This window comes from Solea senegalensis, linkage group LG4 (genome assembly GCF_019176455.1).
Source record: "Solea senegalensis isolate Sse05_10M linkage group LG4, IFAPA_SoseM_1, whole genome shotgun sequence".
NCBI classification, from domain to species: Eukaryota; Metazoa; Chordata; class Actinopteri; order Pleuronectiformes; family Soleidae; genus Solea; species Solea senegalensis.
This window is the reverse complement of record NC_058024.1, coordinates 19,376,828-19,448,916: the sequence shown is the minus strand read 5'-3', so window position 1 is coordinate 19,448,916 and position 72,089 is coordinate 19,376,828. Positions and strand designations below refer to the sequence as shown.

General features: G+C 40.4%; 3 protein-coding genes across 3 annotated transcripts; 1 reads left to right on the top strand and 2 right to left on the bottom strand.

Annotated features, from left to right (window-relative positions):
* The first annotated feature begins 14,981 nt into the window (after positions 1 to 14,981).
* On the top strand, positions 14,982 to 30,012 carry st7l (suppression of tumorigenicity 7 like). Its single transcript, XM_044024696.1, has 15 exons — positions 14,982 to 15,169; positions 15,480 to 15,562; positions 17,185 to 17,344; positions 17,451 to 17,505; positions 17,827 to 17,942; positions 18,127 to 18,205; positions 18,368 to 18,456; positions 18,715 to 18,815; positions 18,916 to 19,030; positions 19,545 to 19,617; positions 19,729 to 19,831; positions 26,179 to 26,329; positions 27,066 to 27,158; positions 27,260 to 27,399; positions 28,534 to 30,012. Exons 1-15 carry the CDS (start codon positions 15,001 to 15,003, stop codon positions 28,627 to 28,629), a joined length of 1,623 nt encoding a protein of 540 aa, XP_043880631.1. The 5' UTR covers positions 14,982 to 15,000; the 3' UTR covers positions 28,630 to 30,012.
* A 4,853-nt stretch (positions 30,013 to 34,865) lies between these two features.
* LOC122768804 (protein Wnt-2b-A-like) lies at positions 34,866 to 46,526 on the bottom strand. Its single transcript, XM_044025039.1, has 6 exons — positions 46,460 to 46,526; positions 45,903 to 46,358; positions 42,792 to 43,012; positions 41,573 to 41,850; positions 40,762 to 41,026; positions 34,866 to 37,082 (listed from the first exon to the last, which is right to left on the bottom strand). The coding sequence occupies exons 2-6, from the start codon at positions 46,055 to 46,057 to the stop codon at positions 36,853 to 36,855; spliced, it is 1,149 nt and encodes a 382-aa protein (XP_043880974.1). The 5' UTR covers positions 46,058 to 46,358; positions 46,460 to 46,526; the 3' UTR covers positions 34,866 to 36,852.
* A 3,941-nt stretch (positions 46,527 to 50,467) lies between these two features.
* Positions 50,468 to 64,718, bottom strand: LOC122768858 (CTTNBP2 N-terminal-like protein). Its single transcript, XM_044025151.1, has 7 exons — positions 64,603 to 64,718; positions 60,288 to 60,392; positions 53,745 to 53,978; positions 53,189 to 53,296; positions 52,860 to 53,048; positions 52,580 to 52,750; positions 50,468 to 52,441 (listed from the first exon to the last, which is right to left on the bottom strand). The coding sequence occupies exons 1-7, from the start codon at positions 64,639 to 64,641 to the stop codon at positions 51,491 to 51,493; spliced, it is 1,797 nt and encodes a 598-aa protein (XP_043881086.1). The 5' UTR covers positions 64,642 to 64,718; the 3' UTR covers positions 50,468 to 51,490.
* Between the last annotated feature and the right edge of the window lie 7,371 nt (positions 64,719 to 72,089).

Genomic DNA, 72,089 nt, shown 5'->3' with positions numbered 1-72,089 from the left:
ATCTGTTTTTGTTTGTTTTTTTCATTTATTTATGATTTGGTTATGGCTGCACAGACTGTATAAACACTTAGATGCCTTTCTTTCTTTCTGATAGTGGACATTAAACATTTCCTGTCTGGTTATACGCGGAAAACAACAAAATGATTGCACTCCTTACCTTTCAGTCAACTAATTCGTCGATGATGGAAAATGCTCTCACACTGAGGGGACTGTCATTCGCATACCCTTTAACCTTCTGTCTGCTTCTAGATCCAGCACCCACCAGCTTTCAGCAGAAGATTAAACCGCCATTGACAGACGAGTGACGTGATTGACAAGTTAAGGTTTCCTTCCTCGTCATGAGAGCCTCTGTGTCTGTCTGCGCCACGTCTTCCCTGAACTCACATTTCACATTCCAGCGTGACTTGTACAACTATTTCAATTTCTCTGCTGTGAAACGTGAAGAACATCTACGCTGCCAGCCAAAGGCCCCAAAAAACTTCTCCCCGCTTTTCACATCGTGTGTCTAAAATGACTCCCGTGCACTGTTGGATTCTTGAATAAACTAGCATTTGAGTGTGATGTAAAGCTCCTACGTTGCTGTTTGTGTGCAGAGAACAGGGTTCTCTCACGGAGACTACGTGTCCAGTGTTCATCAGCACAGCAACACCCACAGTCTGCAGCAGACACTCGTCTCACATGAGGGAATTTTCAGCCTTGGTGGAACATGTGGGAGTAGATAGTTACCGTGTACTCATTTTAAGCATGTTGACTGTGTCTGAAAGAAGGACAACTGGCGGTGGGTATCACGGCATGTGCTTAAGCAACTTCAAAAAAAATTAAAAGGTTTGGAATAACCCTTCTTTAGTTATGATTTTGTCTGTAGAGCCCCAGGCGCCCCACTCATGCTGCTACTAGCACTGTTGCAAAATGATAAGCATTGTGTTTATTAACATTTTGACAGCTAGAAAGAAAAGGGAATGATGCTGCTGCTGCTGCTGCTGCTGCTGCTGCTGCTGCTGGTGATGGGTCAAAAGCAGAGTGACATTCCTTGTTATGTTCCTGTCAGATGATACAATATGTATGGCAGGTAAGTTAGCTTTATATCAGAGGGAGAGGACAGAGAATAATAGCACGAGCCGCTGAAAGGACTTGTCTCTCTGTCATCCAGACCCACGTGTCCACAATCATGATTTGCTGCTGGTCTGGGAATTCTAAAGCTGAGCGATGCATCAGGGGTAGTCATATAAAATGTGAATGCTCTCCCCTGAGTAATTTAATCACCGACTTTAATGTCGGCATCAGTCTGCACACTGAGAGACAGAGTTAAAGCAGTGAAATTGGCATTCTTTCAGAGGAAGCAATATATGGAATATGTGGTATAATTACAGCACTGAGTAATGGTCTGTAGACGACTGAAATGCTTACACAGAGTGACTGCTTAATGTGCGTTCATCGGGGGGGATTTGCACCATATTGACTTGAGACTTCGCTTTGGTCATATTGTGTTTTTTTTTTTATTTCATCCAATCAGACATTATCTTCTTGGCTTTCACAGCTTCCCAGCTAGTCATTACAAACCGTCCAGGATGATGAACGTTAGAAAACACTGTCTTCTCAGTAAATGAAACAGAAATGTTATCATGTGCAAAGTGGGCGATGTCTAAGGTCAGCTGTAGCATCATTAAAAAGGCTCTTCAGTGGTCTGGAAATCCTCTCATGCAAACACTGCTGTTTAAATAGAAGTTGCTACGTGATAGTCTGTACATTTCACATGTCTGCGAGACATGACAGCAAATAGTTTTCATACTGCGTGTTGCACTCTCGACAAGAATGACAACTTAATAATATACGTTCCTTACATTTGTTTTTGGTACTCCGTATAGAAGAGGCAGCAAAAATCCTTGGGCTGCAGCCACTTCCTCTTTTAGGTCAGTAATTGTGTTGGGTTATAGTGTGTGAAATGATCTGTGTATGATAATAGTTTTTTTTTTGTAGAATTCACATCATATGTTGGCCAGTCGAGCGTTTCCACTGCCTCTCACTCTTCAAAAAACTAGAATAGATGATGGACGTGTTTTTGGTTGAATTAGTAAAAAAACAAAAATAATAAGGTAGTTCATAACTTTTAAACGTAAACAAATGTCCGTTAGATTCACACAGTGCTGATTAAAAAGCGATTCGCTCCACATGATTCTCTCTCTCTGTATTCCTCAGTATAGCAGCGTGCTAGATCTTGTGTTGCCTGGCAACGTGCCCGCGCTGCACACAGGAAGCGATTTGTTTTGTGTCAAGACAGATGGAGGCGACGGCAACAATGCGCTAGTAAAGCAGAGTGGATGCAAACAGGTTGGGGAATGACTGCAGACAGAAAGAAACGGCCACGGAACAGTTTATGGGGGATTTAAAGTGCAGCTTTAAGTCAATTCCTCGATTACTGAGTTAAAGACACAGCCCATTAATACATATTTGATATTGATCGCTGGCATTTGGCTCGTCTAACATCACTGACAGTGACAGATAAATCATGTCATTGGCAGTACCTAGATGGCCTGCGGGTTGTATGCCACATGTTACCTTGGGCGTTTTACAGATTACAGAGTAATCTAACCTGTTGATTTATATACAGTATCCCACGCAGTGATAGGAAACTCCGAATGTTTCTTAACGTTTTTCTTTTTTTATTTCCCCCAATTTCAAAATGTATGTAAGAGATGTTTATTTGCATCATGTGGCCTCGTCCCACAAATGAGCTCCACATATGACCGCTTCATATACTGTATATACACAAGTGAGAGGGGAATGCATTTGCCTAACAATTAGTGCTGTAATGTAACCTGATAATGGCCCCACCCACGTTTAGTCACACTTTCCATCACCTCGGCCATCATCATGAAACATTACTGAAATGGGATCCAGGTTGCAGAGAGAGACACAGGAAGAAGAGAAAGGGAGCAACAGGAGCAGGACAGTCCTCCACAATCCTCAGATAAACTCAATGTGACAAGATGGTTACATTCTCCTCTGCTGTGACAGTTAATTCCGTACGAGGAAAAATGTCAAAAATGTTTAGTTGTGCCTGAGTGGAGTTAATTACAGAGCCCAAGGCAGCTCAGAATCAGGCTGCTAATGGCCATGACTTACAGATAAAGCTCCATTTACCAAGATTTATTTTTTTTTTTTTGTAGCTACTGATCGAATTTACCCAAAATGAAGTATTTGGCATCAACAATTAGATTGTCAAACTGGTAAAGTTGGAATTTAGAAGATAGCAGCCTGATCGTGTCACTACTCTGATTCGTTACTATTCCAGTATTTATCATATTTAAACGACTGTATGAACTGTCTGTCGTTTATTCTGCGAGGTGAACAGATGCATGAGAAATGGAACCACATGCATGCGTCTGTGCTCCAAACTGTCACCACCTGACATTTAGAACATCTGACCAAGCAGTCACACTCTATGTCTCAGAGTCTCTTTGTTTCCTTCCTTCCTTTGAGGTCAGAAAACCACAGTGGTGTGTTTTTTTTTTTCGTGTTTTTTTTTCATGCCACTCTTATGTCTTTATGGTTGCAACACTTCCTCCTCATAGGTCATTTAAATGCTGCTGCATTGACATGTGAAAGTCTATGAAGCAGCAATCAAGACGGCAGTAACACGGGGGCCCAGATCCGGGTCAACCTAGTCCCAGTGATCAGGATCCAGAGATCAGGACCCAGAGATGGCCCGTGAAATTAGTTGGAAAATCACCGGGGGGGGGTGCTTTATTCCACTGACAATTTTACTATCATAACCAACCTTAGCTTGTAGAGGGATATTATAGGGCCAACTATTTTTGCTGACACTGACTGTTCATAGATAGTTTTTGTGAAGTGGAAGAGAAGAGAGATGATAAGAAATATGGGCTGAATTTCAGAAAAAATCTCAGGAAACTGCTGAATTACCACTTTTCCTCCATATCCCTGATATCAAATGTCCTTGTTTAAATGTGTAAATTAATTTTACGAGTATGTAATTAAATATGCTGATTAATAGTGAATCTAAAAACATGATCTCACCATCAGCCACGTCCATACTAATCTCAGTCGTAGTACAACGTTACACGATAGATTTGTTTAATTATCATTAGTATTATTATTATTATTATTATTTTTATCATCGTATAGATCTCATGATACACATTCATAGAAATATGTGTATAAAAATACACAAGCATATATCGCTCATCTGACATGACCTCGTACAAATTTACATTTATTTCAGACTTAATAAGACCATTTATTAGATAATGTTTGCGTTGTGAAACAAAAAGTTCATAACTGGCCGTGTGACCAAAAGCACAATGTCTGCAATGTCTTGGGATTATTCCAAACCTCAGCCACATGTGAATAAGAAAAATCACTGTGGGTAAAGCAGGTAATGAGTGGTTTTCTTAGAATTGCTTCTTGCCACAAATCTGAAGCATGGGGAAAAACCCTATAACTTCATGAAGAAGTTGATCAAATTAATCTCCTTTCACCTGAAATCCTGTACTGGTGATTTCTTTTTTCACCTTAGAACAATAGACAACTTGCTGTCCCAAGTCTTTCCTGTTGTGTTACAACAGGAAGTGCACAGGTACTTTCTCAGACCTGCTTATGTGCTATGTCATAATGAACACATTCTCTGTTTCTTAATCCTGTGTTCCATTAACTTAACAGTCTGACTGTAACCTCATCATTGTCATGACTTATCAAATGTCTTGTTCTGACTCGCGGACATTTTGTCCCAGGTGGTAAAACTATAATTACACCTCAGTCCTGTGTGAACTCACCACATAAGCTAATCACACACACACAGCCAAGTGCTCGATCAGTCTCTGTACGTCTAACAACGTCTAAGTGCTGAAAGAATTACAGTTACAATGTTGTGTCCCTTACATACAGTACATGTTTCAACATTAAGCAAACAAACAAGTGTATGCAGGCTGTATTTAGAATATAGAATAGAATAGAATAGAAATACTTTATTCATCCCCAAGGGGAAATTGTTTCAACATAGCAGCAATACAAACAAATATTATAAATATAAAATGTAAAATGTGCAATAGTGGGAAAAAAAATAAATAAATAATGCAATAATAAAGGAATGGCATTAATTCACAATACAACCTGATCCAAACAGCATGGCAAAAAGAAATATGTGTACTCTTTCCTACATTTAAATACTGTATTTATATTTTTATACATGATCTATTTTATAATTATAGCATCTCATTTTTCTTTTTGTCAACAAATGCATATACAGTCTGTTTACCTGTTCATGGGGAGGCTAAAACAACAGCTTTTATTTGAAACAGTGACGTCTATTGCTCCGAGACACCTACAAGGGGACTCCGAGCACAGATTCAGATTCAGATTCAGATTCAGATTCAGAAAACTGTATTGGTCCCAGTAGGGCAATTCATCTGTAGCTACATCATCAGTTCTCACATACAGCATGTCAGGCATTGGGCGTCAGACAACAGGGACATAGGAAAGAAAAATATAATGTTACGTCCCTGGGCTATAGGGAAACCAGGGGTAACGTGTGTGTGTGTGTGTGTGTGTCTTCCACCTCCTCTTTCTAAAGAAAGCCAAATATATCGAAAAGTCTGTTCAAACACGTGTAGCAGTTTTCGAGGAACAATGCCAAAATAACAGACCAAAACTTCTCTTTTGAAGCCTAATCTTACCTGCCAAAAAAAAAAAACAGAAAATAAATGACAAAAAAAACTGAAAACAGGAGAAACGTAAGGTGAAACAAAATGGATTCTCTCTAAAAAACGAAGGGTTAGGGTCATTACATTATATTATATTATTATATATTAAATTATATTATATAATATATAAATTGACCCCAATCTGAGTTTACAGCAAATCTTTCAATCTGTTGCTTTAATATCAGTTTCACATCTTCCAGAAATTCCAGAGAAGTTCATAATATTGATTTGAGCTAAATCATTATCACTTGACCTGTGAAATACATGCATAAATATGCACCTAAAAGCTTCATAGTGTCATAGTTGCCCTATCTTTCTGGGAATCAACACAACTCTGCACTGATCTTATTGGCAGCGACAGCCAGTCGCCTCCTTTCACTGGAAACATAGTGTACTTTGGTTATGAATATGGCTGTCAGTCCCGTAAAGACCATCACAATGGAACACGTTCATTAGTATTGTGTTTTACTGTGCTTCAGCATCAAGCGACTACAACCCTTGACTAATTTTCTGTTTGTATCAAGAAACAAAAGCTCTCCAAATCCCCCTGTGGGCTCCAGAGTGGCTTTGCTGCACATCAAACTATGCTAATTGTCTTTTGCATGATTAATTGGACCAATTAGAATTAGCAGAGGAAGAAGACGATTCTTGGCAAGGTGCAAAACATTAATTAGTCCTAAAAAAAAAAAAAAAACATTTATTAGTGTTCAAATTTAATCTCGCCGAGCACAATGGGATTAAGAGGAAGAAACAGTTAATATGTGGCTTGTTCGATCACTCTCGGGTGTGGAGGGAATAATGAGTGTCACTGCTTACATTGTGTTCTATCACGCACACACACACACACACACACACACACACATCTCATCCTTCCCCTGCCATAGTTACTGTACTGTTAAAAAACAGCCATCTTCATCCATCATACAAAGTGGCAGTTATAACACAAACACTGTGGCGCTGATTGATGAGTTAAGACCATACGAACGACTTATACACAGTAATCCTGTATAAGATTTATGGCCTGAATGCGATGCATTACAAATTTGCAATAACAAAATCAACAGTGTAGCAGCAGCAGCAGCAGCAGCAGCAGCAGCAGCAGCAGCAGCTAATGGTGATTTAGCTGTGACAGCGTTTATAATAGTATGGCATGGCGTCGGTAATCACAACGTTGCATTACAGTAGTTTACACGTTGTATCTGTAGCTGCGGGGTAAATGACAGCTGCAGGGCAGTTGTTGACGGTGGTAAAATAACAAGTAGATACAGTGGAAGAGTGAGCGTGTGGGTGTTTTCTCACATCTTTGCACATATCGCACAGTAAAATAAGACAGGGCGTGGCTTCACACCGAACAAAGCCTTGGCCTAGAAAAAATAATCTGCACGTTCACACACTTAATGTTACACACTCATACTGGTTAATCTCTCTCTCTGTCTATCCACCTTTCTCACACACACACAGACAGAACGATCAAATGAAACTTAGGAGGTGAAATAATGAAACTTAAAAAACTGTTTTTCCACATAATAAACACCATGTCTTTTGCTGCGTGGTCTAAAAACCACAATGAGTTTGACTGACTTGTCACTTTTCTGTCGCAGAAGGAAGATTTCTTTCCATATTAACGAGATTTTTCTGATCGAACATCAGTTTCTGCAAATCATAGTTATGTTTTCATGTTGTATCACTCAAAAACAAACAAATGACCATGTTAACAATGAGCATTTCAAAAGATTTGAATGCAATATAAATACACCATGAGTCAAACAACCACACAGCCCTTTACTGATAAAGTACTTTTATGTTTATTTCAGTTTAAATATGTAAGTTTTTTTCATTTGTAGGCAAATCTAGTTGAATTTTCCTTATTGGAGCCATTTAACAAATCGTTTTTGAAAATAGTCTGAGATTTGGAACGACAACTGAACGTAATAAATAAATGTGATCACCAAAATCTTTATCCCTTTAACACAGACAGAGGTTAACGTAGGTGACACGTTTGCATTACTGCAATTACGTGACGCTTTGTGGTGTTGGAACAATTCCAACGGTTTCTGAAAGCTGAGAAGTTGCAAGTCAAAACCAATATGTGCTTATTACGGTAATTTCACTCGCGCTGTTGCAGGAAGCCGGCGAATCAGCATCTTTGCCACCAGAGATGGAAAAACGCTTGTTCATAGTTTCCATTTTTTGGCCAGATTTTGGACAGTGAGACAAAGACTCAAATCTTATTTTACATATATTTCATACTGTTCAAATTTCGAATTTAACACACAAACTCAGGTGTTTGTGTACAACTACAGTGTTTTTTTTCTAAATAAAACACACATATTCAAAGTTATTCTCAGAAAGCAAAAGCACTTACTTACAGGACATATGGTTAAAATAAGCCAACGAAGAAAAGTCCAGACCGACATTTTGAGGCATCGGTGTTAAAGGGTAAAATTAACAGACATCAAAATCAAATGACAGTGTTGAAAAAAAAACTGTTGACCATGATGGACAATGAACTCCAACACGGTCAGTCTTAGCATATTATTGTACACAATAAGCTGCTGTTTCTCTACATAACCCAGTGGTAAAATCAAACACAATTTCCAGTACATACAAACAAAAGAAATCACTGATTTAGCATGCCGGCAAATCAAATTTAAAATCTCATTCCTCTTTCTGTTTTATGTGACTTTTGTGAAAATCTTTTGAGCAGAAGTGATCCAGAAGAGCAATAATGTCCAGCACTAATTTAATACCTTATTACCATAAGCCTGGTGCAATGCATGCATAATAAATTGTTGTATCTTTTACACAGCTCAGGCATATGTTTGGGAGACCGGATTCTCTTCAAACTGCACCGCATTTGCATGATAGAATGTGAGAGTTGGATGGATTTGGGGATTATATGAAACACAGCTTCTATTTCCAGTTCATTGTACTAAGGAGAGGTATCACATTTACACAGATGGTGAGGAATTTGGAAATGCACAGCTTCTCTGAATAACAAAAAGTGCACGGGAGAAGAAAAATCACTTCAAAGACACAATCTATAGCTTCTTTTACTCTTGTTTTCTTCTTCTTCTTCTTCTTCTTCTTCCTAGTATTCTGTCTGTTTTTCAAATGGACTGCAGGCCTCCTGCTGCTCAGAGGTAGCTGATCAATGTTGTTAGTCGTTCTTAAGCCACACGATCACACTCTCACAATGTGTTTCACGGGAGGCTCCCAAAGACCCTGCCAGGACAATCATTATCTGTTGTGTGGTCAGAGCGCAGAGGTCAGTCCAGTAAACATATTACTGCACGCTTGAATGGCATCACCTCAATAGTCCACAGCCATCTCACTGTGTTCTGACGACGTCATACTTATATATATAAATATGTTTACAGTGTAAATCTTTATTTCCTTTAGGAAGACAAAGTGTCTGCTTCTTTCACAATTTTCTGTTTTTTCCGATTACATTACAATTTCAAATTACATAACATTATCAAGATTGCGTGAGTGCTTTTCTGTCTCGCTGTCAATCATCTGGTTTGACGGGGAGTCCGACTTTTAAAAGACGTACCACCATCTCATTTTTTATTTTTTTCCAAGATTAAGTCTTCACGCTGCATGTTTTTTTTTTTTTTGAAAGCATTTTGTTTTATATTATTGTACTTAAAGATAGTAATCTTTACTGCGCCACCAGAAAGACTTGAGTGAACATGAAAGATAATCTCTCTCCCTCCTGCTGTCACTTTGATTCTGCTTGTTTCTGAGGTCTGCTTCAGTGTGCCGCCACAAATACCAGTGGCCAGGTAGCGTTGATTTGTAGTGACGTCAGGGACGGCGGAGTAGTCATGTTAATCAGAATCATTTTTTCCAGGTGACACTAACGTCTATCGTTTCACTTTGAAAGGTCAAGCGCGCAGCAGAGGAACGGGCTGGTGGTTTTGATGTGATGTTTTGTTTCTCATCAGTGTCCAACAAACAGCCAGCTGTGCTGAAACTGAAGTTAGCAGTGAGATGTTAAAAGCCTGCGCTTGGATTTATACAGTAAGCTCACCTAATATAACGGTCAGCTTAAGACCTTATTTCTTCATTGTGGGTGTTGGGTGTTATAATGGCAGGCAGGACAGTTACAGTAGCTCAAAAAATGAGAACGACAATTTACTCTAATGGCACCATTAGAATAAATTGTTATTTCTGGAATATAACCATCAATTATTCTTAATCCAAACAATTTGTAAAGATTATTTATTCCAAAGGCCTTTTGAGTCCACTCTTCACAGGCCCGGATTTCATAGTTGATGTCAGTATTTGGTTGTACTGAAAATATCCTCATTAAAAATCTAATGTGATTTAATCTATTGCAACTAATAGTTTGATTATTCTCTGGGGGGGTTTCAGATTATTGAGCCACTGAGTTATATTATCACTTCTTTGTCTACACTGGAAAAACCTGTTGACACTAAACTGTTCTTTTCTTGTCTCCTGTAATGATCACAAATTCTTTCAAGGGGGGAAAAAAAAAACCCTCTCTTCATTTCACTTGGCTCGTCCAGTTTGCTTTATTGCACTTTCATTTCACATCTCTTTACTGCCACATGCTGTGGGGGTGGGAGAGGGTATTTTTTCTTACATCTGTGTTAAATTACTGCCAGTAAAGGCTGTGCACGCCCACCAACATGATCAAATTTCAAATTCTACACAAGGTGTTTCATTAAAGTGTAGCATAGTCACCGAGCAATCATGTAAATAATGTCATCTGAATATTCAAAACTCACTTTCTGCATTCAAAAACTGGCTTTCTCTCCACTGAGACCGAACATGAGACTATTGCACGCGGCGGCAGTGTCTCATTCTTTTGTCTGTGTCACTCTTTTTCATGTTTTATAATTGTATACTTCAAGACCAATCCAAAGCACAAAGCCCTCTAAAATTAGCTCGCCTGTGAGTCATCTTTGAAAGCGCCCCATAAAGGTTACATGATTCTCAACAGCACTAAATGCAATCAAGGCCTGTACTGTGATGGGAGACTTAAACCACAGAGACCCCAGTGCAGTTGTGCTTCTTTCACATGCTTTCACACAACCCTTATAAGACCGTGAGGACTCGTGTTCTTTCAATGAAACTGAAAAGGTTTTAAAATAAACTTTGTAAATCACTGAGTCATTGTACCTGTGCTTTAGTCGTCGTGACGAGAAAAAACAAATGACACGCTTCTTTTAACCATAGTTATGTCAGTTTATTAGTCCATCCTCCAGTTTAATATCTCATTGACTGGTGACACTGTGTCTCACTACAGTTATAGTAGAAACAAAAGCTAACTCACGGGGAGAAACGCAAAGAACAAAAGTGTACATTCACAGTCAGGATCTTACAGGGACAGAGGATGATTCATGTTCAACAGAGCTGGAAAATAACTAATGACTCACGAAAGCCACGTTTGGTGTTTTGCCATCCTCACTAATTTTAGCCACATTTTGTGTAATTTCAGGGCAGTGGTGGTGTTGTGACAGGTGTGTGTTACATCTGCAAACTACTAAACTTAAATTCACCGCCCGACATGGTTACAGTGTCCATGCAAAACAAGAGCAGAAAGCGTAGAAAAAAAAAACGTGATGTCCGAACGATGAGGCAGCGCATGTGTGATTTTAAGTTATTTGTTTATTTATTCATTGTCATAATTGCTGTGTGAATATCGTCATTTGGTCATGACTTGTGCACTGCTGTTCGGGCTGTACTTTTGTTCATGCTTGAATTACAGAGCAGGGCTTTTTTTTATTATTGACGTTTATCTGCTTCCTCAAGACTGACACATAAAACAAATATCCTGCTGAGTTGAGATAATAAGACAGTTTCCAAACAAAAAAAAAGGAAAAAGGAGAAAAATAACACCGCGGAGAAAAAAAAGAATGGGACAAAGCACCTTGACTTATAATGACATCACACACACACACACACAGTATAAACACAAGCAGCACTGAAAATGCACAATTTGCCCTCTCTGTTTCAAGTGTTTATGTCACATAGACTTTCATTTCATCTGTGCTGTTTGCACTTTATTTAACACATTTGTGGACTCACACACACACTGCTGCTGTTCACTCACAGTACCTGCAGGTTTCGTCAGTGCACCGCAACTTTTATTTTATTGTTACTAAAAATAATGTTCTAGCAGCAGAGTGTGTGTGTGTGTGCGTGTGTGTGTGTGCGTGTGTGTGTGTGTGTGTGTGTGAGAGAGAGAGACTGCATGAAGGTAATTCATAGTATGTATTATTCATGTCTGCCTCTTCCATTTATACTTACAGTTGGCTTGAGTTGTACACAATGACAAAAGCTAGTGTACACACAGGCTGCTGCTATTGTACTGTTTGCATTCACTGATAATGACGGTTCATGTTTTTAAGACACAATAAACGTTATTAAAGTACAATTATATCTGTGCATGGGATATTGTATATATAAAAAAGGTAAGATAACGACACATGCATATTCAAGTGAATGTGAAGTTACATGCCATGCTCCTCCCCGGCACAGTGGTTATCAGTCTTTATGGTGGTTGTAAAACGACAACAGAACACGTCCATTTGTCCATTTACAGAGGAAAAGGTTGAGAAGTTAATCTCTATGACTGCCTGTGTGGAGGAAGTCTTTTTTTCTCTTTTTTCTCTGTGGCAACATTGTTTTCAGATGTGGTCAAACGGCATAGTCTCCTGAAAAAACAGAACACACATTTTCTGAAAATGAAGTGTTTTGAGAGAAATGGGTTGTGGAGGGAGAGTCCCTTCATGGAGACAAGTAATATAAACTCACAGAGAGAAAGCAGTGTGGGAGACAAGAACCAGTTTCATAAAGTTTAAAGTTTTCCATCAGGGCAGGGACCACCAGATACAGAGCTGAAAAAGAACGACGAGTCAAAAAGAATGTACTTGTTCAGTGTAATATTGAGAGCAGAGTTTATTACTATAAAAAGTACATTCTATCCAAATCTCCGCTCAGTGTTCATCAATGAAAATGTTTAAAAGTGTTTGTTGTTTGCCTTTTTTTGGCTTGAAAATCCTCTAAACAGTTGTATTTGCGAACAATATGATCAACAGAACAGCTGGCGGCTTCAGTCTGTAAAGCGCAGCATCTTAAGTAATAATGAGAGTGAGAAATGCAGTGCATTTAAGTGAAAATGCTGATTAATTATGTATGATTAGACCACTCTTAAAAGCTTTGGGTGGAGAAAGAAGAAAGGAACTACATAAACAGAACATGAAGTCCAGGATGGCTGGATGGATACCAGATGTGAAACTGCAAATGAACCTTAAGTACACAGGTGACCGCGGAGTGATGAGCGATGTTGCTTCTGCTTGGCTGCAAACTGGCTGACCACAATTGTGTGATTACACAAATGCACATTAAAGTCAACTAAATAAAGGTTTCAATAGGTGTGTAATTATGGTACGCATCTAAATATACAATAAATTGTATTTGACTTCTATTGACATTCAACCAGTAAAGGTGGTGGAGTGTACATAAGATAACAATTATCTCAATGTATTCCTGGAGGGCACATGTATGTTTTATTATAGGATGAGTCACCGAGCAGAGGTCATTTGAAAATATCATTTTAGCTACAAATACATTCAGACACGCAGGTCGTGCTCTACACTCTGGACTCTTTCTACAAACCTGTCTTGCACCTGTCCCTCTCTTCTTCTTCTTCTTCTTCTTCCTCCTCCTCGCTGTCAGAGGCATCATGCATGTTTTCACCTCTAAAGCGATTGTACCTGATTTATATGACAGGCCTTTAACCCTGCGTGAGCTTGTCCAACAGCATCAGACAAAATTCATCCAAGGGCACGTGTGAGGAGGACCAGATCTGGCTCGCTGTCATTCAGTGACTGTAACCTTCAACCAGAACATATTATTCCAGCAAATCATGCTTATTTCTGCACCGTTCTGGAAGTCACTCATGGTGAGACGTGCTGCAGGTTGTGTAACATGTCCCTTTTCTAGCAACCATCACAATAACCTATTTATTTTCAACTAATTAAATGCATCTGTGGGTGTGTATGTAATGTGCAGTTTGAATAAAAGCAGAGTTGAATGATCTGATAAAAAAAGTAAAAATGTAATGTAATCGCTGATGATGAGTTGAGAAACAACAATGAGTGCTGTCTCCACCTGCAGTCAGAGAATGGCACAAGAGAGGAACAGCATTATGGTGTAAGGGCCCCACTTAGTGGTCAGAAATAGTACTGCATGGTGGAGGCCGGATCTGATGATTCACGTCAGATGGAGGACATATTGTGGCAGATTTGAAAATACTGCAATAAGCATTTTAACTCAAACGTATAATCAATATTACTTGAATAATTGAAAGTAATAATCAGTAGTTGTGAGAAAGGTGCAGCCCAATTAAAAAGGACACTAGACATGTATTTGAAGTATCAAAGTACAGCAATTAATAATGGCCTTTTCAAACATAGAACCTATGTCAGTGCTATAGTTGGTAGAGGTGGAATGTATACATTACACACACTATTTAATTTGTAAAATGCACCACAGTCAGAGATGCAAACAAATCTTTTTTTACATTATTGATCAACAGGACAATTATTTATCAATTTATGTCTGATACAAACCTTTTTGATTCTGATTTATATGTTCTGATATTTTTATTTATTTATTTCATATCAAACATGCTGGCATTAGTCATATTCATTTCTTGCTATGCAAATGCATAAGGCCTCCAGGCCACCAGTGGGCCCCAATGCTGCATGTTAAGCCTCATCTGAGCAGAATTAAAATAACATGTCTCATGTGTTTATTAAATCCCTTACATGCCTAAAAAATAAAGTCAAAAATTGTTGGACTGCAGTGTGACAGACAGGTACGATGGAAATTATTGAGCTGCCCATCATTCCCGTTAGTGAGGATATCAAACTATGATGGAGACATTACTAACCCCTTTCTGCCCTACTAGGATTATTCATTTTTGATACCATAATACCATTAAAAAACTAGGGGCCCCCAAACAGCATCTTGCATACCCCCACAAAGCTAGAAACGGCCCTGCATGCAGGTCATTCGCTGTGGTGACGCCAACTGTAGCTGTACATAAATAAAAGAGTGATAGTTGCAAAACGCATATATCATTATTTCACTTAAACAGTGTTCGTGGACAAAAACGAGATCAAAATAATAACTTAGCATTTATATAGCCTCCGGAAAAGAATTCGCTCTCATTGCGCTTTCAAAATAAAGGTCCCTCCGTGGTCACATGACTCTTCTGTTTACAGACATCCGGAGAATCATGGAGGACACCGCTGGCAGTAATCCTCAATCTCTCGGATTTACAGAAAAATTAAAGTCGTGGCTCTCCTGGTCATGGACGTACGTGTGCTTCATTTGGTTCGGCATGGTGCTGATCATGATCTACGTGCTGTGGAGTCCGCTGAAACTGCAGGAGTCTCTTACCTCAGGTGAATGAACGCGGCTGCTAGCTAGCTATTGTTAGCCTCCGGGTGTCTGGCTTTAGCAGGCAGGAAACGGGAGCTGCTGCTAATTTCACAGGACGTTTTCGGAAGATTTGAACGATTCTCCGCTCATAATCAATTTAACGGTTTGTTTTTTAACAGCACTGTTTGTTGGTAAGACGCGATATTTTATTATAATGTACTGTTAGCCGCTGTGGATTTGAGCAGTAGTTATTTTCTGTTGCACTGTGTTGGCAGAGGGAACTAATAACCACTCTGACTGCACTGATGACACTTCACTATTCTGTTCTTTCAGCCTCGGTGTTTTTAAATACACTGACTCCTAAATTCTATGTGGCTCTCACTGGAACCTCCTCTCTCATCTCTGGACTCATCCTTGTAAGTTATCATCTGAATTATGAACTATTACACATCCTGTAAATGTGATAATACCACTCTCCATTTAAATTGTCCTGTATGATAAATGGTCTTTATTTATATATCTCACTTTACACTACACAGTACTGCACACCATACTCACTCACTCATTCATTCATACATGCATCTACACGCAGCACCTTTTCAATCACACACGGGTCAAAATATCAATTTTATTGATATATTGTTGTACTTTCCTCGTGCAGTATGATACACAATACACCTTGATTCACAAATTAAGACACTCTAAAGTAACCAGTCACTGCCAGTGTCACTCGCCTAGTGTCACTACTTGCCCTGCTCAAAAGAATGAGGGGAAACCTGGGCGGGAGTTTACTGCAGGATAATAATCTCTATTAAATAGAGAAATCCTGCACTTTTTACTTTTCACTGACATTTTTTTTTCTGTGAAACAGATATTGTGATGTATCGCTGTATGATTGTCTCTCAATATATTGATTATCACAGAATTGTTGCATCGTGCTATTATTGGTATCGTAAACCATGTATAGCGTATTGTATCGAATAGTGAGGTACCCTGTGATTCCCACCCCTAATGACAATGCTACACTACCCCACACTATACTACACAACTTGACATTCACACTCATTCCCTCACTTACTCATTCATTCATTCATTCATTCATTCATTCATACTGCATCTACATGCAGCACTTTTTCTGTCACACACCCGCGGCACAGGTGTCAACAGCAACTTGGGGTTAATTGTTTTGCTCAGGGACACACTAGCATGTAGTCTAGTAGAACCTGGGATCAAACCCCTGACCTTCCAGATGGAAGACAACTCATTGTACCAATGAACCTCAGCCATTTAGGTAACTGAAGGAGGATAGAGTTCAAAAAAGTGCATTTTGCTTACTCTCCCATCTGTACAGACCTACCCTGACTTTAAAAAAGGCTTACAAATGTCTCGTCTTGGAAACGACTCCATTAAAATTAAGTTTTGCCACTCACTCATTTATAGTCACACTCACACAGTGCATCTACTGTATATGCAGCACTTTTTGTCTATCACCAATCATTCACACTCTGTAGACACAGCTGCCCACAATGACAGGATAGCAGGTGGTGTTGATGCTGCCAAGTGACGCCTTAAAGAGAGACCATGGCTATTGTTCTCCGTCATTCACATTGAGACTGGGTTTGAAGCTATTTCTCTATCAAAAGCAGGGATGAAGAAAACAACACGTTGCTGTCTGTCTGTCTGCTAAAAAAAAGTCCTGTCTGCTACCACAGAAGATGTGTCAATACACATCTTCAAAATTCTGACTTCCTTGCAGGGAATCAGTGATTAGACATTTGGATAAAGTGTAAAGTCTATTAAATGTAAATTAAATATTAGAACGTATTGCAACTAAGAACATCAGTTCCAGCCCTTTGTCTTGTGGTCTTGTTCCAATAGCCATCACTAGGTGATATAAAAACAAGAGAAGAGCTCAAGTTGAATGAATCACATTTATTTGTTATCCATTTAGTCTAAAACTGACTTATGTAGTTTTGAGTTTTATCATGTAACTTGGATAAAATATGCCTCATTGTCCCATTATATGTCCTCGCCACAGATATTTGAGTGGTGGTATTTTCGTAAATATGGGACCTCATTCATCGAACAAGTGTCCGTGAGCCACCTGCGTCCTCTCCTGGGAGGAGTTGAGAGCAGCTCCACAACCGGGCTGTTCTCATCAGTTAATGGAGAGGCGGAACCAAGACCCAGTGTTTCAGGTAAATACATACATTATATATATGTAAACATCATATAAACTATAACAGCAATGCTACTCTCAATATGACATGACTAACACTAATGACAATGTCTTCTCTTTGTTAGAGTGTAAGGTGTGGAGGAATCCTCTCAATCTGTTCAGAGGAGCAGAATACAACAGGTGTGTCTGGGGTTTGGCAACATTGTATATTTGGCTGTATTTCTATAGAGACACTGCTAGACACTGTAGTTGACCAAATTGTCAAAATACAAATAAAATATAATTGTAAACAAGTATAAACTGTATAAAACGGAATAAATAGAACAGAAATATATAGTAAGTAACAGATGAAAGCCAAAGACATAAATTGGAAGCCGATAAGGAGAAGTGGATATTTCACAATGATTTGAATGTAAAGGTAGATGCTGTGTCCTGTGGGTAAGAAAGTTCATTCAGTTTTAAATGATTCAATGTGCTTGAGTTTTGTATTTTACTCTACAGGTACACCTGGGTAACGGGGAAGGAGCCCTTGACGTACTATGATATGAATCTGTCTGCCCAAGACCATCAGACATTCTTTACAGGAGACACACAGCAGTTAAAACCAGAAGATGCTGGTGAGTTTTATCCATTTACATTTGTAATATTGCTTTTTTTTTTTTTTTAAATCATTATAGCATCTTCTCTGTAAATGTTTACACAAAACTGCAGCTGTGGAACTCAGCCGCATATACAAGATGAATATTTGAGAAGTTTATGTTTTCATCTGGAAAAAATCCTGATTTCATCCTCTGGTTGCAGTGATGCAGAAAGCCTGGAGAGAGAGAAATCCTCAAGCCAGGATCAGAGCAGCTTACCAGGCCATAGAAATGAACCATGAGTGAGTCCTACTTGTACACACTTACACATTATCTCCTTAAATAACTGCTGTAATAGCGTCTGCTGTTGGGTAGTTTAAATACGTTAATAGAAGCACGTAACTACCAGTTTATTGGTGCTTTTGATTGCCAACTGTTGTCGTCTGTCTTTGTGAATTGTGTAGATGTGCTGCAGCGTACGTTCTTTTAGCAGAGGAAGAAGCCACCACCATCACAGAAGCCGAACGCCTCTTCAAAAAAGCTTTAACTATTGGTAACGATGGATTTGATTATGTGATATTCACAGTTGGTATTAGCATTACGATAGTTGACTTGTTGTAGAGAAACTATGGTTAAATCCTGCTTGTGCAACTGTCACAGGTAAGTGTTGTTATAACATAACATAACATAACATGACATAAAAGATCCCACTATAGACTGTGTCCTCTTTTTATTTATATTCTCAAAGTTTTCTATTCCCTTTGACTGAAAGGTGTTTTGTTTATATGATATTTTTGCTTGATATTCACAGCTGGAAAAGATATCAACTTACTGGTGTACATTAAACGCAGACTGGCAATGTGTGCACGCAAGCTTGGGCGAATTAAAGAAGCTGTGAAAATGATGAGAGATGTGAGTTTCTGTTAGAAGTTCGAAATTAGAAATAGTGCTGTATCCTCTTGCTTGTCAAACTCCTGCGACTGAGTAACCTTGATGTTTTCTCACCTTACAGTTAATGAAGGAGTTCCCATTACTAGGAATGTTAAATATCCACGAAAACCTCTTGGAGGCATTACTAGAGCTTCAGGCATACGCTGACGTCCAAGCAGTCCTCGCCAAATATGATGGTAAGACTGGACAAAATAAATATTTAATCTTTAATATAACACAATGTGAGTTTGCTGGATGTGCTTTCTTGATTTGCTTTTTTTTAATTGAACAGAATTATTCTTTAGTATGGGTGTAGGCCTAAGCCTTTAATATGAAAACACTGCCAACAGTTTAAAAACGTTCTGCATCCAGACGAGTGTTTTAGCTCAGAATCAGAAGTATTTTTCTTTATTCGTACTCAATCTACTCAATCACAATCTCAAAACATGCATCATGTGACCACTCGGGTTCATCGATAATGTGCGTACCTGTAAACAAAGTAAGCTTTTCATTCACAGATGATCATTCAGTCTCAGATGTTAGTGGCCCAAAAACACCTGGCTAATGTAAACAGTATGCATAGTTTTGCGTTTTTAAAAGAAAATACATTTGAAGCTGTCCTTTTTCTAAGGTTTAAAAAGTTGCATGGCATTGTTTAAAATCAAAATACCTAGATGACGTATGTCCTAATTTCTTCTTCTCTTTTTGTAGACATCAGCTTGCCAAAATCAGCCACTATATGTTACACATCTGCTCTGTTGAAAGCACGGGCTGTGTCAGATAAGTACGTTTCCTTCTGGGTTGCAAAGTTAACATCTGAATGAATGCATTTTATTTACACTTTATGCGATGTGTTTTGGCTTCGGTAACATTTGATGTGTGTGCGTTGCCACAGGTTCTCTCCAGAGGCAGCGTCCAGGCGGGGACTAAGCACAGCCGAGATGAACGCTGTGGAGGCCATACACAGAGCTGTGGAGTTCAATCCACATGTGCCAAAGGTCAGTAATCACACTGTGAAGTGAAGCACATGTTATATTTCCTGCTATGCTGCAAGATGTGTGGAGTAGATGTACCAACTTTTTACAAAATAAATAGTAGTCTGAACACAGCAGGCTCCTGTGACTACCAGACACACAAGGAACAAACGTGTAAAGTAGGCAGACGGATGAATTGTTCATATAGAGCAGCCAGATATGTTATTAACTGGCTCCCCTGCAGGTGTCAGTATACATCATACAGATGTTCAGATTTTTCAGTTGTTGAAACTCTTTTTATATAGTTGTTTCTAATACATGTTTTTTACAGTATGCTGTTATATAGTTCCTTTTAAAAGAAACACAACATGTGAAAACAAAGGTTATGTTGTATTTGCTTTCAACATCCGACTACTACAGGAAATATGCATGCACATTTTAGCGGTAGGTTGAATTTTTACTTAAAGTTTGAACTAAAACTGTAATTATTCAAGGTATATTTGGGCACATTCATGCACAGTGAAATGCAGCAAGCAGAGGCACTTTACTGGATAAATATTCTATTCCTGTTCCCAGGATTAGATGTCACACATACAGTTTTGTCCTAGTTTAGCCTTTGTAGTGAGGTGGTGTTTTAGTGCACTACTTTTAGTGTGTGGTGATGTTTTGTACACATCAGCCAGCTTTTGTGAGGCCCTCATCTTCAATTTTCTCCCTACTGTTCCCTCCATGTCCCACCCAGAGGCAGCCATCCCTTCCCCTCCCCTCTCATCACGTACCCTCATCCTGTTTCGTATCCTCTCCTATTCCATCATTCTCTCTCAGACACTGTATGAGCTGAACAGAGAGTGAGACAACCACTTCTAACTTTGTCAAAATGACCTCTGTGAGTGTGCATACAGTACATACAGGGGTGTGAGAGCCAGTCTATTGCTGCTTGTAGCTGCTTAAACATCTAATACTAAGGCCTGAAAATGGAGTTGTGAGGTTTTGGATGAAATTGTCTTGCGTGGGGAAGGAAGGGATGTTGCTTTCTGTTGTGGTCTGACCCAATGATGATTACACCTGTAACTTAAGCCGGTCAAGGCAAGGTCATTGTTTTTAGATTTGACACTATTGGTGTTATTGGTGATTTGACACTATTGTTGTTATTGGTGATTTGACACTATTGGTGTTATTGGTGATTTGACACTATTGGTGTTATAGGTGATTTGACACTATTGGTGTTATAGGTGATTTGACACTATTGGTGTTGTTTGACACTATTGGTGTTATTGGTGATTTGACACTATTGTTGTTATTGGTGATTTGACACTATTGGTGTTTTTGGTGATTTGACACTATTGGTGTTATTGGTGATTTGACACTATTGTTGTTATAGGTGATTTGACACTATTGGTGTTTTGGTGATTTGACACTATTGGTGTTATTGGTGATTTGACACTATTGGTGTTATAGGTGATTTGACACTGGTGTTATAGGTGATTTGACACTATTGGTGTTATTGGTGATTTGACACTATTGGTGATTTGACACTATTGGTGTTTTTGGTGATTTGACACTATTGATGTTATTGGTGATTTGACACTATTGGTGTTATAAGTAAAGTTGTGGGAAACAGAAAAATTGCTGGTGCCTGTGGCCCTCACAATAATAAAATAGTCATGACCTATCAATTTAATATTTGTTGAAACTTTTACTTGTTCATTACCTGTTGACACACACATCGCTGGTGGTGATGGAGTAGATGGCATTTGTTTTACCAAGCCATCATTCTTGGATTAACCTCTGATACAGTAAGGGAGGCACAATATTATCAGCATTATATTTTCGGCAAAATATCGGTATTTGGCCATATTGGCTTTAAAATGTATTATTGGATATCGGTAAACACTCCTCGATCTTCTCATATGACTATTGACTAAAACACTAGGGAAAAACACACACAATGCCAAAGCACTTCTGATATATAAGACATCAGCCAAAATATTGTGCATCCCTAGGTGCAGCTAATCATATGGGTTATATTTATTGACCGAATGTCTTCTTCTGGATTAGGAAACATTAGACTCTGGTTGTCGTGTGCAGATAGATAGATGGATGATATGCCAGTCTTTATATGTAGTCTATGGTTCTCAGTGGGAAAATGTGAACATACTAATGTTCAGCAGGTGTAGTTTTTTTTTTTTGTACATCATCCTCGTCTCAGTGTTTTCTGTCAGTTAGATGAGTGAATAAACATCATTAGTGACACAATATGTGTGTGTGGGTGTGTTTTCAAGCGTGCCTTATATATTAATATCATGCGTGCAAGGCTGCGTCACATGAGGACATTCAAACTGTGTTCAATGGTGCTATGATATACACAACTTAAGTACACACACACACACATTTCAATCGCACATCTGTTGAAGTGCAAACCATCCTCCTCCCTAATTACCTCTTTCCCTTTACCAACTCTCCACGTTGTTCCCATTTCTTTCCTCTTCCCATTTTGCTCCTTTCACATTTTCCTTTCCTCATCGTCTTCTTGTCCTCCTCTATTTATTCTCCTCTCCGCTACCTCCTCCCTTTTCTCCATCTGTCTGTCCCTTCCAGTCAGCGTCCCCACCAGCCAGTGGTTAAGTGATTGACGGTGCCCGGGTAGCTGATCAAATGTTCCTGCTACCTGAATCTGCTTCACATTTGCATTTGCTCTGGTCCTCACGGCCTCGTTGTGGAGCAGTCATGGCGAACCCGTCGCCATCCACTTTGCCAGTTTACGCCACTTTAAAAGGCAGTTTCTCATCTCACCTCATTCTGGTTGACATGTTCTCGTCGAGATTGCCTGTCAAGACCCAGAAGCGTGGGCCTTGTCTTAGTTTACCTCTGAAATTGGCTTTTTGGTTTGTGAATTCTGACAGAGCAGCAGTCCCGGGTTTGTTGTGAATTAAGATGAATGAGGTTTGATTCAAGGCATAGTTACAATTTGCCTCATCCCAGCCCACTTTCGTCAGTTGAGGTAGCAGTAGCTGGTTGCAGCAACTCCTGACTACACAATTCCTAAACCCAGTACCTAGTTGTCTTTATGTTCCCTCACTGTCAATCTGAGGGTTTGTCCAACTCTTACAGAGCTGATGTCTTTGTTGCCGGTGCGTCCCAATGTGAGAGGCGAAGTTCCGCAGATTAGAATCAGGAGGCCCATTATGAGTTATGCTCTGGGCTTATGACTGCCCAGGGTTAAAAGGAGAACACATGAAACTCAATCCCTTCATCAAAGAGGCGAGAGGGAGCAGAGAAGCAGACTAAAGAGCGAGAGAGGGAGGGAGACAAGCGCAGGAGACTGAAGTGTCACCATTTCTAATGCCATGGCATGCAAAGGAAGGACAGCTGAGCAGCACGTCTCTCTAAATGGTTAATCTTAACACACAGAGGACCCAGACCTGCATGAGTGTCCTCTCATTATCAGCAACTGACTCCTGGAGGAAGAGTTTAACTGTGAAATATCCACGTTTACCAATAGAAAAAAAAAAAGTGTCTGCTCTGTGCATGTCCTACCATATTGAAATGTAAAATTAAGGAATATACATTTCCGTTGTTATTTTGCTCTTAAGGACTGTGATGGTTTCTTCTTGAGTTCGGCCTGAAAAGGCCGTTGAGGAAAGTGGAAGATGGAAAAAGATTTTTGTGGAGAATAAAAGACGACTGGTAGTTGAGTGTCTCTGCTGGAACAGAGAGAGCTGGGCTTTAAGTGAGTCAGACAGGAGAAGTGAGCTTCTGCTTGTCTCTCGCCGCCGAGTATCGTAATGTCTACAGGTTAGGATGGAAAGAGAAGAGAATAGAGGAAGATGGAGGCAGATCTGTCTGCTGGTATTGTATGAGGAGGAGTCTCTCACCTCTTACCTGTGGTTGTTGGCTTTATAGGGCCTTTACTAGGGATGCAATGATGTGACATTCTGGCATTATTGCAATGCCTTATATCAAAATTTGTTTGTTTTATAGCTTTTACATTAAGAAATAATTTTATACAGAGTAACTGGATTGTTTTCTTTCAGCCGTTTACACTATGAGTAATCAAAGATAGTGTAATGATAGTAAATGTATACAACTTTATGAAATAACCTTTAATACTTTCTACTTTAGGACTTTTTAGTCACTTATGCAACTACCACTATTTTAAAAGTGTGTATTTTATTAATTCATCTTATTTGCTGATAGACCTATGATGGTCTGGCCATAAGGCAGAATATATGAATATAGCATTTCATGGCTTACACCAGACATTATGCAAAATTCATTACCACGTGTACAAAGTGTCGTCTGTGTCGGGTGATTTTTTTTTCTTTGTTGTTGTTACAGTCTTGCTTCCCTCAGAGTTCCACTTTAAGACGTGTAGATAGAGGGGGAGAGGAAGACGCTGAGCACTGGCAGACTGGTGGTGAAGCAGGTTTGTTAGAGGTGAAGAGAACGAGATGGATCACCTGTCAGTGTCGGTAGCAGTAACAGACATTTTAGGTAAAAAAGAGGATGAGCAGTTTGCAGAGCATGGGCAGCTGTGTGATCATGGGGTGAGACTGGAGACAAGAGGACAAGGCAGGGGGAGATGGGTGAAGCAGCATGGTCTGGCTGGCTGGCTGAGCCTGTGACCATGGAAAGGATTAGACAGGATTAGCTCTGGGGTAACCTTCCCAAAGTGTCATTCTGAGATCCAGAGCGCTGTGATGCCGGCCGCCTGGGAATCCAGCCCAGGGGGGCCCCAGCCCTGCGCGTGGGTTTTGTTACACGTGGACTCCTAACCACCCTGGGCACCACAGATGTAGATCACACAGTGACAAGTTCATCAAAGTCACCGTGCATCTAGTAATCGTGATCCTCTGCCAAAGTAAGGCCTTCTTAAGAATACTGTCATGATAATGTTAAAAAAAAACAAAGCACAGTATTCTCACAACGTTATTTCAGAATGCCTTGTTTGTGTGGCCCTGCTCTATACATTTTACATCTGAGATGTGGGCCAGCACAGTAACACACACTCTAACACAGTAGGGAATGAGAGGAGGGGTGAGGGGTGAGTCAGGGATGTTACACATTCATGGAATGAGTGTACTACACTGTAACAATAACACACACAGGGCTTTGGAAAGCTTTTCCCTCCCACCTTGAACAATTGCAAAATAAGACTCTCAACAAATACCTCGCGTGGAAAAAAGGGTTTTCAGTCCTCGGGGAGTGAGCCAGAGGGAATTGCACAATCATATGATCGAGTTGAGTCAAGTGTTGATGGAGGAGGAAGTAGAAAAAATGTGAATGAAACCATTAAAGCAGCTTGAAGTGATTTGTGACCCCAAGGGAAAGGCCTTTTTTTCTTAAAACCCAAACGTACACCAATGCAATTTAGGCTCATGTCTCAATAAATTGTACTTTCACTGACAAATAAACGGGCTTCCTTTTCCCTGCCACTTTTCAAACGCACGGGGATTTCAATATTCACTGACGGTTTGTTTAACAGATCGCTTGTGTGTAACCTGAGGCGGGGAAAGGCCGTGTGATGCATAATGAGATAGAGGAGGATGTGCAACAAGTGTTCAAACATGCGTCTTACCATGATGCAAAGACATGCAACACGTGCTGTGTTTGTGTACCGTCTGTCATTAAATGGTGGAAATGTCGTTCCTCTACGTGTTGGTTGAACGGGAGGTTTGACACACTCGTGCATTTACATTTCTATTCTGCACAAACACTGGCTAACGGAGACATTAGGCTGCTTTGGTTCCAATTTAGCGTGCACATGCTTTAGTGGGGACCAAGGCAGTTGAGCGTCGCTTCTCTATGTGTTTGCGGAACAGGACGTTTGATGCTGGTTTCTTTACGTTGGTATTCTTTACGAGCGCTGACAAACGCCGACGTTCACCTGCTTTGGTCCACACTAACTCGTGTACCTGTGTATGTGTACGGCTCCTCCCAGCAGGGCAGGGAATGTAGTTTAAAACACTTAGCAAACTTCAGATTTAGCATGGGGGTTAGTGACATGTTTTCCTGTGGGGGTGACAAAGTCAGAAGAATGACTTTTCATTTCTTTATTCTCTATTAGATGTGTGGTCCATAAATATTTAAGAAGAACTGATTAACAGTTATTTATTGGTCAATCTTTTGTCAAAATAGTAGCAGATTGATTTTATAGTCAATTACTTGTCAATTATGAATATGGTAATGTATTATTTCTTGCAGTTACATCCTTAATTTGACACATAATGCTTGTGTGTTTGACTTCCTTCCTTCCTTCCTGCTGTTCTTTCTTCATTGTTGTGGTTTACAGTTGTACCAGTCTCCTCTCCTCTGCTCTGCGCACACATCCAGGTTTTGAGTGCATCTGTCTTTTCTTTTCCTCTCGTCAGTACTTATTAGAGATGAAGAGTTTGATCCTGCCTCCAGAGCACATCCTGAAGAGAGGTGACAGCGAGGCAGTGGCATACGCTTTCTTTCACCTGCAGCACTGGAAGAGGGCAGAGGGAGCGTTAAACCTATTACACTGCACCTGGGAGGGCAGTGAGTATTATTTCTGTCTCTATTCTTCACCACTGTTTTCTTAATTGTAAGAAATATATTTATGGCAGATGGTTATGTTTTAAAGTAACTCTTTGAAATCACCTTTGTTCTGTTCTTATATAGTGTGTTCTTGTTCTGTTTACTGTTTTAATGCAGTAAGTTGACCTTGAGTGTCGTGAAACGCGCCCATAAATAAAATCCATTCTTATTAGTTTAATTATTTCTCTCACTTTATTGTAACCTGTCCAGAAATTATGGAAAAAACAGCTTCTTCATGTTAAAGTGTCAAGTATTAAGTATAGAGCTGCAACTATGATTATTTTCAGAATTGATTCATCTATCGATTATTTTCTCGATTAATCGTTTGGTCCATAAAATATCAGAAAACCTTAAAAAATGTTGATCAGTCTTTGTCAAACCTGGACATGATGATGTTCTCAAATGTTTTGTTTTGTCCACCAACCAAAATGATTGACTTTTTAATGATTTATTTGTTATCCAGAGCAAAGAAATTAAGAAAATATTCATATTTAAGAAGCTTAAACAATCGGAAATCTTCTTTTAATCATGAAAAAAAGCTCCAAACCGATTAATCAATTATCGAAATTGTTTGAAAAATTTATTAAAATGGTTAAACCTGTGTTTTTGTGCTACTGTTTGATGTCGACAAATATCTGCTTTACTGTTTGCACAGTGCTGTACATGACGTCACATCTGCTCCTTTGTCTGTTTGCAGCCTTCCGGATAATTCCTTACCCTCTGGAGAAGGGTCACCTGTTTTACCCTTACCCAGGATGCACAGAAACCGCAGATAGGGAACTACTGCCCTGTAAATACCCTGGCCGTGTATCCATTGCTGTTTGTAAATGTGTCTTGTCACAATTAAAACCACCTCACTTTGTCTGTCTCTTTCTCTTTCTCTCGCTGCAGCTTTTCACGAGGTGTCCGTGTACCCGAAAAAAGAGCTTCCCTTCTTCATCCTCTTCACAGCAGGCCTTTGCTCCTTCACTGCCATACTGGCCATGCTCACACATCAGTTCCCCGAGCTCATGGGTGTCTTTGCCAAAGCAGTAAGTACTGTAACTAAACCTGTCATCTTATTATTTGGTGTTTATATAGAAACCGGTTTTCCATGATTCCATGATTAACATGCATGTTGTTTGTGAACTCAGTCTTTTAACCTCTTAAGCCTGTCAAGGTCAACATTTCCCGCGAAAACAATCTCTGGGTCAAACGTATTCTATCATTGACAGCACCTTTTCATCATTATGTAACAAATAACCTTTAAAAGTTTAGAATCTAAAATGCTAATGTGCTGTGTGAAAACCACCTTTTGTCTTTTTTGATCATTCTGTTTTAATAGATCCCGCAAAAATAAAACTTGCAGGGAACATGTCATGCTCTTCTTTTTGTTTTGAGTAAAAAAAGAAACAGCAGGGCAGAGTCTGGTCTATATAACAGGTAATGGAGTGTGTTAGGAACAAAGAGGTCATCAAAAAAAAGAAAGAAAGAAAGAAAAGAAAATCTCTCTCTCGGAAAGAAAATCCAAGCAAGACGTGGCAGGAGTAGTGCTTGTGGTCGTCTGCTTTTACTTTATTTATGGACACCACACATGTATGGACGGCGACTATGTTTCATATATTAAATAGGATTAGGGAACGCTTGATTTGCTCCGGTCTGGCCGGGATGATATGTCCACTTTTAAAACTATTAAAGTGTCAAGTGCATCAAGCAACACGTCCGGTCGTTTCAGTGAGAGACCATATAGTCATATTTTAAAGGACATCTTACTCTTGCTGGCGAAACCTAAATCACTAACATGTGCATGAAAAAAATCTTTTATTATGCACACGGCGTACGGCATTATATGTCGCAGATCTTAATCTAACTTGACTTAATTTGCTGTTAATCACGAACACATGAGTGATGAAGATGTTGAAGTTGTATGTGTGGACGTCCTCATCTCCTCATCTCTCCATTTCTTGTGTTTCTAACGCTGCATCTTTCTTGTTTCCATGAAGGACAATAGGACTATAATAGAAACCTTTTTTCCGTTTCTTTCAGTTCTTTTTACTGTAGGCTTTGAGACTGAACTCGTGAACTTGGTACCTTTTTGTGGATGTCGCGTTAAGTGTTTTTCTTTCTTTTTCTATAAGAGGTTTTCCTGGCACACGAAGGCTCATTCTGCTTTTTCTCCCTCGCAGTTCTTCAGCACACTCTTTGCACCCCTGGGTTTTTTCGCGGACAAGATGGAAAGCTTCATGCCGTCCAGTTTTTGGCACCAGCTGACTCGGATCTGACCCCGACTCGCAGTCACACACACACACACACACACACACACACACACACACACACACACACACACATACACACACCAATACCACTCCAAACCCTCAGACAAAAAGTGTTTGCTCTCCTGTCTTCAGCATTACTGTCCACTTGCTGCGCTGTTACTGATTATGTTGGCTGAGGTTGTATCAACATGGCAATACCACTCTTAAGATGCTCTCCCTCACTTGTCCCAGCAGCCCGACTTTTTCCAAGAACACATTTAAATGGGATCATTTGTTACAGGGCGATCCAAAACAAATTTTGCATTCCACACAACCTCTTATCGCTGAATTCGGCGCATTCAGAGCGCTGTCCGAGGCACTCGTCTATTTATTTACAGTATGAAGTGAAATCGTGACTAAACGAGAAATGTTTTATGGTCGGGACGGGAACTTGTACCATCCAGCTGGGCATTTAAAAGTCAGCGAGAGCTCCTAAAACCAGAGCTCTGATTTACAGCCTTGGAGTGGCTGCAGTGTATACAACACCTCCACAGTTTAACAGTTGTTACCATGGCATGACACCTCAGCACTATATCACTGGGGCAACCTCCAGCCCTGCAACGTCCAAATGTGTGCGGGATCAGCACTGGTCACTGTAAAGGCCTCTCGTGGCATCACTTCTTTTTTTTTTATTATAACCCGGACTGTTGCAGGTCAACTACCACACAGAAATGACAGCCAGTGTAACATACCTGCAGTGAGACATCCTAAAGAGGCTGCATCACAGTTTTTAAGGTTTGAAACTTTCATTCTCACAAGCTCTTTTTATGCCCCCGAGTAGCATTTAGTGACGGCGAATCAAATCAAAACAGGCAAAAAGTAATTTTTTTTTTCCGTTTGTACAAAAAAGGTCTTTGTCTGTATTCCAGAAATGAATTGGTGGCTTCACTACATCCATATTCTCCACCACAGTTCATTATTTATCTCTCTAATGAAGATGTTACCTGGTAGTTTTTACGTGGTCGGCGGCTACGGTCATGTACAGCAAATGCCTCGGGGAGAAATATGAGCAACATCTTTTCACACCAGACACAAAAATGTGATAATGGAAGTGCCTTTTACACCACATCGCACTAATCACAACCGAGCAACGTACCTGCAACACCGATTTCAAGTTTCCAAAAAAAAAAAAAAAAAGAGCAAGGCAACTCTATTCGATTTTAATGAATCCAATTTGAAAAAAAAACAAAAAAAAAGTGCTCCATATTTGACTTTACCGTCAAAAAAGCCGGGTAAACGTGAAATGTGTGCGTACATGCTGAAGACGGGAGAATGATTGAGTAACTGTTACTACCCTCAAATGAGTTCTAAAGTGAAACTCACAATAAATGACTCTGTTAGTGCAAATCACACGTGTGACAATTTCTTTGGTTTTGTGCTTGAGATCAAACACGTTATTGTTTCACAGGCGCTTCGTTTCAGTCGCACTCTCCTGTACGGAAGAGTATTAGGAGCCACATGTAAAACAAAAATAATAATTGAAAGAAAGACAAATAATTAAACCACACAACTTTTTTCATAGATTTCTGACTTTTTGTTCTCCAATTTGTTTTACATGTGGCCCCAATACTCTTGCGTACACCTGTAGGACAAATGGCATAAAGAAAATGCAAGAATCTGTTTTTTCCAGGCATGTATGGACAGGTGATGGCTCAAGAGAACCATTTTCAACATAAATCAAAAGATATAAATACTGTACTTGTGTGAGGTGAGCGTCATCTCATCTTTTGAAATCACCTCTGCATTGATATGGAGACGGTGTCTTGTTCAAGGGCAAACTCCTCCCTCTGCCATTGTGCTATTGCTGCTCCTGGACTATATAAAGCTGAGAGCCATCATGCCCATCATTATGATTATACCTCTCTCCGACAGCACCAGCAGATGGTTTACTTGGCACGTTCCCAATGAACCACTAGTGCCATAATCATACTCCGTACACTCGAGCTTAAGTGGCGAGCGGCGGTAATGAAAATCGCTGCTGGAGTACGGCTGACAGGTGCTCGAGTGTTTGATCTCGGTGTTGGAGCAGCTTTTCGTGCAGCGTGTTGAGACTTGTGTTGGGTAGCGGGGGCTTCAAAGTCAGTGGGAAAAGAGAGAACTATACAGAAAACAGAGGGGTGGAGACAGGGTGTATACGAGTGGTATTGTTTCTCCCTTATGTGATAAGAAATTAGATGTTAGAGACGGTTTGTATCCAGTAAGAAAAAAAGAACAGTTGCTGAGGATTTAATGTTCCCTTGTGTGCCAGGTGATTCTAGTTATCCCTGAAACAAAAGGCCCTCCTATCCCTGGTACTTAAGCTGCTTGTTTCAGCCCGAGCCACGAATGGCAAGGGCCGAAAACGGCTCCTGGCACGTATCTGTGCAAGGAACATATTGTTATCCTTCAGATAAACATTATTATTATTATTATTCCGGTCATTTTTGACACAAGAGACGGTGTGTGAGGACGCGAGGGCCCTATCATGACTGTGTCCTAGTTTCTTTTCTTTTTCTGTTCCTGCCTCTCTCTCTATGTTATAACGCCTTCCTGGAGAAGCATGAATACTTATGCTATGGGATAATGGGATAACAATGGGGATTTGTTGTTTTTTTTGTTTCTTGGCTGTAAGGCTGCTGTTAGTTTTGGCGAATGGTTTCGTGTTTGCACAGAATCCTTTCACACTGTGTCTGTGTGGACGTAGATCTTATGATAATCCCTGTTTGGTGTAATTCATGACACAAATCTCCGTGATTCGCTCTGTCGTTGCACTTACTGACGACTCTGGAGTGACATTTGATAAGAAGTCCTGTCTTTTTGTCGTTCCACAATGTGTAGGCTCATCGTCGTCGTCTGCCGCTGCACGTCAGGTGATTTACGCGTCTTTCCATATTCATTTCATGGTTTGTGGAGCTCTGGAGCAGGACCGTATGGGGCAGGCACGCGGCAGCTGATGCTTGCGGCCTATATGCAGGAGATTCAACACAATGGCTGGCATCTAATATAACATTTCAGGGGGAAAGCTGCTTCTGAATCCCAACTTTGCTGTATTGCGCTTAGCAATCTTTGGTAAGCATTAAAACCAAATACATATGTATGTGTCATTGCACTGGGGATTTAAATGGCAGCTAGGCCCCTAAGATAGAGTTTGCTTGGGTTATGCTATAAAAAGAGAATTTACTCAGTGTAATTTTCAGTCTGTGGGAGTATTTTTTTTTCATGAAACATAGTGTAAGTGGGATTTGCAGTATATAGATCATATTTTCTCTCAGCTGCACATGGATATGATGTCACTTGGCAAGTGAACACAGCACACTGTATAGTGACTCTAGTCATGTTCAATCTCATGTCCACATAAAGCTCTTAATTATGGCTGATATGGTGATAAAGTTTACTCCAAGAAAAACACATTTTCCTAAAAAGCCTTGAGACTGACAATTTCATAATATACATTTGAACATATTTCCCATATTGCTGTGCATTATAGATATTAATCATATGATTATGGTTTGAGACTGGAGGGCTATAGTAAAAACATTTTAAGTGGTCAGATTAATGCAATAGTTTTTGACTCACAGTAGAGTAGAACATTTCTCTCGTCTGGTTGTGGAACACCCTGTTAGTCTCTCCCTTGGGCCAAATTTAGCTCTTAAAGATGCCCATTTGATATCACCATGATGGCAGAGAATGCCTTTGATGCCACTTGTGTTCTTTTTACAGACTTAAAACTGCGTCGCACGTTATGGGAGACAAAGCAGCGTGAACACTATGACACGATGGTGAGCACAGTGTCATTAACCCCCCCCCCGTGTGCAGCAAGTCATGGGGCTATTCACTTATCTGTAAGCTTTCCTTTACTATACTACACTAATATGACTTTGGAGATGTTTTGTAGATAACAGAATGGTAATAATAACTAGATCGGCAATTCCGTGCCGAAATTTCGAGGGTGCCTGCAGTTCTTGCGGCATGTGGAAGTTATATGATTTGGATCCAATCCACCTTGGAAGTACGTGGACATTTTGGTGGAGTCACCCTTTAAAAGACCAAGTTTTAAAGGAGAGAGGGGGAGAGAGATTCACAAGCCCCTCTGTTTCCCATTCATGTGTATGTGGAAGTTATATGGCAGTTTTTTGCGATTTTTGTGGCCATGGTTACTTGAAACGCTTAGAAATAGTCATCGCACACAAGTCCCGGTCGAGCCGCACGTTTTGATATAACATGTGTGGGGGTTTTCTCAAAACTGTGGGAGGAGTTAGACGTCAAAGTTTTGGGTGGAAGAATACAGAGAGACTGACAAGCCCCTCCCAAAGTCCCCCCCAAAGTCCCCTCTGCTCCTTACACACACACACGCAAACACACGCACACACTCTGTCTCTATCTCTCCAAAACCAGCAGAGAAAGCAGAGAAAACAGCATGTTTTAAAATTGTCATATTTCAAGAACGGTTGATGATAGAGATAAAATTTTTGGTTTGTGAGTGTCAGGAGGCTTTCGGCAACTCCCACATTTAAATTGGTGACAAACGGACGTGAATTGACAGAGAAATCACAGTTTTAAAATCACCCTCGTCTTGATTTTTCCAGAACTCAAAAGCAGACATTTTAACATGGGAGTCAATGGAGAGTGTGACCGGAGTTGTCTGCGCTTTGAGGTGATTTTAAGAAAAACTACAAGTCATATGAACATGAAAACACACACAGGGTTAGCCGACGCCCATGGCAACGTTTTGATGTAAAAATTATCAGTGTAGGTTGGAAATTGTGGGCAGGAGAGGAGTTTGTTTAGAGATTTTTGGTGATTATTTTGCTGGATCTCGCTAGAGTGGCACACTCTAGCTGCCGCCTACACAACGCAATACACACTCATTATAAAATCTGAAAACGTAAAAAAAAAGTACAAAACGTAAACTGCGATTGTTTAAAAACCGTAACATGGATCAAAACTTTGACTTAGGTCAGAAAAGTCCCAAGTCTTGTGACCCGTTTAAAGTTCCAACCACGTTTCTACGTTAAAGTATGACGACACTGTGATGCTCCGAAGTGGGCTTGGTTGTTTTCGGTTTCCCATTATTGTGTGAGTGGAAATGAGTGAAAATTATTTTACATTTTCGCGATTTCTGTCGCCATGGTTACGCGAAAGTCTTAGAAAAATCATAGCATAGCGATCCCGGTCAAGGCGCACGTTTTGATATAACTTGTGTTGGGGGTTTCTCAAAGCTGCGGGAGGAGAAGCGAGCCGAAAAACGGAAGGAAGAGGAATATCAAGAAGAATAAACGCGCAGGATTACAAGATGTGCTCGCAGCACAATGCATTCTAGTGAGAACTCTATAGAGTTCTGACTAGTATGCCTTGTGGCTGCAGGCACCTAATAATAATAATTATTGTTCTCTGAATGCCATCGTTGAATTAGGACCTGACAGTATCAGCTTGAAGAGAACAGAAGTAGTGGATCAACAAGGTTTGATATAGAGACAGTAAGTGTACTGTTGTAACTTGTACATGAACAAGAGCCAGAATTTTATTACATGTCTCAGACATAATTAAGCTTCACGTCTGCGAAATCAAATCAAATTCTCTGGTGAATGAAGCCCCAATTTGTTTGACATTTTTAAATATTACGAAATACAATGAACTAGACACGACTATCACATCTACAGGCAATCGAAATGCCCACAAAAGTCCTTACTTATTCCATAATAACTAGTTTTCCTCTGAATAATGGATGCGTATGATAATATGATGATTAAAATGTCAAAAAAAAAAAATCTCTTTCTCAGTGATACATGGAAAAAAATCCACTCATAATAGAGACACTGAATATGCATGTGTGTGGACATGATTATCACACAATTACACTTACGTCATGCAAACCCTACAGCACTCGCCCTGTGAATGTTTGGGCAGCACCGACTCAGATCAACCTCAGAACAGCTTTTGTAATCTTTTGTGTGCAATTAACATCTGACTGGAGAACATTTCACGCGGTGTCATTTGGCCCCGCTCAAAGTCATTCGCTTTGGCTCTCCTCGTCATTACGTGGACATGAAACAATCTGTTGACTCTCGGCGTCGACGGCTTGTTGTCACATTAATTTAGATCTGTAGATTCCCTCTGGGGGTTTTGTCTCCAGTGGCCCCGGCATTATGTTAAGCTGCATTAGCAGATGTCTGAAAACATCAAGTTCAGCGTCTGTACCTACTTCACTGCTTCACTCACTCTTCTTCTTTTTTCTTTTTTTGCAACATCTTGGCCGGGTTTCAAGAAAGACTTCTCAAACAATTCCGAGCCAGTGAACGTGTGTATGAAGGAGTTGCAAAAGATTGCATTGTAGGTGTTCTCTTTCACTCTGATAGAAGACACCGGCTGAATCTGTGTTGGCCTTTTAGAATGGAGATAATGTGAGGAGAGAAGCTGCTCTTGCAACTCTAAAGAGTAAAATGACACTACATGTGATATATGATCAATAATTATAGCCAATCGTGTGGAAAAGTATTCTAATAACAATATTGGCGTACAACTTTGAGACCAACATCTGTGCAACCCGATCTCTCAAAAAAATGACATAACTGCATTCTCAAAAATATGTTTCATAAGAAAAACATTTTCTCCCGGATAACATTTGTTTTCGTCAAATCACCAATAGTGATGTCATTTACAAGTACGTCAGTCAAAATTAGCACCAACATTTGGAGGAGGCGGAGGGAGAACCACGGTTCAAGACCAAATGTCCTAAGATTTATTGTGATGTATGTGGATATTTTGACGTGTTTATATGGCGCGCAACACTCCACACAGGATCCCGCTCTGTTTTCTTGGACCACCGCGATCGGGGGGGAAAAAGCACAATATTATCCTTATAGCTGGTGTTTCTGTGCCTAAACCCAACCATATTCATAACAACGTTCTCATTTCCTCATTAATGCCTCACGCACAATTTAAACACGATCACATGAATATGTCCATCGGTAGACGTATGATGTAAATAAGTAACATCAGCTTGGGTCAGAAAATACATTCCTTACAAAACGTAGTTAAATTCACTTTAGTTGTGTGAGAACATCATTCTTACAAGATGAGGTAAGACACCCAATCCCTAATTATCCCTTTTTTACTATGCGGGCACAGGAATTTACAACTTTGACAAGTCTCCAGATCAAAAATAATTGGATTATCGGATAAATAGTAGATTTGCGATATTCTTGTCGCACACATCGAATATGCGTTCATGTGATTGATCATCCAGGTGCCTGACGGAAGACATTTCATTTTTATTTAAAGCAAACGTTGAGCTGGGTTCAACTTTCTTTTTTTTTCTTTAACCTCCATTATTTTGTCCCAAAGGTTTCAGCGAGGCTGTGCTGAGTTAAATGTGTCGGAAACAATTGAAACCGAGGTATTGATGTTTCGCATACACCAACAGAATGTGTTACAGACATTCAGACACGCAGGGTATTGTGCAAAAATGCTGCATCTTTAAGACAATAGTCCACAGTCGTATGAGGCGTCTGTTCGTGTGTCCTTATTTCTCCCCAGAACCTAAACGAAAATCTAACGTACTCATGTGTGCTGCCTTTAAAAGCATTTTATTTGTTTCACAGTGTCATCATTTGGCCTCATTCAAAAAGAGGCGTTTGTTTTTGTTTTTGCATTAATAAGAAGCCAACAGACACATGTGTTTTAAATGATTTGTTGCATTACCATACAATGGCTTAATGTCATTTAAGTGATACAGTGTCAGTGTTTGTACAAAATCGTGAGAGATCTCCATCTTTCTTTTTCTCCTCGGGCTAAATACATGTTATTTCCGATCATTACTGTGATCATTAGTTTGACTTCAGTCGTGTGTTTACATGGTCTTTACATGAACAAGCAGCAATATCTCTTCCTCATCAAATGGTGCATTTACAACAGAATAATATAATATTCGGATGTTGTGTATCAAAGTTTGATTAAGAAAGAAAAAAAAAAGCTCAGCAAATTGTTCTTAGAAATATTCATCCAAGCAACACGCGGTAACTGGATCTAATTTCCAGTTCAGCATCATCCAGAAATAGTCTAAAAGATCTGCTTCAGAAAGAGTCAAAGGATCAAACGCCAGAGGTATAATTACAGTTAAAAGATCCCACTTATACGTCTCACGATAAATTGCAGTCATTAGCGCAGAGGTTAATGGGTCAGTGGCAAATGTGATTGGTCAGTTTCTCCATGTTAAGTTATGTCCAGCCAGTCCGATCTCTTGTGGGGCTTGCAGGTATGAACGTCCACCACCTCCTCGCAGTCTTTGCACTCCACCGCGCAGCACCACTGGAACCTGCACTCGCACTTCGTGACACGTTTGACCCGCATGGTGTCGTAGCCCCGCCCACAGCACATGACCTCGCAGCCGTTGGTGCCTCTCGAAGACTTGTTGCACACTCGGCCTGCCGTTCCCAACGAGCCTGTGAAGGAAGAAAATGTGAAATTATTTTTGTTTATTTGTAGGAAAACCAAATGTCCCAATACTTTTCCACCTATGGTCCCAGCTCCTATCGACTCACCTCGACACAGTTTAGGTTGGTTTTCCACTACAAAATAGTACCTACTCAACGTGGGCGGAGTCATGACCACACAGCTGCATAAAACCGCCGTGACACACACAAACTGTGACTCGTAATGTAGTTGTTTTCAGAAACTGAATCATTAGAATCAGTTCATTCAAAATATTTGTTCAGTACTTCCTCCATGACCAGAGCACAGACTCTGTCTGACACAATAATAACTCTGTTATTAAATATTGAGATTTTAGACATTTCCCTGGTCATTTTTGGAGATTAACCCAAGTTTTGTTAATTTTGCTTTAACTGATCTACAGTTCGGTATTGTTCGGCTTGATTCTTGTGTCGGTCGTCTTGCTCGTGCCTCTTCCTGTGACGGCACTCTGACCAATCAGTGGCCGGCAGTCTGGTGACGTCACGCATAGTTTCGGCTCAGCTCGCTTGGAACCAAAGGTACTAAAAAAAGTACCAGGTGCAATCGCTAATGGAAACGCAAAAAACAACCCTGCCGTGCCGAGGTGAGGCGAGTCGAGCCCGTGGGAACGTGCCATAGGACAGAAAGGGAATCACAGCTTCCTCTAAAATGTCGTCAAGTTGCGGAGATTTTGATTATCAGGTGAGACGACCGAAGATGGAAAAGCTTTATTGAAGACAGCTCAGATCTGAGGAGAAGTGAGATGATGCTAAACATGAACAAGGAGATGTTAACAGTTTGGCATCCTCTTAAGTTCTATGTTTGGTTTGGAGGGGTAGAGGACCTTGGGGAGGACCACGTAGTCGAGTTATCGCTCCTTTGCCAAAAGTTAGGTTAGGTTCAACAAATTGAGTTATAGGTTTTTCTCTTGCATGTACTGCGTTGTATTTTCTTTTCAGTACTAAACGCGGTTAGAATGTGTCACTAGCGCGTTTAGAATTGGCTGTTTATCACGGGTGATGGATTTCGTATTCCCGTAGCAGCCACCACATTAAAACCACTTGAGGTTCAGCTACAACTGCTCTCTGTGGAACGGCAGAGAATAGTTTTTTCTCACTGCTCGACGGTGGTTAGACAAATGCAGCGAAATCGTCACTTCCGGGGAAGCCGAGCTTCCATGAGGAACTCTCTGAAAGGCGGAGCCAGTTTTTAATTGACAGCATTGCAGAAACATACACGACAGCGGAGCCTTTTCTGCCTCAGTCCTGTGTGGATTTTGTGAGGGAAGTGTGTAGACAAACAGCTGATTGTTGTGTGTTATTTTCTCAGCGATGTAGCCCGTTTGTACATGTACACTGTAAAAACGCTATTGTAGCATTTCAGTTTGACATAATTATTTCGTTTTCTTGCGCTGCAAGACCGGCATCCGCCACTGCAGGCGACATAGGGTTAGTATAGCAGTTTATATATACCAGGCACCTCCTGTTTTTGCTGGTTGTATTCATAAAAAGTGAAGATGGTGGACGGCTGCTGTGCCCTGGGATATGAAAACAGTCGGGGACAAGCAAAGGGGAGAGCTTTTTTCCCCACAGGTTTCCCAAAGATCCAGCGAGACAGCAGAGTTCAAAGTGAGGATAGACGGCGGCGTGATGGGAACCCACAGGCAACGGATTTACCTTCTATCACTTCTTATCAGGTACAGAATCCAACACTTCTTTATTTTACATGCTTTTGTTGCAATGTTTGTGTCAGAAAATTGGAATACTCCAGGTGTGAAATTGTCGTGTCTGTCCCATCAAGTTCCCGTGTTTCAGGTCATGTCCCTTGTTTTATTAAGCCAGTTCATTTTGGTTATTATTGATTATGATTGTTATTTCTCATGATCATGCAACGTTTCCTTTTTAGAGGTTTGTGTCTTTCAAAGGACAGTGCCAATTCGTTGTAATATACAATAATAACAGCAATATTTGTATTCTTTGCGGACTTTAAATTTAGTCGGTAACAACCTGGTGCATTTCTTTGGCTTTTTGATATTTACTAAATTATATATGTGTGCAAAACAATGAAGTTGCCTATGAATATGGTGAGATTCTGCTGTAACTAAATTCAATTATTTTATGATTCCATGTTTAATCATTCATTAATTCAAGATAAATGTCATAGTATTTGACTATATGCCTCAATATCAATACAAGCAACCTTTAAAACAAGAGAAAACTGATGCCATTTTATGATGAGAACAAATACAAAATCTAAGATGATATTGACATAATATTGGTATATTGCTCAGCTGTACTTGGAGACCATGGAAACACACAAAAAAAAGATTGAATCAGGATCAAACCAGACTTTGACAAGCTTTGAGGCACGAGTGCTACTGTAATCACAATTTGGAAAAGCTCCAGTCAGTGTTGACAAAGTTATCCAGAACATTGGCAGATGACCACCGCTGAACACCAACCACGAGATTTCATAGCTGAAAACTGAAACCAAACCGTCGGTTTTCCCACACTCTTCAGGAGGGTTTAGGCTTCCAGACACGCTGACAGAATACTTTTCAGACCCAAACACAAAAGGTGTCCATGTACTCGGGTGTAAAATCTAAGCCCAAGATCAGATGCCACCTCTAATAACAGCACATCCTTGAAGTAAAAAGACAGGGATAAGAAGAGGAGATATTCCCCTCGGGCACAAGGGAGTGGAGCTTACTAGTGACCAAAGGAAGGATTTGAAAATTAAGCCTGCATGTATCCTGAGGCTGTGAATTCCTATACAATGGAGATTAGTGGCGAGGAGGGTCAATAGCTCCTTTTTTAAGATCACTTTTTTTTCTTTCTTTTTCTTTTTTTTAAACCAAGGAAGGACCGTCTTTTATGTCAGTGAACACACCTTCATTACCCCACACAATTTGCCAAAACTGTAACTAAGCTCGCAGCAGGGAAGTGTGGGAGAATCGTTAAATGTTCATATTTGCATTTATGCACTACGATATCTTCCACGACTGACAGTGAGATAGAGAGCTCCTTCACGCTCTATTGACGATGAACCAAAGGAGATGTTTAAGGTCAAATTATTAAGCAGTGAAGGAATGCAAACCCCCAGACATCTGTTTGTAAATAAAAAAATAAAAAAATAGGAATGTACTGTGGCATCATTGAATCATTGAAAGATTTACCGATAAATACTTCCCAATTGTGTGTCAGATGTTATGTTGGGTAATAGTTTAAATATTTACTGCTACAAGGGTCACGATCCAAATGTTGCTTATCTATTCCATTATCAATACATTCTTGGCAATAAGAAATAATAAGTTGTAGAATGTAAACTCTTTATAACTCATAAACATGAACCATATCAATCTTAGTATGGATGAGGCGACATTAAAGAACAGGTGATCAATTCTTTTTTTGTTTTATTTCTCAATGCCACTGTTTGCTATTGTTGAGGAATGAGTGTCAACACGGATAAAGTGGTAGAAGATGAATACATGAATGTTCAAACTTGGATTGAATACCCACTCGAGTTCAAAATATACAGCCTAGATGTGCAACAGAGTGTCTGAAGTAATTATTGCATGGTCCAGCAGAGGGTGCTGTGACTGCAACTTGGCCTTGGATCCACTTAGAAGAATCATTCTATAAAAACCAACTTCTTGATCCGTTCACTCACCTGCTGTGCGGTCCGTGAGGCAGTAATCGGGCGAGTTCTCGATGTACACTAGCTCATTCTTGGTGCTTCCCTTGAAGTCCCTGTCGGCGACCATGAAGCCCGTCCCGTCCTGGTTCATGGTCACCTCGATGGCAGTGTTGTACTTCTTTCGTAGGTAGTCTCCACTTCGCCTGAAGTCAGACATGGCCAGCCAGCAGGTTCTCAGAGAACAGGAACCGCTGACCCCGTGACACTTGCACTCCAGCTTCATAAACCGCTTCACTGCCTAGAGCAGAAGGCAGAGTTGACAGGGTGTTAAGCCCATCATGAGGCCTGTAGCATCATTTTAGGTGTAATCAGCCCTGTAAGTAAAGCTGTTACCTCAAGAGCTTTCGCTCTCACTCAGACTGTGTACAGAAAATCCCCGCTGTTCAGATTAATGGTGTCATATCGTGTTATCTTAATATTTCTTGAAACATCATTTATTTTGGATTTCAAATGAGATTGGAGTCACAGTTATGACATTTACAAGTATTTGGTTATCACAAGCTGCAGTAATCAGCAACTATTTGATCATTTATTGATTTGCTTATTTTCTACTTAGATTTGTTTCCCTGTCATATACAAACAAGTATTTAAAAAGAGCAGAAAAATCAGCAGAAAAATCTCCAAAACATCCAGACGAGAGGTGGCTTCTGATTTGAGTGTGTAGCAGGAAGCCCTCCCCATGTCTAACGTGTCTTGTTCTTACATGTAGGACCTTGGTCATCTCGGTGCTTGTCCCTAAACCTCAGTTCAAAGGTCATGTGACAAAATGAAACGTCATGCTCACCATTCGACCGCAGCGGTTGTTGTGGAGGTTCATCAGCGCACGAGCATCTTTCACCATCCTCTCCCGAGCATCTACGAAGGCCTTGGCAAACTTAATGCCGTAGTTGATGTTGTCGCTGCATCCGCCCCAGTCAAAGTTGCCCCTGTCGTCACTCGCCTGTCCGCGCTTGTGGCCGTCGCAGTTGCAGATCTTCAGCTCCCCCAGACTGCAGGCTGTGGTGATGGCGTAAACCACTCCTGCCGAGGACATGGCGTACACGAACGCTGCCTCCCGGCTGCCTGGGTGCACAGAAATGACAAGCGGAGCAGTTTCAGATTAAAAAGTTGTGATGAAAATCATTGACTCAGTAGCTACAGGACTCTGTCACACCTTGGAGCAGCCCAGTGACTGTTGTTAGGAAAACATTGGACTCACTTCACAGAGGTTAAATTCCTGGGGTTGACTACCAACTCAAGGGTCAAGAAGACTTTTGGAAAAGAGGTGAAATGTCGTCAATGAAATCTACGAGTCCAGTTGTTATTTGTTCAATTGAAATCCACACAGACAAAAGGTTTTGTTGCTATTTTTGGTGGGTTTCACGCTGCCTTTCTCAAGTACGTTCCAGAGAGTAGGAGCACAGAAATCAGTCCATTTATGGTGGATGGTAATAGCATATTAGCTCCAACATCGCAGTCCAGCTAACTTTACTTTCACCTTTTAATTTGCACAGATGGCAGCTTTCTCAGTCACTACGCTGTGTTTTCATTTCAGACAAGAGGAGATTTTGGAGGTTATTTGGTCTGGCATTCCCACCCACCTCCTGTCCTCATTCCTGCTCACGCAACGAGGCAGAACACAGGCGATATGTCAGGGAGTAAAACTTTGTCTGGCAGCCAGAAACATCTACCCAAATATTTACATCTCCTATTACTGTTTATACATCACCACTGTGGATCTCTCGATCTGCTACTTGTTTTCAGAGAACATCCACTTTCCCAATCGTCCCCTCTTACAGAGTAACAAAAGCCACAGCACTTTCTCTTTCTGTTTGGATTCTAGGGCAGAGGTAATTTAAAGTGGACACCTATTAATTCTGTGCTTATCTGGTAAGAGCGGAGACATTTACGAGGATGATTAACTCGAGTGTCACTGGCATAAACAACCGCTGTCACGCACATGCAAAGAACCACACACACAGATAGACAGTCCCACTCTGCACAGTCTGTTGTGCACCACTCACTTCGCAGCATCACCCTGCCAAACACTGTGTGGTCCCGCTCCAGTGTGCTGCAGTTCCAGCGGTGGTGTCTGAACTGGTGCTGGCACTCTCTAATCCACTCTTTAGCTCCCTCGCCGATGACCTGCATCAGGTCTGGGTGCCGCTGGCAGAGCTGCCGCTGCTTGTTCACCAGGCCGGGAATGTTGTCGCAGATCACACGAGCACCCAGCGCGCCAATGTACCTGCAGACACGCATGAAACAAACAGAGTGTTGATGACTTAAAGGACTGCTTCACATGCTTTTGTACAACATCATGTTTTGCTCTTCATGAGGGACGCAGTTGTCTTATGTCGCCTTGGAGTAGCTTTGGCAGGTGATGTCGTAGTCATTAGGGTTATCTTGGCCCCCCCATTATGAGTCCTGTGATTCTAATTCAACACGGGACGAAATATGTTCATTTAACTTGTGTTTAAAGATCCAGTGTGTAAGAATAAGTGTCATCTTGTGGTGAGACTCTTTGCCCCGTTTGTCTGTTGGACTGCTCTAGAAACAATGCAAGGTGTTTAGGCTCAGACTTGCCTAACGTACATGTTATGTCTTCTTCTATGGCTACGGAAATGTGGAAATGGGGATTCCTTTAACCAGGAAGTTCCTTAAAATAAAAGTTTTATGAGAGAGAGACCTGGTAAAAAAACAACAATTCAGTTAAACATTGCAGAAAATCCAAAATCATCAGTTATCATTCCAGCTCTGCTAACTTTAGCCCCTTTTCCAAACATATCCACCATCACCTGAGAACATCCATCTTCTGCAATAGAAATGGATACAATCAGGATTTTAATCACCGCAAAAGACGCAGGTTTTTATCAGCTCTGGCTCTAAAAATGTGACTCCCAGCACACTCATTTAAATTTGGTGATCCTACACCTTTTCACATTATAACATGAACTCATCACTCAAATCCTACAGTTGCCACTGAGCTTGAAAGAAGGGCTAAATCAGGGGTGTCAAATGTATGGCCAGTGGGCCAGAACCGGCCCACTAGAAGGTCCAATCCGGCCCGCAGGATGACTTTGTGAAAATGTAGTAATACAATATTTTCCAGTTCCTGATACCTGTGACTAAATGTTCTATGCCTTTGTAGATCCCTAATTTTTATTGCATATGTGTAAAAAGTGGTAAATTTAGGCATAATATTGTTACAATTTCACTTCATTGAATATAAAACAAAGTGAAACATTTAGAGCCCCTGTTGTTTATATGTCATTATGCTATTATTTTAGTAGTCAGGCCCAGTTGAGGTCAAATCGCGGTACAGGTGGCGCCTGAACTAAAGTGGGTATGACACCCCTGGGCAAATGTCGTGGATTCCCTCCATCCCTATTCATTTGTGCTAAGCTAAAAGAGCTGTGTGCAGACCCAAGATCAGTCTTTCCATGTAACACTCACAATATTCATATGTCCACGCTTAAAGAGTCGACCTATAAGAATTTCCATGGTGTCCTGATATATTCTTTTTCCCCTCAAACCCGCTGATTACAGGACACTGCACATTTTTCTTCTCATCTGAGCCACTTCTTCCACTTGAGACTTGGACATTCGGGATGCAGAAGAGATTATTAAATTCCTCACAGTCAGTGAAAAGCACCTCTCTCCCTGTGACAGGCCCATTGCTTCCTGCTCTATTCACACATAATCCCCAACTTTGTTGCAACCCTTAAAAGGGAGGATCACATGCTGGTGGTATTGTGACACTGGGGGTGGGGGCTCTTATCAACAGGACATGATGACAGCCATCTACAGTACAAGTAATGTCCGGGCCTTTCCCTCCCAGCCTTACAGATCCCCCTCTCCCAGTCCTGCACGCTCCACTCTCCATCCGGATGTCTTTATAGTCCCTAATCACAACCACATTTGTGTCGCCTGGCCATCGAGACAGAAACAGACATGGCAGGCAGTTTCCACTCCTGTTATGGCTGTCCCAGTCCCAGTCCCAGTCCCCAGTCCCCGTCTAATTGTAACTATCTGCCTGAGCGGTAAAGCAGAGCAGAAGCACTAGTTGTGTTTATTGTGTGTTGTGGCAAAGAAACCACTCACTGTCTCTAAGAGAGGGAGGGAGTGGGAGAGAGTGGGAGAGAGTGGGAGAGGTCCTGTGAAGCAAGACATATGGCGCTAATCGAAAATTCTCACTATGGTTGAAAATAGGGACAAACCGGGGTGAAATACTCCTATAGTCTCACTTTCTGTCTGGATTTTCTCAGTGGTTTTATCAGTTTCGTCGTAACATATTTGCATAAGACAGTACATGGGATATCCAGTGCTTTCATCAATATTTACAAAAGGCTGCATTTTTCATCCAAATCCATCTGCAAAACAGCTGCTTTTAAATCACAACCCTCGCTTGTCATCACAAACACAACATAGCCTGCAACAGTGCAACCTGATATGTGACGATAATTATTTCTCATCCAAAAACCGAGACACACCCCTGTGCAGGAGCTGCAGTTTTGTTTTAGAATTTGCAACATCATACTGATAAAAGTCCCCAGAAACTGTAACTCATACAAAACAAAGGAAAGTTTCTTTTTAAATATAATTTAGTGCTATCACTGAATGTTTTTGTTTTTACCCTCGGGGGTGTTTCAAAGCCTCAAGAGAAATCATCATGGGGCATTTATTCATGCACCAGCGCCTGCACCTGCCACTTAACTCTGGGAAAGATAGATGGATAGGGGAGACCACCACACACACACACACACACACACACACACACTCCACCCCTAACATCATTAATCTTCATAATGGTCAACATCTCACTTTGCATTGATGTTTATATAAAAATGAATTCCGTCGCACAGGATGATAAAATGAAAATGAAAATATTTTTTTTTTATATCCATGAACATAAACTGGCAAAGTATAAAGGCAGTGTGGCTTCATGAAGATTGAAGTGATATATATATTTTGTTAAATAAAAGTATAATAAAATCTATTTATAGTATAGTATGACAGCAGATACAACGTGCAGGTGTCTATTCAAATACATGAAACAAAGGTTATGTTTTATGAGCCAATTAAAAGACAAGTATGTGTGTATGTGTGAGTTTGCAGGATGTGGTGATGCCACTCACCACCACGAAGAGTCCACTCTTGGTGTGAAAACGAGCAGAAGCAAAATAAAGGTGAAGTGTAATTTGGGGACGGGTTTGGAGTGGTGTTGTGCTTTTGTCCCGGGTCTGATCCCCATAGCCCTGCCGCTGCTGTCTGATCCGCCTCGAGATTTCATCAGACAAAACACGTCTTCTCCTCTCACGCATTGGCAGAGGCAGAACTATCAGGTGCGGGGATCCTCGGTGACTGTTTTCCGTCCACCATCGTCGGGAGAAGTGAAAAAGACTTCCCAAGAAGGAGGAAAAGTGATCTTAAACTCCATCAGTTGGAAGCTGTTGGTGTGATGGCGGCGCGCAGAGTTTGTGACCGTGCATCCATATAACCTCCAGATTGTCCTGTGCGCTTTGGAATCACCGCCTCTCCTCAGATATTATGCGCACACCGCAGTTGAAGTCTGCGGGAAGTCGTCCTGTCTCCTGCACAACACAAGAGGGAGAACGTTAACCTGGCCAACGTCACTGTCAAGTCAAGTGGAAGAAGTATTTCCGAGGATGGAACAGACACCGACTGTGCGCACCTTATTTCTCCCTGAAGCCGCAGCGAAGATGCGCTCAGATCATCTGCGCTGCGCTCCGGTGCGTCAGCTGTCCCCCTCGACCCTACTACTCCCCCCCACCACCACCTCCTCCACCTCCCCCCCCTTTGTGTCAGAACATTACTAACAGCGGTATGTGGAGCTACAGACAGTGAGCAGCACAGGAGGTGTATATATTTAGGTAATCCCTGTCTGTGATGTCTGCCAGTGTCACATCAACGCATTCACCGCATGTGTGTGTGTGTGAGCACAATTACACCCAACACAGCCAATAATAACAAAAATGAGCATCATCATATATATATATATATATATATATATATATATATATATGTACATATATGTATATATGTACATATATATATACGTACATACACATATATGTATATATATATATATATATATATACGTGTATATATATATATATACCTATATATATATATATGTATATATATATATATATATATATATATATATATATATATATATATATATGTATATATATATATATATATATGTATATATATATATATATATGTATATGTATATATATATATATATGTATATATATATATATATATATATATATATATATATATATATATGAAATAGTTTTGGATTGGTTAGGTTAGGTGTTGGTGGTTTCTAGAAACTTCCAAACCTGTTATTCAACAGTTAAACAGTAAATCAGTTCACACTTGATTCACAAAGAAACGTCAGTGTTCCATTGTCAACATGTGCGACTAATACATTGTAATCCTGTGATTTAAGAAACTTCCATGTCCATGCTTCACCACGTCACATGTAAGCGTCCACATGGAAGATGGACAAATGTCATTGTTTCAGTTTGTCTTCATCCGATGCCTTTATGCTTCATTTGTAACTAAACTCTGAGCTTGTTTCCCTTGTGTAAAAACACTGAAGCTGTTTTATCATGTAACTTATAATATGTGTCTCCTTTTAGGTTCATCATTGCCATAAATTTCAAAGTGCAAGTTTGCCAGAGAGATGTTTACAAAGTGCAGAGCAGAAAACGCCCTCAGTTGAGAAAAACTTGGAGAGCAACAAAGGGGCGAGATTCCTCTTCCAGGACAGAACATGAAAGGTATCATCATTATGACAATATTCTCTGATTTGCTTTCTAATGTAAACATATGAGGATTGACACAAAAGGCAGAAGTCATTATAATAATTGAATAAATGTCTAATTCAGGTGTTTTTTTTCTTCACTCCAGGTGCAAGAACAAAGTTCCCTGTGATTCTCGTGGAGTCCATGTCCAGATCATCAACAGTCCTGATCCAATTACAGGTTTGTCTTATCAGTCCAGTGTGGACAGTGTGGTCTGTCTTCTACCTCTGTGATTTGAGTGACAGTGTATGTCTAGATTGTCTTATCAGCATTTATTTTTTTGGAATTTTACTCCAATTAAATGCTATAAAAACTTGTGCTTCACATCTCCTCTCTTACACACACACACACACACACATGCAGGCCAGCTGGTTGTAAGCTTCAGTGAAGTCTTAGCTGGACATATGGAGCGAAACTTGGATCCTCATTACATGTGACCCCGTCTTTCTTTATCCCAGGACAAGATATGGACTTCACAGTGACAAATTGCTGTACAGAGAGCAGGTGATGGTGGTGATAGTCCTCGTTGTCATCTGGCCCTCCCTCTCGCTCGCCCTGAGCCAGCTCCAGCTGTGCTTTTTAAGAGGCTCAGTGTGGGGGCCCGGGTTCCTATTCTAGGCCCATCTCATGGCCCGGGCTAAATTTGGACAGAGAAAACAGGACAAGAGAGAAGAAAAGTAAAAGAGCAAAAAGAGATTCCGCAACTACCAACTGCAGCACATGCAGTCGAGTGCTCAGGTTTAGCGACGCTGATGAAGACGAGACATGTGTTTTCTTTCTTGCAACAGGTCATAAATTTGTGGCTTAACTCGTGACAGGTTATGTGCTCCCTCCTCAACCTCACTCTTGTCATCTCCTTCTCACAGCGTGGTGCTGCAACCATGAGACCATGTGTCCATACTGTAATTCTTACATTGTGCACTAGTGCAGACAGCACTTAGCAGGTCCATCCAGGAGGGACATATGACTGCAGCAATCCAAGTTCATTTATTTATAGGGTTTCATCACGACCACCTCACGCAACCCTACAGAGGCAGCAGCCGACATACTGCATCTATACCAGTCTAAGAATATACTGCAAGAACAACCGATTTCATTCTCACTCGACTCACGAGATACAAAAGACTTATTTTATGAAAAATAGACCCAACGTGACAAACAATAGCTGTGTAAGAATTAGTGACGTCTAATTATGAGCTACATCGACTTCACAGACCAGAAAAAGATGGTACTGTACTGTGAAAATGAAATTGTATTTTCATTACTTTGTAGGTTAATCTTTCAATTTCTTCCAATAACCTGCCTAAAAGTTACAAACTGGACCTTTAAGGCATCATATTATGCAAGTCAAGATTTAAAAGTAAGCCTATTCAGACAAAGTCAAAATAGCATAAGTGCCATAGTGAACATTTATTTTATGAAACAACAAAGATTTTTTGTTGATTCTGAAAAGTACTTATAAGGTTAATTGTGTGAGTGTGTGTCCCTGATCTCAGAGTACAGTATACGGTGACCGCAGTGAGGACACGTCGCCCCCCTCGCAGCTCATCAACCTGAGCCGGTGTTTACGGAGGCTGAGAAAGACAGGGCTTTGCTGGACGAGCAGACATGCCTGTGCTGGATTTGGGATGCGGCCCTGCTGTCCTACACTGGAATGTTAATTAGGTGAGCCGAGCAAAGGAGAGGTGACCCATGCCGTTACCCCGCCAACCCTTCCCAAACAACCAGGTGGGATTAGTGTGACGGAAAGTCGAGTCAGGGTATGCTCTGCACGTATCTGCTGACTGAGAGCGTGAACACAGGCCACGGCTGCGGTCAGCCAACTCTTTCAAGGCTATGAAAGAATAGATTAAGTTTTTAAGTAAACTTAATAGATTAAGTTAAAAGTTTAAGTATAAATGTTCACGTTTTTATCTCAAGAAGTGAAAAGAAAAGAAATCAGTCTCTTCAGCATTATTATAGTCTGTATATGTGTATAATATGTGGTTGTTCACCTGCCCAGGGACTACAGTACTGTAGTACAAAGCATGTTTTCTCAAACTGACATTGACGTACTTTGTATACTATCCCTCCTATAAAAAAATTGGTTTAAATAAACCAAACTAAACATTATGATACACACAGAAGACATTTGACAGGCTGTCACCAGTGTTTTCTTTTGCAATCTCAACAGCACCTCAAACTTTATCGCGAGTTGCATCACTCAAAACAAAATACCACAAAAAACAATGTTTACGGTTGAGGCAGCGCAGGGAACAAAACAAATAGTCCATTAAAGGTTTCGTAACTTCTTTGCAACTTTGAAGCACGATATAAAAGACTCTTCTTTTCCAGTGGATCTGTGCGGTCACAAAATAAGAGAAATACTAACATAAACACAAAGTTTATAGTATGTTATTTTAATGCAACATCGTCCATGTAAATGGAATAACTAGCTAATATTGTTATAAGAAGAAAATGATAAGATTGTTTTTAAACTCTGCGTTAAATCATTTTACAAACAGGAGCTGAACTCATGTTAGAACACAATCCCCCTGCTATATTTATGACAACTGTTCACTAGTCTGCATTGATGAAGATAAATTTAGTACATATATATATATATAATCTGGAGAGAAATGATAGCAGATGATGTTAATCTGAGGAGTGTATTTGCTGTAGGCTCTCCTCTGCTTGGTGTGGTAACTCATTCAATACTGACCTCTAGAGGACAACCTGTGGCTGTACACATAAACACTGTATAACCTGTGTATATACAGTATATACATATATATATATATATATATAAAATCATTTTATTTTCTCAGCTAAAAACTTTCAGATTTCATTTAAAAAAAAGAAGCTATTTTACAGAACACAAGTTGATTCAATGCGACTTTATTGGGTGGCGTCAGTATTTACCAATGGTTGTCTCGATATGATATTACACAACAATATTGTATTATATATACATGTATTGCACAAATCCTTCCTAAAACTCAAAGGATATATGACTGTTTCTGAGATCAATTTATTAAATATGTCACTGTCGAGCATATACAGTACTAAATTGGATCTGATAAGAGACTACAAATATGATGTTTGCCGTGTTTTGTAAGGTTTCTTAGAAACGGCACGATCAAGCTCGTCACACTCATCTGAAACATACACGACGATAACATCCGGTTTAGTCAATACCTGCACTCTTGAGTCTGATAAAGAAACACAACTCTGCGTGATGTGTAATTAAGTTGTTGTGTTTTGCCTTAAAATGAGCAGAACTTAACTCGTGTTGAAGACATTCATTGAAATTCAGCAATTTCCTGTCTCACTCTTCTACTTTGACATTGTACGTCATCAACCGCAAGGATTTCAAACACATACTATCAACCACTGTCGATAATATGAGTCTATATGATCAACATCATAATTAACATGGACATAATATTGAAGAATGTGGACAGGAACACTGATTAGATTTAAAGTCATATTAAACTAGAGCAGTAATAAAATAAACTATAAAATAAACTTACATATAACTGTACAATGAAATGTGACACACATTGGTCCAAGGATCATTTACAACTACTGTTTTTTTTAATTATAATATTTGCATACATACGGTGAAAAATAAAGACTTGTAAATCTGAGCTAAGCAGGATGCAGCATACAGGATGTTGGCACGCTGATGAACCTTCAGTTGCAGCTGCTCGTTAGTACCGGTCCTATAATCAATACCTAAAATATTGCCTTAACACATAATGTAATAAATACAGAACACAGTGTCACAGTATTTACGAGGACCTCTGTTCAAATAAGCACAAGATATAAATCCTATAAGACAATACCTCAGTCTTGATTATGAGACGTGAATTTGATTCACAAGCAGAGCAGCAGCTGAGCGACTAGTTAGACGAAACCACCATGTCCAGTTCTTTGACTCCCTCCTGACTGGAGGTGAGGCCACAGCTGCCTGAGAGGGGGCTGTCGGAGAAATGGCTCGCAGACCTGGGCACCGCAGCCGGGGAGGGAGGAGCCTGTGCCAGACCGGGCTTCTTCGGCGGGATGGGAGGAGGATTTCCCCTGTCAGCCCTGGGAATGATGGGAGACCTGATTCCCGGCTGAAGTGCCACTGCCGCTCTTCCGACGACGGGAGACAAAGGCGCCGCCAGACTGCGGTAGTCTGTACCGAAGGGCGAATTGTTTGGCGCCACGAGCTTCGGTGTGGCGCTCTGCTGGACGTTAGTGAAGCGAGACAGGACCTGAGTAACGGTGCTCCGGGCCATCTGCTTGGCTGGACTGGCTTCTGGAGAGGAGGCACTGGTCACAGGGGAGAGTTCTGTTGGAGATTGAGGAGGAGCAGGCTGTGTGGCCTGGGACTGTGGTTCTGGCTCAGTCGTACCCTGGAACTTATGACGAGCAGCGTGGAAGCGCTGGTTGATCCCGACCTGGTATGGAGACTGGTAGCCCCCAGGACTTTGGTTTACTGGCGGACTTTTGGCAAGGACAGGTGAGGAGCAGGGGGAGGAAGACGGGAAATTATAGTGGGCAGTGTTGCACGAGGAGACCGACATCTGGGTCTCATTAACTTGAGGGTTTTCGATCCCATTCAGTTGGCAAGTCTTCTCTGAGTGGGCGTTGTTTGGACTATGGCGGCCAATGGTCTCCGTCTGACAGTGGTGACCGTTGACTGTTGGTTGATCTTGTCCATCTTCCTCTATATCAACAACCTTTATATTATCTATTAATGTCTTTCCTGGACTCACTTTAACGGCCCACTCCTTTACTGCCACCTCTGCTGGAGCTGTATCTCCCATGATGTTCACCTCCTGCAGTTTCCTCCTCAGCTCTTCAGCCTGATCAAAACCAGAAGAGCAAGATCAGTTTCAAGCGCAAATCTGTCTTTGCCTTACAAGTTCACTTCCTCTTGAACATCATATGAAAATAATCTGACGCACGAGCAACAAAGTGAAGGAGATTTCAAAGTGTCAGACCTGCTGTTGTAGCTGATAACAATGCGCTTCCTCCTTCTTCAGACGTGAGCGGAATTGCTCTCGCTCTGTGTCAAACTCGGCTAGCTGCTCCTCCACTCTCGCCTCCATCCTCAGTGCTCTCTTCCTCTCATCCTCCAGCTCCCTCTTCAGGGCCTGACAAGCCTCCTTCTCCTGCACAACATGTGGATTTTATTTATAACAGAATGCAAAACCTGACTAAAACAGAACTTTGCAGGATAATGGCACTATCAAGGAAAAAGGTATGGGAAATAAAGATTACCTTGTCAAGTTTACGACTCAGCTCAGTCACTCGATGTCCTTCCTCTAGAGCTCTGGCACTTGCCCACTTGCACTCTTTGGCCAGAGCACAGGACAGCTGTTTGTGCTGAGCCCGTTCTTCTTCGAGCTGCTCAGTAATTCGCCGCTGTTCTTTTTCCAACCGCCGGACCTGGCTGCGCTCAAACTCCAACTAAAGGCACAGAGACAAAATAACCACAATAGACAATAGTGTTAGAGTCAGAGGAAGTTCTGAAGACCGTGAGATTAAGACAGCACAGCGCAGACTTAATGCTTGCAGTGAAATCCCTGTCACTACAGTATAGAGGGCACCTGTTGTTGTAAGCGCTCCCTCTCCTTCTCCAGAATGTAAGTGACATCGTCTCCCTCGGCCGTGTCCTCGGCATGTCTCCTCTTCTCCTCCTCCAGATCTGCAATGACCTGACACAAACACAGGGGGGTGACAGAGAGTGAAGAAAGGAATCAATCAGCTCAAGTTTAGTCTGTTTGTTGATCCAGGGTTAGCAGCAGCTACTTTGTAGCTATCCAGTGGCCACACTGTAAGCAAAGGCTGCTGCAAATTAGCTTAGCAAAACAAAAAGGCACATACTTATTTTCATACTTTCTACTTACAGTTTTGTGAAATGTGTTTTAATAGAGCAAATGCCTCATCTTGCAGTGTAAAAACACATCTTTTATTCACACTGATTAACTGGATCTGGGATTTTGATGGAGGTGGGATTATTTAATCTACTATATGCTGCTTGTGTTTAAATTCCAATATTGTACATGTTTAATTGCCTCCTCCACATATGTTTACTCCTTTATTAACCTATATTTTCCGTGTTTCCATGTTTAAGGAACCATCTGCCTCCTCACGCAGACTCACCCTTCTGTGCCGGCTCTCAGCTGCAGCCAGCTGGGCCAACATCTTCTCCTGCATCCTCCTGCAGTGGCTCACCACCAGCTTGAGAATGACCAGTGGGTTGGAGACGGGGGGCAGACAGCCCGGGTCCTTGTTCTGACCTCCAACAATATCGTTGTCTCTCTGCAATGCCAGGAAGGGGTCGCTGAGGTTGTACCTGCCGTAGCGCTCCTGGATAAACAGCTCTTTGTGTTGGGCCTAAAGAGATTAGAAGAGTGGGGTAAGACTTTTAAAGCCTTGGATCTTTTGTAATAATTACGTGACCGCTTTTCTGGATTCTCCAGATTTTCCCAGCCATGACTGAATACTGGTTTTTCATTTTTTGCCATGTTCCAGGCCTGGCAACTACTGAAGACCTCGTGCTCCCCTGAGGATGAAGCGTACTGACTCAGGAGGTTTCCTGACTTTCCCTTTAAGGTAAAGAAGGAGGGTTTAGGGTCAAGACCAGGAGGTAAGATAGATGCAAAGTGGATAAGACAAAATAGTAATAGTAATGGCCACAGTTACAATGAGAGAAAGTGACAAACTAATTTGGTCTAATAAAAATGTATGAGAACGAATAATTTATACTTTTCATGATACCAACATATATTTCCCCCTAACTTCCCCTGATTGTTTCAACAAACAGTTTTTTGTGTTCCTGTCCTCAGTAAATTCAAATCATCTTCCTTCCCAGTGATGAAAAATGTCATTAATCAAATTTTTAGTAGAGACGACTACAAACTTCAAACAAGGCACAGCGCTGTGTGTCGTACATAGTCGTGGTCAGTATTTCTACATACAATGGATGGGCCAAATCTAATCATTATCATTCTATCAGTTCATGAACTTTGAATTTAGACGAAATGATAACAATAATCTCCTGTAGTTATGCTTTTAGTGAACTACTTACACACCATGAGCCGTGTCTCTAATTTAAAAAAAAAAAAAAAGAAGAAGTAAAAAAAGACAGATGGTGTGTCTGTCTATGTTTATCAGGACAGCTGCTCTGGACTCAGACTTGGCCAAGGCAGCGCTCTTCTGTTTAACTTGTGAAAGGAAGGATAATGGAAAGCAAGACATTTAGGGTTCAGCATCTCATCATCATGCCTGCGGAGAGAGAAAGATAATAGAGGGGGGACTGTAACAGACCTGGCAACCTGACTTAGTGAGGTTTCAACAAAAGAGGATCAAGAGATTAGAGGCTGTGGCAGCATGAGGACAGAACTCTTGACGACTGACGCTAAGATAAGTTCGGAAGTTTAGTGTGGGTGGACCAACGGAGCGATTTTTAGCCACTTCACCGTTTTTACAGTCGACTGCAAAGGTACACTTACATTATTCACACTATATTAGGTTACAACTATATCAACCAGGGATGCATTGGTCTAATCTGAACACTATTTATATCCAGATTTCAACGGTGTAAATCTCACTGTGCATTGATTGCCCTACATTCAGTTAGAACAGTGCTGCTAGATTATTGAGAACTGCTGCTGCAAAAAAAATCCACATTCATAACATTAATATCAAGGCGCTACTGATGATTATCACTCGCAACCAAAATTACACCCACTCTCAAGTCCTTTGTGGCCTCCTTTTATATGAGGATTAACAATATAGTATTTTAGCTGCTTTAGGCCAGAGCCACGGATAATATTTAAGTTCCAGAGCGGCGGAACTTCTTATCACTCCCTGTGGACCTCTGAATAATTATCACAACACTGTGTTTCTCCCCTGCCTCTCCCCAGTGACACAGAGAGAGAGAGACAGAGAGAGACAGAGAGAGACAGAGAGACAAAACGGTGCTTTGGTAAATTGTGTGTCGCTCATCTGTCTTTCACCATAGATCTGTGAGGTGCAGAGTCAGGAAGCTGTTCAGGGAGCATTTGACGACTGTTGGCGGAGCGCACGTTTACATTATCAGACGATCACATTTGTGAGAGGCTTAAATCGTGACTGGGATAAAAAATACGATTATGAACTCTCACTGAACTTCCGGGTTCAGTTGTAGCAGTAGATTCTGCGTCTGAGACACTTTTTTGGTGTTTTTTTTTTAGCCATAGTGCTGCTATATGAAGCTGTGTGCCTTACTCACGCTGCATGCTTCTTACACCTCGCCGGCTCAGTCGATAAACTATATAAGATTGATCAGCATTGTGCCAATCCATTTGTATTCAAAAGCCTCACTATGAATCTACAAAACATCTTTACTTGGGGATACATGCTTGGATGACCTAGACGGCCTTTTGATGTTTCTGTATCTCCTCTGATGTAGAAAGACAGGGTGGCAAAGCTGCGATACTTTGCTGCCGTTATCTGATCCAGTCCACTGAGGGCGGATCAAACGACCTGAAGGTTTTACACAGGAAAACACAGATGCCAACACTCAGCATCTCGGCAACAGTTTTGTGTGATTCTGAATATCTTGTGAATTTGGAATATTGGTCCTTTTCTTATGGGTTTCACTTCTGACTGACTTAAGAAATGCCATTTGTCAGCAAACATATATTTGCCCTGCGCTGAACACTGCATACTGAATTGACTAAATATAGAATAACTTAGTTATACTGGCCGTTTTTAGGCAGTTGTGTAATTTCGTCTTCAAAGAGAAATCTGTTCCCATCACTTCTTCCCAACAGGGATGTGTCACTTTACAAAAAGAGAAAATAAATGAACTTAGGTCATGATTTTCTTGATGGACACAGTCAGCCTGATTCTCGCTGATGTAGTTGCTTGCAAAAGCAGGAGGGGGAATTTGAAAACCGTTGATGTTTATTTTTGCTTTTTAAGATTTTTAGAAAGACTGGTAATTGTTTTTTATTTCTTTATTTATTCAGTCTTCACATATTTCCATAACTGGAAAATTGGTCTTAAACCTTCAGGGTTCTATTTTCTTCCCATTAAGCACAGCATCCACGTTATTTTAAAAAGTTGACTCATAAACAGCCTCTGCCCCTCTTTTCCCTCCCCAGCGCCTCAGTCCACAGTCAGATGTTCTCGTCTACAACACAAAGAGAGGCTGTTTTCCTCTGCATCACTCCACCGCTTCAAAGAGGCTGAAGAAAGTGAAGCGAGGGATTACAGGGAACACATTTTTATGTTACTTACTACTTAACACTGCAGTGCATTCATTAGAGCTTGCCGTACGCGTACAATACCCATGAACACGCGGCCCATTGCTGTTACGCATCACAGTCTACAGTACTTCTATTATTCATTCTTCTGTCTGTTTGCTACAGTTCTTGGCAACTGGTTTGCTTTTGCTTGGGAATCAGTCGTCGTGCTTTGGCTGCACTGGTTTCAGTCCAGCTTATCAGCTTTGTTGACACATGCCTGGACTATGTCAGTTTCAAGATCTGTACAATTCTAGGACAAAGTAATATATGAACTTCCTATAGAGACCTATATATCTTTCCGAGCTGATTTTTCAGATTGCAGACAGTATACAAAGGACATAGACGTCTGAAAAAGCCTTTTTCATTGTAGTCTGTGAGTGAAATGCAGTGAATGCAACAGCAACTGATAATACAATCGGTGTTTGGATCTTGTAGCTAAAAAAGTTATTTTCTGTGTTTCGGTGCTGCCCCATTACCAAAAAAGACAAGCATTTATTTTTATTTTGTTTTAGATTTCCGCTCATGTGAAACCATGAGAACTCCATAGTTAATTAAAGGCTCATTTCCATATCCGACTCTCCTTTGAACTTTAAGTAAAAGCATGCAGTATATTTTCTTCCCAAAGCAGAGACTACTGGATCACTGCAGATTTTTGTGTGCCAAACATTAGCGTTGCCAGAGACTAACTTCCTTTTAAAAGCCACAGCGTGAGCAGCTGCACAAGTGAGTCACAAGAGGGAAAAATGCAGTTAAAATGCCTCCAATAGAAAAAAGAAAGAAGAAAGAAAGAAAAAAACAACAACACATCATTAACGTAACATCCCTTACTTATCGAATAACTGTTAATTGTCAGATTTTTTTCAAAACACCAACAAAGAGGAAAACATGTGACGACCTGCAAGTTCTTATGTGTAACCGGAAGTGTACACTTCATCATATAAGGCACAGTGACACGGTGTGATCGCCATGGCGAACTGTAGTTAAGATAAACACAGCTGTGACACGTCACTGAGGACAGACACGAGCAACATGACTGGACTCACTTCTCTAATTACTGTGGGGCCAACAGTTAAATGGTTGGACACGCCAGCAGCTCAGTTAGGCTGTACTTAGACACAACAGTGCTATTATTTTAAATGCTACCATCAGTCTGCTGACATGCTCACATTCAAAGCGCTAGTGTTCAGTAGATCGATTTACCGTAGTCATCCTCTTAATTTAGCACGCCAACCGTTTGTTCATTAGCAATAAACTCAGCGCAACCGGGTTTTGCAGATCCTTGCAATTCAGCCTAATGAAGGACATAAATACCTGCATTACATTTTATGACTAATCCATCCAAATGTACACATTGCCCATCAAGCCACAGATGTGAACCACACGTTGGTGCTAAAGGGGGAACGTTAGGGGATCTCCAAAGGCAGTAGAATTCAGCGTATGAGTCCTTTAAATATCTGCACAAATGTTTCTGTCAACCTATCCATTAGCTGTTGAGATGCTTCACTTGATAATAGCTTTGACCTGTTGGTGAGAGTCAGAAGATCCTCAGAGGACTGCTAATGTCTCTATATAATATAACAAACCATTCGGTTGTTGTTGTTGAAATATTTCAGTCAAGACCGCGGGCAGTGGGAAAAACCTGAAATGCATTACGACTATCCATAGAGATTTTAGTTATTAGTATTATATGGTTATGTTTTAATGATAGCAATCTACTTTTATGTGAATGCAGGACTACAAATTCTCCATCACTAATTCCTTTACAGAAGAAAGGTATGAGTCCCACAGGGAGGAGATCAGTTTTCACTCTCCGCTCTCCGCAGTTAATTTCCTACAGGTCAGTGGTTATACCCTCATTTAACGCGGCAAAGCATTAACACTGCAGCACTGACTCAACCCTTGGTTCTTGAATGGGTTAACAGTTTGTCCTGTTCAAGCCATGAAAGAAGCACAGCCACATTCCCCACAAGCTCTAGTTAAGGCCAGTGTTTATTTGTTCACTCCTACTCTCGCTCACAGTGAGCCACCAGGCAACCAGCGTGCTGCAATCCTTCTTGCCTTAGATGGCCAGATCCCAGGAGTAATGTAGGAATGTGGTCTAGACACAACACACGGACATTCATCAGTAGTCTCTCTTAGACGGCTCTAGTTTGCTCTTTCAATGGTGCATTTTACACCAGGAGAGTGAATTTCAACCCAATAGCATAAAGGCTATAAAAGACTAAGTATTATAAGTGAGAGCAGAGTTTTCTTATTCACTGCTTATCTTAAAAAAACATCCTCAAGGCAGTGGGAACAGTCACTGAAAGGCCTGCAGGACTCAGTGTTGGAAAATACCCTGGCGATTCTTTAATTGAAATGCAGCGTTAATCCTGCCCAAAGTAAGGCATCCTATAATTGGAAGAAGTCTCTCTCTCTCTCTCTCTCTCTTTCTCTTATTTCTGCTCATGCAAAAAATTACATTTGTTGTTATGAGACAATGACAATGTCATAAAAGACTTACTGTGTTCCAAAGGCACAGGTACTATATTATGTATATTTTTTTTGTTTTACAAGGAATGAATACAACCAAGCGGACAACTATCTTAACTGTCGTCAGCTTAATTGTGTTAACTTCCTCATTATGTTGCCAGTTGCTTCTGTACTTTTACAACACTAAAAATACAACCCACCGCTCTATATATATCCTGGGGGTGAGAATCACAGGGTACCTCATGATACGATACGCGATACATGGTCCACGTCCACGATACCAATAATATCACGATACAACGATTCTGTGATCATCAATATATTGCAAAACAATCATATAGAGATACACCACAATATCTGTCAAACTGAAGAACAACGTGTCCGTGAAAAGATTTTTTATTCACATGTATTGAACGTGGATGGGGAGACATGAAGTAGCGATGCCCGGCGAGTGAAACTGGCAGTGCAGTAATTTGTTAAGTGAAACATCGATATTTGGCGTATTGATTATCGTATTGCACGAGGAGGGACGACGATATATAACCAAATCAATATTTTGACCTACCTCTAACAGCAAGGTTAAGCAGGTTTTCAAAACCCAACAGAAACCTCTCAAACTGTGGAGGTGAACATTAAACTGCATTTCCTTGGCCTATTGGCAACTGAAGGCAACCTCAAATCAACAGAAACATCCCTGACTTTTTAACCAATCAATTAAGTCACACACAAAAAAAATACTATTAATTTAACGTAGTGCACAAGTGAGACCGAGAGAGAGAAAGAGATAATCAATAAGTAAATTGAGAGACTACATCAAATCTGTCAACAGTGACCAACATAAGAATCTCTCCATCCACACTATAAACTTGACTGGAGTTGCTGTTTTCACAGTCTTCGTCAAACATTGAAATTGTGTCCAGCTTCAGTCAATAAATACCTTTAGGGCATCAATGACCAGGTCCCGGGCCTCCAGCTCTCCCTCCAGGATGCTGAAAAGCATCAGCAACTCTGACTTGGTCAAACTCTCCATGTTCAGCTTGGACTGCGAGGACAGAAGATGTGAGAAAAAGAAACTGATTTGAGATTTTTTATTTTTTTTTTTTTAATTATGACAGCAGTTTAAACAGCATTACTCTTCATGAAAATAATAAACCTTCCTTGATTTATTCAACACAATAATTGCACAGCTTCTTGAGGAAAAAGTCTCATAAATCAGTGGCTTGGATCATATGGTTTCTATCTAGGGAAGGATTTATTTTGCAGAGTAGGAACAGTGCACAGAAACCACACAAACAATCTTTGAATTGATTTCACAGTTACACTGAATACCACACAGAATAGTTTAAGCGCTGCACAACTGAGCAGCATCTTTAATCAAAGTTGCATCACATCACACATCAAACACTTAAGAGCCCACTAACTTTCAAATGTTAAATGTACTATCCCTTAGTTTTGTTTTCCCCTCCATATATGTACATTCCATAAATCCTGCGTGACAGTCGCTCCATGTTGGGGATGTTATGTGGTCTCTTTGTAGTGATTCTGCACTCTAATCTCACAGCTGTGTTGGTACCGCTGACAAGCCCCGCGGTGCCCACACCTCAAACATCTATACCGCACTCCAGCCGAGCGAACGTATGCAGGCCCTCCTTTGAAATGTGATCAAAGCGGTTAATGTTTTCTTTCTAAGCATCCTTTTCAGATGATAGTCGTCACGTGTGACATGTGTGAGGGATAGATGAACAGCACACTGGCTGAGGATTTGATGCTAGAAATGTACCCTTTAGTGAGAACAGAAGTCTGAAAATAAACACAAAGAACAGTATGCAGAGGAATGGGCTCCGGTGACCTCACTGAGCTGCATCGACAGCCTAATCCCCGGAACATCATGCTCTCACAAAGAAAGGACACAATGTTTTAGCTGTGCCTTCACCAGCACTCATGGTTTACGGCTTAACCACGTTCGTGGCTTGTAAAATGCTAATTAAACTACAACATACACACACCTCCCTTTGGTTTTGGTTTTACAGACTTGCTCACTAATTTCACAGGCCACTGTAATGACTGTGAGAAGAGTGTGTGTGTTGTGTTATGAGATGTGTCTGACACAACATCAGGATTGTGTAGATCCTCTCCATTCTAATATTATTTCAGGTAATCCCCCTTGGTTAGAGTTGGTAATCATGAGGGTATACAAACATGGAGCAACAGCATGGGAAATACACATTTTCCCACACATTCTTACGGCTTTAACTCGGGTCAAATGCCCTGTGTCCTTATACCTTTTTAAGCATGTTTGTTTTAAGCCTGGTCAGCCGTGTGCTTGGACAGAATAGATGGATGTATAGTATAACTGGGCAATAAAACAATAATAATTACTGCAAAATAATTTGGGTTAGGGTTATTTATTATTATTGTTGTTGTTGTTGTTGTTGTTGTTATTATTATTTATCTATTTAAATAGAACAGGTTCAAAGGATATACTGACTTGACTAATTATATTCCCATGTTGAATCACATTAAAATTAATATTCAGAGAATCTTGGATTAGGATCTAATTTATAACTGAATAATTATTCCAAGTATACCTTTCGCATGACTTCACTCACCATGTCTCAGAGGCAGCGACACACTTTTAATGCATGGACATTTTCGTACCAGACCGTGTGAATCCTCCATACACCATCACCAACTGTAATGGCAAAAGTCTATTTTTTCCCCCCACTTAGATTGATTTATCAATAATACACCCACAATACTTTATTTTAAGTTAATTTCCTTAGTTGATGTAAATTAACTGATTAAATGTACCAGCTCTTTTCTCTTCAGCCACAAGAGTGTTCTCTCGCCCTTGCGTGAGATCACTACTCCAGCCTGTGTCACTGGAAATTTAAATTGAAAAGGAGTTTAAAAATTGCCATTAAAATAATATTGCAAAATAGTTGTAAACAAAAGTGTGACATGCCAACAATAAAATGGCTTCTACACCATCTATATAAGCTGCAGTATGGAACCTCCATTGCTCCCAGTGGACCTCTGAGTAATAACAAAAGCACTGCAGCATCATGGCGTTCCACTTCTATCTCCATAGAGCGAGGTCGACTGCACAAGACATTTAGGTTATGTGTTGTATGTCTATCTTTTATCATGACATTACTGGTCAAGACTGCATCCAGAAATCTGCTTGGTGCAGGAACAGCAGCAGCTGTGATTGAACATGCAGGCAGGTGGTCAATATCGGACAATCCTTTTTATGAGATGCCAAAACTCATGATTGTGATTAAAATAGAATTGTGAAGATCTACTGAGCACACAGGTTTATTTGTAGCTCTAGAATCCATGTAGAAACTTTTTGAGGGTCCTTTTTGGCAATTTAGTCCAAACAAATGCAGCTGTCTTCCTTTTTAGCGCTATGCTACGTAGCTGTTGTGCTTCAGCCATGCCTCCATCGGTCATGGCATTGAATGTGTTAGGGTGGCAGTTTTATGTCCTGTCCCACATCCTGCATATGGAGATGATGCAGTGCATTGTAAGTGGCACTGGACTGACACTTTTCTAAAAGTATACATCTGACCCAATGACTGTGAAGAAAGCAGGGAAGCTGTCCCTGTGGACCTGCTGGACTGATGTCAACCAACCTGTCAAACACATGGTGTTCAACCTTCCTCTCATTGTCCAGGGGGGAAGTTCAAGTCAGTCGCAAAAAACTTAATGGAAAGAAAAGGAGATGCAGCTACAACAAAACAATGGAAACTACTTACAAAAGGTTGAAGCCAGCTGAAGGAGATTATCTGAGTTGTTTTTTCTCTATTGTACATGCTCAAAAAGAGATGTGAGGATCTATGAACACATTACTACTGAAACCCAAAGGCTGTGAGGAGGCAGACAAGGCAACAGCTGCTGTATTACCTAGTGTTTATCACATTGCAGATCAACAGACCCTGGACGTAAGCTAGCGTCATTTTCCAGACTCAGAGGTTGAAGGAAATGTCATGTGGTTGTACAAATCCTGCTGCCATAGTAGCAGATGTTATTGCACCTGCCTCTGTTTGGAAAACAGAGTTATGTCATTAATATTTCTTATATATTATGTTACACTTGTAAAGAATCAAAAGCATAGGAAAGCGCTGAAAAATGTACCCTGCACTGGTTCTATATTTTATAAGCCACAGCCTTTATTAAGCATCAGCAGTATGCTTCATACATACAGTCTATCCTGTGTTTATTTAGACAGTTAAATAGACAGCAATGGTGGATCAGTGGTATACCTTGTTATGTTTTAACTGGAAGGTTGTGGGTTTAATTCCTGGCTCCACTAGCTCCACACAGCTGTCGGGAAAAATCACAGGGCTTTTACCCAGCAGTGTGTGAATGGGTAAGATGTGTGATAGAAAACATGGTGCACATAGATGTGCTGTACAAATATAGTGTAGTGTAGTTGAGTTGTCATCAAGATGAGAAAAGAAAAGAAAAAAAAACAATCTCTCATCATTTTAGGCTACCTATCACCATTGATGATGGGTGTCCCACATAAGTTCTATTTAGTTTGTTGGGATCTGGTCACCCTGCTCTTTGTGCAGCCGCGGAATGTTTTCAAAACTCTTGAAAAGTGCTTGAGATGGAGGCTTAATCATTACTGTGTGAACTAACATGACAGTGGTTTGAAAGTAGCCAACGGTTTCATTATATTTAAAAGTTACGCACTACAGCTTTAAACTGTGTGGTCAGCTGAGGGACGTTGTGTGAAGTTTCCTTGTTCAGTGACCAGGATGTCTGAGCAGAATCTCAATTGGATTTGTTAGTCAACCCAGTTTCAGTGTAAGCCACTTGTTTTACTCACTCTGGTTCCAGACTAATGGTTTTCATACAGACTCGCTGTCTTGGAAACATGTTTAGGGATATTTAAATTATAAGAAGCGTTCACCCCGTTATAACGTAAGTGGGGAATTCACTATGCATCAAACGGTCTTCAGCGTCCGACTGAATGAGATCACATGTCACTGTGACGCTTCTTCTAATCTGTACAATAATTATTGTTTAAGTGTTTTCGTATAAACTAAACCCAAAACACTTATCCATGTCTGTCATCTGAAGTGTACAGATTGTTCGGCCTGTAGCCGTGACTACTTACGCTAACAACTTTTTTTCTTCTTCTTCACTAGTGTCTAAGACACGGTGAGACGCAGACATTGATGGACTCTAACTTCACACAGCCCACGGAAAACGATTTTTTTTGTTGTTGTTCTCCTTACCTTCATGTGGGACTGTGGGGTCCGTGGAAACTCCAGCATGAACTTTTATCCCGTGAGAAGATTTCTTTGGCTGGATTTGCGTCCCCTCTGATTCCGACGCAGCGGAACACTGGGCTGCTAAGCTCTGCTCTAACTGACAGCTGAGGCAGCCAATAGCAAAGAAAAGCCTAGTGCTCTGACCAATGAGAAGCGAGAGTTGAGAAACGGGGCGGGGACAGTCTCGTCCCGCCTCTTGGATTTTAGTAGGGTTTCTTTGTTAAGTATTTCTTGAGTCTCCCACTTTCAGCCAGTCTAACAAATGTGCACGTTTCACCTTCTTTTCTTTAGTGGACAAAATTCAGTTCAAGAGTATTTTATGCTACCTGTATTTTTTTGTTGTGATGATAGATGGATTTAAACCACAAGGAGAATAGATAAAGTGCACTTCACTGTATCTCTACTGAATGAAGGACTTAACTTAGCAAAAATATGTACAATATGTATACAGACACCAAATTACAATCTAATGGAATATAGTGTTAACTGAAGTATCATTTCATGTACAAATAATGGTATTTGTACTTGTTTTGTTTGTTCAGGTCTTGTTTATTTTTGATGATGCTATTCACATTCCTTTGTCCCATCATGAATATTTGATACATTTAAGACTTTTGCTATACTTATTAATCAATACACCTGGTAAAGAAATTCAGTATTCACTGTTATACATAAGCAATAGATAAATAAAATAGATAAATAAAACAAAATTACAGTATTTATCCAGGGGCTGTCATTTTATCTTACAACTATCTTGTCGGATAGACAAAATACCTTATTTATAAATATCACCACATATATTATCCACCAATGATGTATATATCATTACCAAATATTCCAGCAAAAGAATCACCTCCATTGATTGCTGGATTTATGAGATTACTGTATAATAGACTGCCATCTGGTGGCCTTGTAACTGTATGAGTCTGTAGAGCCACAGTGAGGCACAGACAGGGCTTTTTGGAAGAAGTGTCAGAAATGAAAAAGGCTTTACAGACGCTCGAGGAGTTCATTTCATAGCGAGCGTCACACTAAGACTGCTGATCGCTCTCAAAACAGGAGCAGTTGGGGGGGTGTAACGCTCACATATAGCCTGTCTTTTTCTGTCATTTTAGAGGCAGACTTCCTGTACCTCCTAGGTCTTAGTAGCAGGCAAAGTTCCCCCTGGTCATGTAACTCTGTAGGGGGGGGATACAACACTGTTGTTATTGTTGTTTTGGTTGTTGTTGTTGTTGTCGACAGCTGGGAAGCATAGAGCTGCCAGATGCCATGTGCCATGAGATCAGATGGATGTGGTTTTCCCTGCGCTGTAGACCAGAACATGTAAGTTAACTGCCTCAGACTGGAGCTCCCTCCTGTAATACACAATATCTGTCAGCAGAGTGCAATGCTCACACAACTCAAGTCAAAGTTAACTGCTGGTAAACGCCACTGTCGTAAAATACATGTTGAGGTAATAACGTGGTACAGTCACCTATGATTACATTGTTTTATTTCTCAATATTTTAGAGATAAAAAATAACCTTATCTCACCTTTTGCCCCCTGTATGCTCACAGTCAGTAGAATGGATGAAGGTCCATCGTGCTGCAACACAGGTGATGCAGACCCGCTCAGGCTTTGACAGAGGTGACATTCACCTGGTTACGAGTTGATGAACCATCAACATGATCTCAGAGACATTATTTGAAGGTTGAAAAAATTTCACATTATGTCACTTTAAAGATGCATAATACAAAGGACTATAATGGACAAACAAGCACATCTACTGTGGCTGCGCCTGCTGTCGGAAATAAAGGTCAATCCACTCGGGCACTAATGAGAAGTGTCATCAGGTTCAACTCTCGGCTAATTACTTTAAAACATTACAACACTGTAATAATGCTGTTGGAGGAGAGCAATACTTCTTTGACCACTAATTTGGTGTGAAGTTACACAACCTGTGTCAGCTCTAAACTGGCACAACACACACACACACACACACATATACAGCATCTTTGAGCTATTTGATAATTGCGGCTCTCTCTTTTTCTTTTTTTTTCACTTGCTCTGCTATCTTGAGAGTGCACTGAGAGCAAACTCAGAAAATTGTCGCTCCTGATTGGCTGCTGATGCAGGGAGCATCTTCAGCCTTAATAGAGAGTCACTATTTCAGGCTCTTCAATTAAAAGTCTCTCTGTTCAGCGTGCACACACTGGCTGCTGCGGTGAGTCTCTGTCCTCCTCTGCATCTTTGTTCTCTGTTCTAAAAAAGTGAGCAGAATACAGTGAGTGCTCAGGAGTTGTACCATCCAGATCAGAGGTGTCAAACTAGACATTTGGTTGTAATTATCAAATGTATTACACTCAACATTACATTACAGCTTGTTTGGCATTTAATTACATTATTGTTGACTTAATTTTAGATTTATGTCTGTATGGGTTTGACGTTAATAGATTTATTTTCTTTTTATTGTGAAGTAAACAGCATCAGTTCATATCTATAAGCACTTAAGATGAGCTCATCTCAACAAATTATGGGAGAAATGTGTTTAATATGACGAGCTCTTTGAGCTCTTTAATATTAATTCCTTGTATTATACTATAGTAGTTTATAGTAGTCTATAATAGTTTACCACAACAATCCGAGGCAGATCGCAGCACATCTTTGATTCTGGTTCTGCCAGAGATTTCTTCCTGTGAAAAGGTTTTTTTTTTTCTCTCCTCTGATGCCAAGTGTTTGCTCAAGTGTTTTTCATCTCCTCTCTATAATGTGATAAGGTTCCTGCCTCACTATGATTTGGCACTATACAAAAAAAAAAGGATTTGATTTGATTTAGTAGCTGTAGAAGTCGAAGTAGTTTCTTTTTGTGAGTTGATTTATGTAACTTATATTAGGCAGATTTGGCTTATGTGAAATACTCTTTGACTCTTTTTGTCTCCACTTTCCTTCAATTCCGACGCCATTGATGACTGGGGTTTTTTAGTTGACACAATGGCAAATTTTGCCAAAAGGGGTCTCGCTTTTCAGACTCTTATGATTATTATTATTTTTTTGCTCCCCAAAGAGAAAACCCCCTAAAAAACATAGCAGCTTAAATAATAAGGAATATTTCCACTGAACTCAGATGGGCACTCTTCAGTCTAGGCTTTTATTTTATCAGTGGGAACTGTTTCAAAAGTTCCATTCAAAGTGTAAACTTGAACATGTGGGGCCCCAATCAAGCTTGAATCAATATACCGCAAATCTCTCTTACTTTAGCAGTATCATTCCCAGCTTAAGCGAAGCTCCGGTTATTCAAAATGAATATTTCATCCCTGCACTCTGACACCTCGCTGCTGCATGACAGACATAATATGAAGATGACACACCATGGCGGCAGAGGCATGAGGATAGGACGGATGGATCGAGCACTAGATTCAGAGTCTAGCTGATGACAACCTTGGACTTAATCTGAGGCATTTATCAGCATCTGTTTCCTGGCACCCAGTTCTGTGGGTTTTTTTTTTTAGTTCTTCATCTATTGCCCCACATGTGATATTTTTTCATCTGATTCCCTATATGCGAGGACAGTAATGTCAGTATACTGTCAGTAATGTCTGCATATATTAAATGTTTTTCTTGACTCACACGGCACATGGAGCTGTGAAAAACAGACATTAAGGCTCCGGGGGAAGTAGTCTGTTTTGACACAGGCTATATTTATATAAAGTGCCTGACTGCCTGACCTTGAAAATGATTAGCCTGATCAATCATTTACATATCTACATATCATATTTAATAGACCTCCAAGCAGTAGACCATGTCACTGCTAGTGATGTACAGTATGTGTTTTTACATTAATGTCGGCGCAGATGTACATAGACCTTTGTGACTAATTACTGCTTTGTTATGGTTGATGACTGATAAATTGATGGAATTGAACCCTAAGAAAGGCACGTTGCAACCCACTATGACGCCCATTTTGAAGCTTCTATACGCCGAGGTTTTCCAGTGTCACATTTTTTTCCCAGACATCTGGACACCAAACACAAAGTCCCATTTACATATTTGTCTGCAAGAATGAAGCTGGTAAAAAGCACCAATGCCATGCTTAAAAGCCTCTTTTATTATCTATTATACTACAGTAAATTGGGCCATCATTTACATGATGTGATGTCCATTATGTAAATGATGGCTGTATTGAAGACCTGAAACTATAGCGACTGAAACCATAGACCTCTTTGGAACATGTTGACTGACGTCATACTGAGTCACACCCTGATGGCAATTAGTTTTATTTTCTTGACCCAGATAGTATGTATATAATCAGTCACTTTAGTTAACGGTGATCGTGATCTCTTGAGTAATTAACTAAAAAAAAGAAAATATTTTATTACAACAAGTATGAGATTAGACAAACTATATCCCACTTGGACATAAACTGACAGAAATCCCAGGTTTACATGAAAACAGAGGTGGAGGTTTGGTGTGTTTTAATGTGAAATATCAGCACTAATGGCATCTGAGCCACCCTTTTACAGAGATCTTTTCACACCAAATAAACAAACCAACCCCCATCAATCTGCATGTCCACAACAGTCTTATCCTTGAGTGAGCTTGGAGAGTTCTGAGAGTTTTATTGTGCTGTCTGCACTGATTGCACCACAGCTCATTTTTTTAAACCAATGCGGGGAGAAATACCTCGAGTGAGTCTGACAGCTTGGAGGCACTGGTGTGCCAACAAAGTTTAATTTAATGTGTAATTGCGAAGAGAAATGATTGCCATCTTCAAGTCAAGGGCTCTTCAATCCAAGTAGTTTAGGTAAGCAGTTCAAAACCTTGAAAAGTGAGTTGTTTAGTCCTGTTACAGCTATGTTTATATTTCACTCTCAAACTTGGTTGCATTAAAAGAATATAATATATTTATCTTATATTAAAAAATAAATATAGGTAAAAAATATAGGTAGTATCTAAAAAGTTGTTGTTGTTGTTATTGTTGTTATGGTTACTTAAAGAATACACGTCTTTCTTGGGAGAGGCAGTCTCTTATAATCCTGGCAACCATTCAGCACCACACAGAAAAATGAGGAACTGTAATTGAACCACATTACGTTGCCCACACTCTCCCAACGTCAAATTCATTGTGTCTGCTCCTTTGATGCAGTGTGACTTTTAAAGATGAATATTAAAAACAATAGTTTTACTCATTTCATTCTGTTGGTGAGTGATGGAAGATGATCTTCGAAGGATTCAATATAATAAAATCGAGTTAGAGTATCTCCTCCATAACAAATATTAAAGACATGCGAACTGTAGCAAGGTTATTTCTTCAAGCACTTTCAATTGTACGCTTAAGTATTAAGTACCTGCAATGATGAAGTATAAAGAGGACACTTATGGATCTGGGTTTTTTTTATTTCTTGTCTTCTTAAACCTTTTAAAATAAATAATTAGGCCACAATGGCTTGACATCTGTAAAAAGTGGGTCCCCATATACAATGCTAAGGAAACACTAGAAACATATGACTAAAATCTGAATCAGTGTGGGTTTTATAAGGCTTTTACTCATTCACCTTTTTATTATGAATCCACCACCTTTTAAATAGGACGTTCTCTCTGTCCTGTTTTGCATAAAATACATTCATTTTTCTATCCCTCTCACCAATTTGGCCTGTGACTAATCAATAGTCAAAGGATGAACTGCTTTTTAAGCAGATGGAAGTAGCCCACAGAACAAAGCGTGGCAGGGTGTTATTCAGATGGCGTGGCTCTGAAAGCCAGATACTTTTATGTTGAATTGGTGGCACCATCGATTCAGAGACACGAACAGTGAACAGTGAGGTGCTTTCAAAGCACGTCTTTACCGCTCTCTGTGTCAGAGATCTCTTTGAGGGCATTTGTGGGTATAATCCTGTTGGGAAACCAAACTCTCTTTGAATACTCCTGAGAGCATAAATGAATGATGTGAGCAGAGTTTTTTTGTTTTTACAGTAACTGTTTACCAGGAGATGAGCCGCAGCACTGGTAGCTCACAGCCTTTCTGAATAGGACTCAGTGGTTTAATGAGAGAGAACCATGTTGATATGTCAGGCGATGTTTGGAATTCATCAACGTCTGTGTGATGAACAGAATCAAGATTCAAGTATCTAGACTTAACACAATTGGACTCCGTGTGATTAAAGTAATTCTCTGTCTGACGTGAGTCAAAGGCTGTGATTGCTCTTACACTTCAGTCTTTACCTCCAGCTTTGTTATTATCACGCTCAAGACAGACAGATTGATTTAAAAGCCCACTCAGGTGAACTATGTTGTTTACTGTATATGTTTCTCTTGCTTTGTCTGTCAGAGTCCTCTTCCAGTCTATAAAATAGGCCACTCTCGCAATGTGGTGAATAGTCTTAGAGCAACCTCCAATTTATCAATCAAGCACTTTTGTCAATGAAAAAGAAGAGATGACAGGCACGTCGCAGCATCTAAACTTTTTAATAATATCTTTAGCCCTCTTTGATCTCTATAACGAACTATTTGTGGACACAACAAGACATTTGATAACTTGATCAGCATTTTCCGATTGAACAACTAATTGATTAATCAAGAAAATATTTGACAGTGATAATAATAGTTAAGGACCAGGGCCATACATTTCCATATGTTAGACCAGGGTTGTCAAACATACGGCCCGTGGGCCAGAACCGGCCCTCCAGAGGGTCCAATCCGGCCCACTGGCTTTGTGAAAATTAATCAGAAATACTGTATTTTTCAATTGCAGATATTTGTGGCTAAATAGGCAATTTTGGCATAATATTGTTGAAATTGCACTTGTTTTTCCTCAAGAAATTTCAGGTTGTTCATAATATGTTTTGTAAAAATAATACAAAATCATTTCATTTTATTTATCAAAACAATAGCAGTGAACCTAAATGGCAAACGTAACTGGAAAATGAGCAACAAACGTCTTTTTTATGTAATTCAAAAACCCCAAAAATAGTTTCAGGCCATGAAAGATTCTAAAATGTGTTGTAGATTGTGTGTGTTATTTGTGGCATTTGAAAAGATTTCCATTCAGTGACAATAATGATTGACCGGTCTGTCTATGACTAAGAATGAGAAAACAAGCAAGTAAAACTGCATCCAAGACAAGACAGAGACCTTCAAATGTCTCGGTCTAGAAACCAAGATCAACACAAAGTAGATGAGATATTTCCTCCATATCTCACACACCATTACCAGGGAGGAACTGAGCACAGCCAAAAATATCTGAATTCCTCTCCCCAGAAATTTGAAGTCAGCAGTCATACTTCTTTCTAATCCAATTGAGTTGAAAATTAAAGGCCCAGAATAAGGTTAGTGACAGAGCTTTTATAAATGAGGTATAATAATAGCCGAGAAAATTGGCTGTAATGATTTCATCCAGTCAGTTTTATCACCGAGTCATGTGAAAGGTAGTATACTTCTAGACAGAAGACTGTGTGTGTGTGTTTTGTGTGAGAAA

Coding starts and splice junctions, on each gene's coding strand:
- st7l (XM_044024696.1), top strand. CDS start 15,001: ATGGAGGACACCGCTGGCAGTAATCCTCAATCTCTCGGATTTACAGAA. Junction 17,943..18,126: donor GTTAAAACCAGAAGATGCTG/GTGAGTTTTATC, acceptor CTCTGGTTGCAG/TGATGCAGAAAGCCTGGAGA. Junction 19,832..26,178: donor TCAATCCACATGTGCCAAAG/GTCAGTAATCAC, acceptor TCCTCTCGTCAG/TACTTATTAGAGATGAAGAG.
- LOC122768858 (XM_044025151.1), bottom strand. CDS start 64,641: ATGCTGGAGTTTCCACGGACCCCACAGTCCCACATGAAG. Junction 60,393..64,602: donor CCCCACAGTCCCACATGAAG/GTAAGGAGAACA, acceptor CTGTCCTCGCAG/TCCAAGCTGAACATGGAGAG. Junction 53,297..53,744: donor CTGAGAGCCGGCACAGAAGG/GTGAGTCTGCGT, acceptor TGTTTGTGTCAG/GTCATTGCAGATCTGGAGGA.
- LOC122768804 (XM_044025039.1), bottom strand. CDS start 46,057: ATGAAATCTCGAGGCGGATCAGACAGCAGCGGCAGGGCTATGGGGATC. Junction 43,013..45,902: donor AGAGTGGACTCTTCGTGGTG/GTGAGTGGCATC, acceptor GCGTGTCTGCAG/GTACATTGGCGCGCTGGGTG. Junction 37,083..40,761: donor CCTCACGGACCGCACAGCAG/GTGAGTGAACGG, acceptor CTTCCTTCACAG/GCTCGTTGGGAACGGCAGGC.